Source organism: Helianthus annuus, chromosome 14, assembly GCF_002127325.2.
Source record: "Helianthus annuus cultivar XRQ/B chromosome 14, HanXRQr2.0-SUNRISE, whole genome shotgun sequence".
Classification (NCBI taxonomy): domain Eukaryota; kingdom Viridiplantae; phylum Streptophyta; class Magnoliopsida; order Asterales; family Asteraceae; genus Helianthus; species Helianthus annuus.
Genome location: NC_035446.2, coordinates 127,914,411 through 127,986,499, shown reverse-complemented (window position 1 = coordinate 127,986,499; position 72,089 = coordinate 127,914,411). Strand labels below are relative to the sequence as shown.

The window sequence follows — 72,089 nt, the reverse complement described above, 5'->3', positions numbered from 1 at the left end:
CGATCGAATTCATATGAGAAGGGTTAAAAGCGTCAATAATGAAAGTTAAGGCTTTCAGAATAATTAAATAAACTAACCAGGGACTTAACTAAGCGAGTAAATAACACGAGGCCCTTAGTTGTAAATAATCAAGGGCCAAATCGCAAAGTTACCCCTTCAAAACCCGAAAGGTCAAGTTAATGATTACTAAAGATTTCATTATTAATTACTAAAGATTTTGTTACCCCTTTAAAACCCGAAAGGTCAAGTTAATGATTACTAAAGATTTTGTTATTTATTACAAAGATTTAGTCATCATTACAAAAGATTTAAAATCTTTGAAAAATAACCCTCTCGCGGGCCGCGTTGCGTTTTGGGTTAAGTTGAGGCGGGCCGCGAGCCTCCTAAATTGTACGCGTCTGATGTTGAACTCAGGCGACCCGCGTACAAAGTGCATGGATCTTCCATGCGGGCCGCGTCAGGCGCCCAGATGCAGAAACATGCTCAAATTGGCTGTTCAGCCTTCTAAACGCCATGAGATGCATTTAAACCCTGCCAATTGGTCCCTAAACAACCCCTAAGCATTAGGAACTCATGTTGGAAGGTTGTGGATAGTTGGGGGACCTGTGTGTCAAAAGTTGTGATGAAAACTTTGCTATAAATAGGCATGTTATGTGCATAAGTTTCACCACACCTCAAACACTTTCTCTTGATCATCTCTGGAGCTTCCAAGCTGTATTCTAGCATCCTATTTCGTGTTCAAGCTTCTGTAAGTCGTTTAAATCCTTTGAGGTTTAGTTTTACTTAGTAATATAGCTAAAAATCAAACCGTCGTAACTACGGTTTGACTTCAAGATAAATCCTTAATAGCTCAGTCTTATGTCGAATCAAAAATGGTTATGTGTTGGTAATTATGTGGGTAATAAACCTCTGAAAGGGTTCCCCACGATCACCACTCTAACTATGTCAAAAATCGAGTCAAACGAATGCATAAAAAGTCAACAGAATTCCATTTTAACGATTCTTGCATAATCTATGATATAAATGATATGAAACCTGTTTTGATAATCATAAAACATGATAATAAGTATATAAACTTGTTTGCGCTCGTTTGAATCGACCATTTGCTATATTGAACCGGTTCGGAGCCGAATGTCGCAAAAGTTTGACTTTTGTTTTGACTTCAGTTCTGACCCGTTTTAGTGAGGTATAGATATGCCTTAGGACTCTCTTAGGACCAGGTCACATATTGGAATGAACCTCTGTGATCCGGTTCATGAGTTATCCGAGTCTTTTGCGCATTCCCGTCATTCGCCTAAAAGTTGACCGTAACGGCCTTTTGAAATTAAAACGAGTATTTCGGATACGTGAACGGACCAGAACCTTGCTTAATAAATTATAAGCATGTCCTTAAAGTTTCACGTCAATCCGAGGTCTAGAATGAGAGTTATGCTAATTAGCGCAATTAAAATAAACTTTTGTAATAAACGGCGCAATTAGCATAACGCCCATCTAAACCAAGATTTCGTCACCAAAACTTTTACCCACTGTTATAAATTAATATTTTGGGAATTTTAAAGATTTTTAATAATTTTTACCTTGCTCATAACCTGCGGTTATGGCTACGGTTCGGTAAATACCGAATATGCCCTTTTCGGCCAAAACATGAGTTCTACAAGGTCTTTTGACCCGATTCCAGTTGCCACTGATTTTAAATAATAATTAAAGTATTTTAGACTTTATAAACTGTTCGGGAAACTCAGATTTCCTGTAGAACTCGAAAAGCCCTTTTAAAAGTCTTTAAAATGACCGAAACACCCCTACGGGGCGTAATATTAACTTAAACTCGTTACGGGCATCACGGAAGGTATCCTACTGATACCACAACCTCTTTAAGGCATATTGACTTAGGAAATAAGCGTAAGACTCTCACGGTTACCCGTTGCGCCTATTGCGCGCACGGTTCGGCTTATGTAACTGGTTTACATAATTTAGCCGAAACGGGTCAAACTATATTGTTTTAACCCCAAAATCCAGAGTATGATTATTATACCCATATGAAACAAGTCTTCAAACTTGTTGGGTCAAAATCACACTCCATTCACGGTTTTCGCCTTTCACGCGATTAAAGCGTAACAATTCTTTAAGACTAACCGGTCTAAGCTTAGGCTTAATTAAAGACCCGTTAGCATTCTAATTGGTTATTTATACCATCGTTCCAGACTAGAGCCTTCCGGTAAATTGTACCTACGCTTACTTAAGTGAATACGGCTGAGTTATTATTCTTGCTATTTTAAGACAGGAGCTAGCTCAGGTAAATACTCTTAACTTATTTCCCTATACGGGCTTGGGATACGGTATAATAATACCGCTTGGTCGGGTATTGAATATTTAATCGGATTGTGATTAAGTTATTGAGGTAACCCGGTTTGATCTGTATTGTTTGAAATAAAAGCCTTTAGGGGTTAATGACCATGTCCCGGATATCCTTGACATCATTGTATTATAAAATGGTCACGTCTTATGCACGGGGTGTAGGCATACACCTGACAGTTGCATAAGGGAAACGGTATCTCACGCTCAGTGGGCCTATACTTGTGATGTGTCTATTAATCATGACTCGGTTTCTACATCGGGCCCTGAACGTACAACGAACATGTAAATCTGTATACAAGATCATAAATATGATTGTCTCAAGTTATAAAAGATTAAATTTTGCCTCTGTGCATTTTAATCAAAGTGTCAAAATAATTTGTGCCTGGTGCATCTAAATCAATTTTCCTACACTCTTTTCAAATGAGTCAGTTGAGTGTATTTACCAGTGAAAACTGACGTATTTTCAAAAGTCTAAGTGACAGGTACAAGTACGTAATAGGCTGGAAGCTGCTCAGGACATTAATAAGGAATCTTGCAAATTCTAGGCGTCTAAAGTCTGTAGAACAATGTTTATAGATCTGCCTGTGGATCCCTTACTTTCCGTTGTAATACTTGGATATTACTTTTATTCGGAATATAATATATTTATCTTTTGCTTCCGCTGTGCATTCATATAATTGTGTGGTTTGACTATATTGTTGCCAACTACGTCACGGAAATCCCCCGCCGGGCCCACCGGTGATACACGTGGAAATCGGGGTGTGACAGGTTGGTATCAGAGCCAACATTGAGTGAATTGAACACTAGTCTTTTGTGTTTAATCTCAATGACACAATTGCACATACTTGAGTCTAGACTTAACATAGGAATACTCCCGATTCTAATCCGGAATTTACTGCTTCCAATTATTATTTTTATTGGATGTGTCGCCAAGCGAAGAAGCCGTAATAAGAGTTCTCCACATCGGAGTCTTGAACTGCTGAGCTTCGTACCGCGACCAGGATGAAACGTGCAACCAAGGAGAAAGCATTCAGGAAATGAATGAAGAAGAAACTCCTCTTGCTGAAGATCGTTTCCTTAATAAGTCTTTATAAGAACATATTTACCTTTCAGTCCCTTCGAGGACAACATTATTATTTTCAAGTCCTGCTTAGGGCAACCTTATATTTTTATTTTCATATAGTGGAATGATTAAATTTAAACTTTCATTCTAAACAAGAATATTAAATAAATGGAAAATAATATTTCCTATTGTAGGATCTACCATTATAATAAAATGGCAAAATCTAAAAAGGGCAAGACCTAGCCACGTGTCATTGTAAAGATCGGGCCAAGATGGTAGTTCCATAATTAGATTCAGATCCATATTTAACACCTCAATTTAAAAAAAATTGATCTGCGATAATTATTAATTAAGAATCTTAAGTGTGAAACCTAGCCTTCGGGTCAATTATAAGACCGGGCCAAGATGGTAAGACCTGATTAAAAGATTCAGAATTCCAGTTAACCTCTGTGATCATGTTAACATCCATGGCAGATGTGATTCGTTAAAAATCGCACGCGTCATTCCTATAAGAGAATCCTTCTATGGATTCCAAGACCCAAATTAGTGATTTATAAATCATGGGTTAAATCGTCAATAAAGATGATCATTTATTAAACATCCATTAGTGACGTAGTGCCTACGGGCCAAACTTATTAAACATCCATTAGTGATGTAGTGCCTACGGGCCAAACTTATTAAACATCCATTAGTGATGTAGTGCCTACGGGCCAAACTTATTAAACATCCATTAGTGATGTAGTGCCTACGGGCCAAACTTATTAAACATCCATTAGTGATGTAGTGCCTACGGGCCAAACTTATTAAACATCCATTAGTGATGTAGTGCCTACGGGCCAAACTTATTAAACATCCATTAGTGATGTAGTGCCTACGGGCCAAACTTATTAGACATCCAATAGTGATGTAGTGCCTACGGGCCAAACTTATTAGACATCCAATAGTGATGTAGTGCCTACGGGCCATGCTAATTGTCATATAAGACAAAAGGCAGTGGTGGTCTATGACTCCCTGTCAGAAAAAGGTAATGAACTAGGTTCAAACCTCAAATGCTTTGATTCTCTGAAATCATAGCATATAATTTATATATGTCCTTGTGACTAAGCCTGTTGTGCTAAAATATTTAAAGGCCTTGATTTTCTGAAATCATGGCTTATGATTTAAAATTGTCCTTGCGACTAGGCCTTTGTGCTATTAAATAAAACTGTTATTGTTGCTTTGATTCTCTAAAATCATAAGCTTATAATTTATAAATGTCCATGTGACCAGGCCATTGGGTGCCACAAATAAAACTGTTAATGTTTTATAATTGGGATAAATTATAATAGAAATCCTAAATAAATATAATTAATAAATTAACCAAATATGGTCTCTGCTTACCATGGTTAATGAATTTCCCTAAGGGGCAATTCCGTAATAAACATCCCTTAGAAGGGAAGTGCCTACGGGCTATAGTGATGTCCTCTGAGACTAAAAGACAGTGGTAGCCTATAGCTCCCTGTCAGGAAAAGGTAATGAACTTTGATTCAAACCTTAACGCCGTGATTCTTTGAAACCATGGCTTATAAAATAAACTTGTCTACGCGACTAGGCCATTTATGCTAATACTAACTTATAAATTAGGATTTATGATAAAAATCCTGAATAAAATAAATATCCTTCCTTCCCTACCAGTATGCATTTTAAAAAGGATCTTAAAGGTGAAACCTAGCCTACGCGGCCAAGATGGTGAAACCTACTCAAGGGATTCGGATCCTTGTTTACACCTAAGAACGGGTTAGCACGCTTGACAAATGCGATTCGAGAAAATCGCAGCAGTCATCCTTATATTGGATTCTTCCAATTCCCTTATCTAGCCTAGTGATTTAGAAATCATGGCTTATATCATCCTATGAGATGATCATATTATAAACATCCGTTAGTGATGATGTGCCTGCGAGCCAAACTTATTGTCCGATAAGACAACAACAGTGATGGTCTTTGACCTCCTGTCTAAAATATTGGACTACGTCCAAACATAATAAACTATATGATTAATGCGATCATGACTAAGATAATCTAATACGATGATATATTATTTAACACCCTTTAGTGATGTTTTACCTACGGGCTATATTATATTATCAAATTGAGACAAGGCAATCGTAATCTTTTGTGATTCTTTGCCCAAGGGGGTGAGTTATACTCAAACCCCATAGTCTATACTATCATTGCAATCCTGACTAGGATCATCAGTATGATGATCATGATATTAACATCCCTCGTGATGAAATGCCTACAGGCTATACTTTATTCTAGTGACAGTAAGACAAAGATAGTAGTAATCTTTTTTGATCCCCTATTCAAAATGGTGTGATTATACCCAAACCTAATAGTCAATATGATCGATGTGATCATGACTAATATCATTAGATACGATGGATAAATATAAACATCCATTCGTGATATTGATTGATTTACCCTTCGGTCAATAGAATCGCCTTTCAAGACGATGACAGTTGTAATCTATGACTCCCTGTCCAAAGGTGAAGAACTATGTTCAAACTTCAAAAAAAAAAACTCCTGATCTAATAAGATTACAACCTACGAATTGATGTCCTTGTGACAAACCCACAATTTATATTACAAGCCACCTATAACTAGCCTCCGTACTATAAATTGTTGTTCGTGACAAGTTAACCATACTGAATGTTAACATCACTGGTGACAGGCCTTAGTGCCATACCCTATGACGTCCTGGAGACAAGGCCATTTGTGTCGCATCTAAATGTCATTATGACAAGGCCTTCGCGCCATATGACTACTTATGTCCTTCAAGACGGAGCTTATTGCCATATCCTTCTACGTCCCCCGCGACAGTTTCCTGTGCCATTTATGTATATACGTATATATAGCCAAGGCCATGTAAGGATAACCTTTGAGCTATTCATGATCGTCCTTGTGGCAAAGACAGTTGTGATGTTAGGGTCCCCTGTCAAGCAGGTATTGGACACGCTCCAAACCTTGAGTGCTATTAATAGTCCTTTGTGACCTAAGTTAAATATAATAGGTATGCATTCAAACGACATTCACTAAGAATGTTCAGAACAGAATGACCCATACGGCTTATGAATGCCGTGGCTAATCTAAGTCAGGCCATCAGAATGATGACTAATAATTGTTAAATCTTGGTGATTAGTACCAAGTTTCGAGTATGGGAAACTCGGATGAGGTAGACGGCAGTCGTAATACTATTAATGCGACGAAGGTTAATAAAAACTACAAACGTAAACCTCAATATTAATGGAGTTAATCTCCTGGCTGTGGTTGACGCAGCAGTTGAAAGGACCTTGGAAAGTTCATGAAACAATCCAAGGGCCGAATGCTCCTCGCTCTGAATTTCATTCAAGACCATGTCCAATTGCTCATGAAAAGAGTTTGGTTCACACTTCGTATATGAAGGACGAACCAAAGGAGGAAGATAACTCCCATAAATCTAAGAAAGAGAGCGAATACAGGCTTAATAAAAAGCAACGAAGGTTCGGTAAGAGCCTGTATCTAAGAATTGCTAGCAAAGACATTAGGGGCAGTGTCGAATAGAACCAAAACCCAGGCAGTGTGACATCTGCTAAGGAACAGTCATCATTTCCCCGGAATGTAGGGACCTGAGGAATACAGTCTATCACGGCTGTGGTAAGTAAGACCGTAGTAGAGATAGATACTATAAAGCTGCCCAAGAGGGTGCAGCTAAGCCTGGGAAGGGCTAAAGGAAGAAATGCCTGAACTCACCTAATGAACGCCAAAAGGCAGTTTACGATGTCATCAAGTATGTTCATCATCCTTTTTCCAATGATAATTTCCGCTAAGTGTCCTGATTTAATACAGGCAATCATAAATCTTCATAAACCATAAGCTTAGCAAACTTTTATATTAGCCGCAAGGTATAATTTACCAAGGGAACCTTAGTAACCAATTCTTTTCGTGTCGGCAAGAAATCCTTCTGAAAAATCTAAAAGTACTCTTTCTTCGCATAGAGTACAACAACATATGTTATTTTAATTATTTTCTTCTTTCATTGTTTTTCTATCGCCTGCGAATGCCAAACTATGTTTGATAAAAGTACCATATGAGGATTGGCGTATCCTAATGTGTCCCATAGATTATTTCCATGCCTGATCAGTATGGAGGTTTAATACATGGAACCCCTGAGATATCCCAATGGTCATATTGTACTAAAGTCGACTAGTAGTATTCAAAGAAGATATCCAGAATGGAATTGCCCAAGTAAATGTTCCCGAATTCCATTCGTGGACTTATATGTGTCACTTGTTTGGCACAAACAATAATGAATGAACTGGAGCCTGAGATATGAAAAATCTCGGTAGTCTCCCTGTATCTAGATTATCTTCTCATAAGTTTTCCCTGCTTACCTCCTGGAAGGCAGGTATAATTAATTTTAACATCCCGCTGTGGGCTGGAGTATTACGAAAACTCCATATTGCTTATAGAACAATCGAAACCTTGATTAAGTAGGGTTTAAGATGTAGGCTCATATAGCCTCACTCAATATTCTGAAAGTTTTATATTAAATAAGAAAGACGGTTCACATTGCTTATATAGTAATTACCGCAACCCCAATTAAGCAACAACTAAGAATTGCCATAAGATGCCCAGGATCTAAAGGCAAATTGTTGGTGAATAGGCCTGAAAAAGTCTGTAGCCGCTTATGTAGCCAAATGCTTGACTTGTACGCAAGTCAAAGCTGAGCATCAAAAGCCGTCTGGCATGCTACAATAGCCTAAACTTCCTGAATGGAAGTGGAAATGTGTAACAATGGATTTTATTACCAAGTTACCCAAAACGAGGAAAGGAAATGACACGATATGGGTTATAGTCGACAGACTGACTAGGTCAGCTCATTTCTTACCCATCAAGGAGACTTATAGCTCCGACATGTTAGCCCAGTTATACGTTGATAAGATCGTAGCCTTGCATGGCATGCCTGTGTCCATTATCTTTGATCGGGACACTAGAAACACGTCGTATTTCTGGAAGAGTTTCCAACAAATCTTTGGGCTCATGTTTGAATTTTAGTACGGCTTACCATCCTCAGGCAGACGGTCAGAGAGAGCGTACTATTCAAACGTTAGAAGACATGCTACGTACATGTGCTATCGATTTGGGTGGTAGTTGGGATAAGAACCTACCACTAATCGAATTCTCCTACGACAATAGCTACCATACCAGCATTAAGGCTGCGCCTTTCGAGGCATTATACGGTAGAAAGTGTAGAGCGCCCGTCTGTTGGGCGGAAGTCGGAAATGTCCAATTATCCGGACCAGAGATAGTGTTCGAAACAATGAACAAGATTGTTCAGATTCGTGACCATCTCAAAGTTCCCGAAATAGGCAGAAGAATTACGCAGACCCAAAAGCGTAAAGCTTTTCACTTCGAGGTAGGTGAAAAGGTGCTACTAAAAGTATCACCCTAGAAGGGAGTAATGCGCTTCGGTAAGAAGGGCAAACTGAGCCCGAGATACATAGGACCTTTCGAGGTTATCAAACGTGTCGGATCAGTTGCCTATAAGCTAAACTTACCAGAAGGGCTCAATGGAATTCACAATGTGTTCCACATCTGCAATCTAAAGAAGTGCTTCGCTGATGAATCATTGGTGATCTCACACACAGATGTGCATATAGATGAGAGCTTAAAATTTTTGGAAAAACCTTTGTCGATTGAAGATCGACGGGTGAAGAAGCTTCGAAGGAAGCATGTACCGATAGTAAAGGTCAAATGGGATGCCCGTAGAGGTCCCAAATTCACGTGGGAAGTTGAAGCCACGATGAAAGGAAAAATACCCTTATTTGTTTGAGTAAATCTCGGGTCGAGATTTATTTTAAGGGGGTGAGGATGTAACACCTCAAAATTTTGGGTCCAATAATGTGTTAACACGTGTCATAAGTTTACACGTGGCGTTAAATATTAAATAAAGGACTAAAGTTGACAAACCTTGAAAGTATGTAAATTCGAGGGTTATAAATGTCAACGAAGGGTAAATATACGGTATAGTAACCCTAAACGATGCTCGTACCTTCAAACGAATAAATCATGGATCGTACGGAAGCGAAACGCGGAAGAAAGTGAGAGATTACAAGCTACAGGGGTTAACCGTGTCAACATGTTTAATTATACCTCTGAGTGGCCCTTTAACGCTCCCGAGGCTTTGTAACAGTATTATACACTCACTAGAATATATTGTATAAATTCTGCGAAGTTCCGCTTTAAAACGAGAAATTACGATCGAATTCGTATGAGAAGGGTTAAAAGCGTCAATAATGAAAGTTAAGGCTTTCAGAATAATTAAATAAACTAACCAGGGACTTAACTAAGCGAGTAAATAACACGAGGCCCTTAGTTGTAAATAATCAAGGGCCAAATCGCAAAGTTACCCCTTCAAAACCCGAAAGGTCAAGTTAATGATTACTAAAGATTTCATTATTAATTACTAAAGATTTTGTTACCCCTTCAAAACCCGAAAGGTCAAGTTAATGATTACTAAAGATTTTGTTATTTATTACAAAGATTTAGTCATCATTAAAAAGATTTAAAATCTTTGAAAAATAACCCTCTCGCGGGCCGCGTTGCGTTTTGGGTTAAGTTGAGGCGGGCCGCGAGCCTCCTAAATTGTACGCGTCTGATGTTGAACTCAGGCGACCCGCGTACAAAGTGCATGGATCTTCCATGCGGGCCGCGTCAGGCGCCCAGATGCAGAAACATGCTCAAATTGGCTGTTCAGCCTTCTAAACGCCATGAGATGCATTTAAACCCTGCCAATTGGTCCCTAAACAACCCCTAAGCATTAGGAACTCATGTTGGAAGGTTGTGGATAGTTGGGGGACCTGTGTGTCAAAAGTTGTGATGAAAACTTTGCTATAAATAGGCATGTTATGTGCATAAGTTTCACCACACCTCAAACACTTTCTCTTGATCATCTCTGGAGCTTCCAAGCTGTATTCTAGCATCCTATTTCGTGTTCAAGCTTCTGTAAGTCGTTTAAATCCTTTGAGGTTTAGTTTTACTTAGTAATATAGCTAAAAATCAAACCGTCGTAACTACGGTTTGACTTCAAGATAAATCCTTAATAGCTCAGTCTTATGTCGAATCAAAAATGGTTATGTGTTGGTAATTATGTGGGTAATAAACCTCTGAAAGGGTTCCCCACGATCACCACTCTAACTATGTCAAAAATCGAGTCAAACGAATGCATAAAAAGTCAACAGAATTCCATTTTAACGATTCTTGCATAATCTATGATATAATTGATATGAAACCTGTTTTGATAATCATAAAACATGATAATAAGTATATAAACTTGTTTGCGCTCGTTTGAATCGACCATTTGCTATATTGAACCGGTTCGGAGCCGAATGTCGCAAAAGTTTGACTTTTGTTTTGACTTCAGTTCTGACCCGTTTTAGTGAGGTATAGATATGCCTTAGGACTCTCTTAGGACCAGGTCACATATTGGAATGAACCTCTGTGATCGGTTCATGAGTTATCCGAGTCTTTTGCGCATTCCCGTCATTCGCCTAAAAGTTGACCGTAACGGCCTTTTGAAATTAAAACGAGTATTTCGGATACGTGAACGGACCAGAACCTTGCTTAATAAATTATAAGCATGTCCTTAAAGTTTCACGTCAATCCGAGGTCTAGAATGAGAGTTATGCTAATTAGCGCAATTAAAATAAACTTTTGTAATAAACGGCGCAATTAGCATAACGCCCATCTAAACCAAGATTTCGTCACCAAAACTTTTACCCACTGTTATAAATTAATATTTTGGGAATTTTAAAGATTTTTAATAATTTTTACCTTGCTCATAACCTGCGGTTATGGCTACGGTTCGGTAAATACCGAATATGCCCTTTTCGGCCAAAACATGAGTTCTACAAGGTCTTTTGACCCGATTCCAGTTGCCACTGATTTTAAATAATAATTAAAGTATTTTAGACTTTATAAACTGTTCGGGAAACTCAGATTTCCTGTAGAACTCGAAAAGCCCTTTTAAAAGTCTTTAAAATGACCGAAACACCCCTACGGGGCGTAATATTAACTTAAACTCGTTACGGGCATCACGGAAGGTATCCTACTGATACCACAACCTCTTTAAGGCATATTGACTTAGGAAATAAGCGTAAGACTCTCACGGTTACCCGTTGCGCCTATTGCGCGCACGGTTCGGCTTATGTAACTGGTTTACATAATTTAGCCGAAACGGGTCAAACTATATTGTTTTAACCCCAAAATCCAGAGTATGATTATTATACCCATATGAAACAAGTCTTCAAACTTGTTGGGTCAAAATCACACTCCATTCACGGTTTTCGCCTTTCACGCGATTAAAGCGTAACAATTCTTTAAGACTAACCGGTCTAAGCTTAGGCTTAATTAAAGACCCGTTAGCATTCTAATTGGTTATTTATACCATCGTTCCAGACTAGAGCCTTCCGGTAAATTGTACCTACGCTTACTTAAGTGAATACGGCTGAGTTATTATTCTTGCTATTTTAAGACAGGAGCTAGCTCAGGTAAATACTCTTAACTTATTTCCCTATACGGGCTTGGGATACGGTATAATAATACCGCTTGGTCGGGTATTGAATATTTAATCGGATTGTGATTAAGTTATTGAGGTAACCCGGTTTGATCTGTATTGTTTGAAATAAAAGCCTTTAGGGGTTAATGACCATGTCCCGGATATCCTTGACATCATTGTATTATAAAATGGTCACGTCTTATGCACGGGGTGTAGGCATACACCTGACAGTTGCATAAGGGAAACGGTATCTCACGCTCAGTGGGCCTATACTTGTGATGTGTCTATTAATCATGACTCGGTTTCTACATCGGGCCCTGAACGTACAACGAACATGTAAATCTGTATACAAGATCATAAATATGATTGTCTCAAGTTATAAAAGATTAAATTTTGCCTCTGTGCATTTTAATCAAAGTGTCAAAATAATTTGTGCCTGGTGCATCTAAATCAATTTTCCTACACTCTTTTCAAATGAGTCAGTTGAGTGTATTTACCAGTGAAAACTGACGTATTTTCAAAAGTCTAAGTGACAGGTACAAGTACGTAATAGGCTGGAAGCTGCTCAGGACATTAATAAGGAATCTTGCAAATTCTAGGCGTCTAAAGTCTGTAGAACAATGTTTATAGATCTGCCTGTGGATCCCTTACTTTCCGTTGTAATACTTGGATATTACTTTTATTCGGAATATAATATATTTATCTTTTGCTTCCGCTGTGCATTCATATAATTGTGTGGTTTGACTATATTGTTGCCAACTACGTCACGGAAATCCCCCGCCGGGCCCACCGGTGATACACGTGGAAATCGGGGTGTGACAGTAATTCTTTGACGGCATCCAGGTGCATGCCGGGCCAGTAATACCCAACATTCATGATTTTAGCCACTACCATGCGTGGTCCTGCGTGTATGCCGCACATTCCCTCGTGTATCTCTCTGATGAGGTATGTGGCATCTTGGGGGTCGACGCAGCGTAGGAGTGGGCCCAGGTATGATTTGCGGTATAGGATACCGTCTCCCATTTGATAATGGCACGCTTTGTATTGCAACTTGCGTGTCTCTGATTTGCTTTCGGAAGTCACACCTGATTGCAAGTATGCAATGATTGGTGTCATCCAGGATGTTGTACCGTATTGGATGACATTGACTTGGCACAGGGGTACTGAGGGATTCTGCAGAATTTCGATGCGTATCTCCTTTGCCAAGTGTTGGAAGCTGGTGGACGCGAGTTTTGACAGTGCGTCCGCGGATTTGTTTTCATTTCCTTTGAGATGACGGATATTGAAGGAAGTGAATTTTGATTTTAGTTGCAAAGCTTGCTCGAGGTAGAGGATCATGATATCCCCTTTTGCGGTATAGTCACCGCGCACCTGACCTGCAACTAACAAGGACTCGATGTTTGCTTCCAAATGTTGTATGCCAAGCTTAACTGCTAGACGTAGCCCTGCCAATACAGCCTCGTACTCTGCCTCGTTATTTGTGCTTTTGAAATCAAGGCGGATTGCATAGGTAAGCTCTTGGCCATCGGGGCTGACGAGTCGCAGACCTGCGCCCGCACCTTCTTCGTTGGACGCACCATCGGTAAAAAGTGCCCATATTTCTGAAGAAGGTGGCGGTGGTGCAGGGTTTTGTTCTTGTTCGCATTCTTGGATGCGATTTGCCGGTACCTCGGCGACGAAATCTGCAGGACCTGGCCTTTGATTGCGGGGCGCGGCTTGTAGTTTAGCGTGAGTGCGCCCAGCTCAATTGCCCATTTTGCTAACCTCCCAGAGATGTCAGGTTTGGATAGGATCGGGCCGATCCTGTAGTTGGTTAACACCGTTATGACGTGATTTGCGAAGTAGCCTCGCAAACGTCTTGATGTGTGTACTAATGCTAGTACCAACTTTTCCATTATCGAATATCTTGTTTCTGGGTCGTTGAGCATCTTGCTGATGTAGTAGATGGGTGTTTGAACTCCCTCCCGCTCCACTTCAGTACCGCTCCCACCGCATTGACTGCGGCGGATAGGTATAATATAAGTGGTTCGTCTTTGCGTGGCGCGGTTAGGGTTGGGAGTTGTATCAAGCACTCCTTCATTTCCCGGAAGGCATCTGCAGCCTCTGCGGTCCATTGGAATTGTTCTTTCTTAAGACAGTTCCGCAGGGTCTTGATGAAAGGATAAGATTTAGCTGCATGGTTGGCTAAGAATCTATTTAGTGCGGCTAGCCTGCCGGCAAGTCGTTGCATCTCTTTCATCGTTGAAGGCGATGGCATGCGGTCGATCGCCTGAACTTTTTCCGGGTTTACCTTGAATCCATCTTTTGTTACGATGAATCCAAGGAATTTGCCTTCTTCCATCCCAAACGAGCATTTCCCTGGATTGAGCTTCATATTGACGCTTCGCAGAGTTTGGAATGTTCTTTCGATATCAGCGAGCATGGTATCTTCTTCCATGCTCATGACGACCAAGTCGTCCATGTAGATTTAAACACTTTTGCTGATTTACCTGCGGAAAGTGTCGTTCATCAGTTTTTGATAGGTTGCGCCCGCGTTGCGCAACCCGAACGACATTTTTGTATAGCAGTAATTTCCGGTAGGGGTGCGGAATGTCGTTTTGTCTTCGTCCTCGATTGCCATCTGTACCTGGTGGTAGCCTTTGTAACAATCGAGGAAGCACTTCCATCGAAATGGTGCGAGGTTATCGACCTTTTCGTCGATTTCCGGATGTGCGTAACAATCCTTGGGACAGGCTTTGTTGAGGTCTTTGTAATCGACACACATGCGCCAGCCCCCGGATGGTTTTTCTACCATGACCGGGTTGGACAACCAAGTCTGGTACTTGACTTCCCGCAGGATGCCTGCGGAGAGCAATTCTTCGACCTGCTCACGCATCGCCTGGTTTTTTGCAGATCCAAGGTGGCGTTGTCCTTGGATCACCAGCTTGATACCTGGTAAGGTATTCAAGAAATGTTGCGCAATGTTACGTGGGACCCCGGTCATGTCTGCGGGTGCCCACACAAAAATATCTTGGTTCCTGAAGAGCAGCTGCTTCAGGTGCGCTCTGGTGTTGGGGGACAAGGCGTGGGCCAACGTGACCTTTTGTTCTGGGTATTTTGCGTTGAGAACCCATTTTTCTGGTTGGTTGTTGGGGGTTGGCCTTGCTATCTTGGTCGAACGCAGTTCGTCCGACGTCATAACTTCCCTGCGTGTATAGATTATCGCGACCCCTGTTTCGGTTGGGAAACCGATTGCAGAGTGGGGTACGGATGTAATCATGTTGAAATCACCTTGGGATTCTCTCCTAAGGAGCACGTCATATTTGGAAGTATGAGGTAAAACCATGAAGTTTACCTCTTCTGTTCGTGTGTGCCTTCCGCTGGTGAGGCGCACAGGAAACGTAATTTGGCCAAGGGGAAAGACAGTTTCCCCTGCGAACCCGGTCAACGGGTAATCAACTGCTTGCAACCGATCTTTGTCTTCCTGATCGAACTGGTTGAAGCACTGCTCGTATATGATATCAGAAGTACTGCCCGGGTCGATGAACAATCGCTCGGTGCAGTAATGAGATAGTTGGCCGGTGATAACGATGGCGCGCCTGTCGCGCGGACCGCCTCGGACTTTTGGGAAGACGACTTGCTCGTCTTTCCAGTCATTGTCCGGTCTTCTCGCCGCCTTGCGCGGCCTTCCTTTGCCTCCATTGATCATATGCGTCGAGGCCACATACATGGTCCTCTTCCCGGAGGAGGTGCCCTCGCCATGGGGGGTGATGCGTTTGGTGGCTTTTTGTCCACCTGGCAACAAGTGTTGCAGCTTTCCCTCCTTTAGGGCTCGCTCAATCTCCAGCCGGAGACTGATGCAGTTATTTGTTGTGTGGCCTGAGTCCTTGTGATACTCACAGTAGAGAGTGAAATCTTGATTTTTCTTGGACTTCATTGGTTGGGCCGGTCGCAGGGTCTGCGCGTCCGTAAGGAGGACTTCGCTTGGCGACTTGGTGATCTCGGTCCAGTTGCGGTCCCGAGATTCTTTCTTTGACGCCCGGTTATCCCGTTGGGCATTAATTGTTGCCCTTGCGTCAAACTGGTTGGTACGCAGGAAGTATGGTTTGGAATCGCTGCCGCGATTCCCTGCGTCCCGGTTGCGCTTATTTTTGCGCTTGGGCTCGTAGCGGGAGGTTTGACCTTCCGCATGGGGCTGTGCCTTTGTGAGGTGCGATTAAGGGACCGCTGAGTCTGGGCATATGTCTTGACCGCAGTCATGACATCTTCCCACTTTTTCGGCAAGCCATCTTTGCCGGAGATAGTCATAACCATCTGTTCATCTATGACGGCTTTGATGAAGTGGTTACGTGCCATTTGGTCAGCCACGTCGCCTATCTCCAGGCATTCTTTATTGTAGCGGACGACGAATGCTTCGAGAGATTCGTCGTCCTTTCGCCAGATATTCATGACGTCCATCGTATCACGTATGTGACGTCGCTGCTGGCTGAAATGTGCGAGGAACTTTGCATGTAGTTCCTCAAATGAGGCCAGTGATCCCACTGGCAAAGAATCGAATTAAGCCCTGGCCAGACCCGTCACGGTCTGGGGGGAAAAATGACACCAGGTGGGCTCGTCCCACCTGCTGTTGCACCCTGCGCCCATGAAAATGTTCATGTGATCGTCCGGGTCGGACGAACCGTTGTATTTCCCAATGTTGAATGGGAATTTTGTGGAGGTGACATGGGCGTTTGCGATTCTTCGGGCGAATTTGGAGTTTTTGGCCGCGACCCTTGGCCTGTAGGGTTGGTTCTCGGGGCGCTTTGCAGCGCGGAGGTATGTGTTGCGGGGGTGAGTGGGAGGAGAATAGTTGCGTCATCCCGGTCTGCTGCTAGTGTCGTGAGAATCTCCGCAATACGTATGGTCGTCCGGGTCGGTGCGGCCATACCCTTCGTGTTGGGGCAGCGGTTCCAACCGGCTTTGGATGCCGGAACCGCGGTGGACTGTGGATTGCCGCCTGTTATCGCCCTGGGGGCCCAGGCGGCTTTGTATTGGGCCTCTGGTGCGAGACCCATATGAGGAATCGTTCTCATTTATTGTGCGGACCTCACACTAAGAGGATCCGCGGTTTTCACGCCTACTTCTGGAGACTAGACGTGAGGATGCCCTGCCGTCATATTGTAAAATACGACCCGCAGGTGTATGTGGTGCCGGGGTAGGCCCGGCTTGTATTTGCGCTTCAGCGCAAGCTCGGTTGTATGTTGCGGCCAGCAGGGCTGCCTGCTGGTCATACCAGGTGTGAGGGTCCATGTCCGGAGGGATCACAGATGCGTATTGTGATAGGTCATGTCCGAACGTTAGGGATGGACCCCTTTGCGTTGATGTGCCAATGTGGCCAGGATTTAGGTCTGGGGGAGCGGTCCCCGCATTTCCTGGGTGATGGGGTTTAGGTTATCCCCGGTAGTGTTATGTATGCGATCTGACATGATATTTTGAGAGGGAGAGGGATGGTACAAAAAAGTGCTTAAGAGTAGCGGTGGGCGCCAATGATGAAACAATGGTTAACCGGGCAAGGTTAACACACTGGTCTCGTCAAGAAGGGTTAATCCCTTCCTCTCGAGGATCGCTGGCTGGATCGCCTGCCGGTTGATCTCCTGCACAAGGAAACAAACCGTGACTCGTAACAAGGAGGATGGGGTGGGGGTGCTCCTTGTTACCACTCTCCGGCGTGAGAATCAGTAATCTGCTTGGGAAGCAAAGTATGATAGTAGTAGTAGTGAGAGAGTTGTGAAAAGATACCTCAAACCTGGTTTGGGGTTGGTATTTATAGCCGAGGAGTGAAGGAGGAGGTGGATGGATAGACTGACGGCATGCTGCACCTTTGCAGGTGTGTCAGGCATGTCGGCTGTGGAGGTGACGCCATGTCAGTCTGTCGCTTACGTGGACCTGACAGGCCGCTGCCATTGGTGCTACTTGCTCTGTGGTGTCAGTCCCACTTGTTGAGTGTACAAGATGCGGTGCGGGCCGCATCACTGTTTGCGGTAACTGTAAACGTTCCGGTTTCTCACTCTTTGATCAAGAAATACGCGAGATGAGGTGCCAAGCCGCATCGTCGCCCTTGGTGACTGTTGTTGTTATCCAGCTCCCTTGTATTGATAGAAGTGTTCACTGGATGCGGTGCTAGGCCGCATCGCTGTGAACGCTTCCGTTTTCATACACCAGATGCGGTGCCATGCCGCATCACTATACCGTTCTCATATTCCAGGTAAGTCCTCCTCCATCATTGGGCAGATTGGATTCAACCACTGTGTCGGCGCGTTCCCGCACGGACACAAGTAGGTTGTTAGCTAGTGGGGGTTTTGATAAGGGTAATGGTCACTCGCGGTCGATGCTGACGCGAGATCTGGGACCATACCCCTTCAGAAGCCTTTGTATTTGATCTTAATCCTTATAAATATACTAAGACCATGCGTAGTTGTGTAAATTTTGGCGTTTTTCATTCTCAAACACGCCCACCCCCACCCCCTGGGCATTGTTGGGCGTTATTGTTCAAAAAAGCCCCCCAAGCATTTTTTAAATCACGCTTTGTGCAAATTTGAAGGGCCAATCAAATTTAATCTTCCTTTTTTTTGGCCAATAGCTTTTTTTGTTGGGTTTTTTTATTTTTATTTAATTCTCTACATCCTTTTAACATAATGCCTACATCTCCACTACACCCATTTTAGAAAAACGCCCAATAATGTCGCTTGCTGACTGTACTGTCACATGATGGAAAACGTCCAAAGATGGGGTATTATTCACTCTTATCAGTACGCATGTTCTAATTCATATTGTGAAAATACATCACTTTCTTTTTCCTATTTTCCTCTAACTAGGCCGGTTATTCATTCATTACACCCTATGTGAGATTCAATAACTTGCACTATTGTAGTGGTGGTCATATACAAAAATATATGGACCATAGACTACATCCATTTGACCATTTGCATTTTGCAAAGGAATTCATTGGTTCAAAGGGATATAGGTATCCCCACCCTACCCACACACAACTTTCACACCGATTATCCTAAAAGCAATAAGTCACGAAGGAAATAGGTCAAGTTTGAGATGGCTATTGCTAATAACACATGTCATAACATGATGACTGATCAATATTTATTGAGTATACCCGTTAATTTGTTAAAAATTACCCGTCTATATTCCCAAATTCCACATACGTTTCTTATTTTTCTAATATATTACTCAAAGAAATTAGAAATATAAAACTAAAAAGTTATTGGATAACTAGATTTCTCTATCAGAAAAAACAAAAAGAAAATATTTTATGATTCAGGTAAACGAGTATAGATTTCGGGTATCACCTAATATCATCTCCGCGGACATTTTTTAAAAATTAGTTACATACATGCTCTCATCCTCCCATCCCCATCCCGTATGTTTCGAATTTATGTTTTACTCATCAGGTTGGACTACCAAAATGCCGAAATTCTGTCAGCGATTACAATTTACAAACCTTCATGATCATGATTACAAAATTGTGGGGGACAATTAAGAAGATTGTAAGTGCATATTAGATACCATGTTATATTTTTTTTCTTTAAAATATACCATGATCATGATCATGATTATGTCAACACATTTGCTAGCTAGCGTTTTGATAAATTTAAAATGATTAGATACAACACATATTTCTATGGTAATGGTATGATATAGAATTTAAGAAGTTTGAACATAAGGACACATCTAATAATTAGTTATGTACAAGTAATAATGGATAAAGTACAAATGTATATGGAGTAAACTTACAAGCACGACCAAGACGTTACATCATATGGAAACAAAACAAGAGACAAAATGAAACTCACACATACTTGCGAGGATCATGTGATGTGCTTGGACAGGTCATGCGTCATGCCCTCCCAATTAGGGTATTATATTTTATTTTTATTTGGAAAGTTTTATAAAACATAACAAAAACTTTATATAACTTTTAATTATACTATATGAGTTAATTACTGTTTTCGTCCCTGTGGTTTGTCAAAAATCACTATTCAGTCCATTAGTTTAAAATTTTCGATTTCAGTCCCTGTGGTTTCACTTTCGTAACCATTTCAATCCATTTATTATGTTAGTACAGGGACTGAAATGGTTACGATGTGGACTGAAATGGTTACGAAAGGGAAACCACAGGGACTGAAATCGTACTTTTTTAAACTAATGGACTGATATAGTGATTTTTGACAAACCACAGGGACAAAAACAATAATTAACTCTATACTATATATATATATATACAAACACACACAGGATAAGGATCCGTTAGGAACCACTCTTTTTAAGTATTTAGGGGGTGGGGGTTAGGTTTTTTTTGGGGATTTTTTTAATGAGGTATAGTTTTTTTTAGCGGGGGTGGAGGGTGGGTGGGGGTGTTTAGGTTTTCGGGTTGTGGTGGGGTGGGGATGGGTGTTTAAGTTTTGGATGGTGGTGGGTGGGTTTATTTTGTTATGTTCATATTGGTTCTCGTACTTCTCGCAATAAGAGTAGTTTTTAAATGAACTCTACCCTACACATACATATATCCATCATATAAAAACTAAGACTGTGGGGTATGGTGGGCTTGGGTTGGGGCATGGGTTGGGGCATTTGTTGACACGTGGAATGGGAAAAAAAAACTCACGCCCATGGGGTATGGTGGGGCTTGAGTTGGGAGCTTGGGTTGGGGGCATGAGTTGACACATAGCCATTGAGAGCCTGCCATGTCACCTTGCTAGCCCGCCCCACGCCCGGCTTCAAACCCACGAAAAAGGGGCCACGCCCAAACCCATGCTCACCCGGGGTGATGGCTTGGGTGTTTTCAGCCCACCCACGCCCAAACCTCCGCCCCATATCCCGCAGTCGAAATGGGTATTTTTTTATAAAAGGTGTAGCAAAAGTTGCACATGTAATGCTTGAATTTTAGGAGGATAAAAACTGAAATCATTTGTGATAATATAAATACAACAATGATAAATCTTTTTTTAAGATTGTATAATATAATTGAGGGTTAAAAAAACTATTGAAAGAAAAAATAATCAAAGGAATATTGGTAACCAATAAAATACTAAAATTGTTGCAGTGACTATATTTTTTCTTATGAACATTAATTATTTCTATATATAACTTTTGTTAAGTTCAACTTCTCGACCGTGATGAGACCGTACCCCTCGATGCACGGGACCGGATAGAATCCGTAAACCCGCCCTGCGTCAGGTTCGAACCTGGGATTAAAGCCTCAATTCGTCCCTTCATCCAGATATCCCTTGAAAATAACCCAAACTAGAATCGAACCTGCGTCTCTACTAGGGTGGGCAGACCAATTTACCAATTACCACTAGACCAAGTTCCCAGGACATTATTAAAACAATTGCATATGTCTTCTCTGAGCCTACGGGATGGACGAATCAGATCACTATACTTATTATAATTGCACAAAAATTATACCTAATGATAACTCATTGTTCAAGAATTACACGTGATGGTGATCTTAGTACCGTGTTAGTAATCTGGTACTTCCATGTTACATAGGTAAATTTCATTTACTATGTACAAAGATCACATGTGTAATTGTGTTAATGGTTGATAAATTCTATGTGCATGAATATGAGTACTTAATTTTTTTTTTCTTTTTTTTTTTTTTTTTTTTTGAACGGAATATGAGTACTTAATCAATGGTCACAGTTCCATATTCATGATTTTCTTTCCTAGAAAAAAAATACATATCTATACTTTATTTACCAAAACATAAATATATATATCACTATTCTTGGCATTCAAGCATTCCCTAAAGCCCCCATCTCTCTCTCTATCCTATCTTCTTCGGTTTTCGTGTATCGCGATTATGGAAACAGTCACGCCAGCCCCACATACAAGAACACACACCAACAAAAACCGGAACCACTCGCTCCACCACAACCACAACCAACACCACCACAATATTCTCTCAGAAACCTCCATCCTTGTGGTGCTACTGCTAGCGCTTGTTGTCATCATCATCTTACTCGTTACAATTTTCGTAATCATAGCATTGCTTCGTCGCGTAAAATCAAATGGATCCGCCAACAGCAACAAAAACTGCATGTTTGTTGCTCATAGCATTGTATCATTCGATGGTAACACAGGTAAAGTAACTAATAAACTACAACTAACTAACTCTAAACTGAATTTTTTTATTCAATTATGTAATTATTTTTTTATTTATTTTTTTGTAGGGAGGTTAGATATGAAGAGGGGGTGTATTTATGGAGAAAGCCCATGCAGCCTGCCATCAGCAACATCTAAAGGGGTGCAAGTGTTTACATACAAAGAGCTGCAATCCGCTACTGAAGGCTTCACTGAAGCCAACCGTGTGGGAAAGGGCGGTTTTGGGAACGTCTATCGTGGTACGTTGGGTGATGGCACTCTTTCCGCTATTAAAATGCTTCGTCGGGAAGGCAAGCAAGGAGAGCGTGCGTTTCGGTCAGAGGTATTTGTTCTACGTAATCAATTTTAAGTAAAGAACTCATCATCATCATCATACTCAGTAAATCCCACCAATAGCAAAGCTAAGGTAGGGTCTGAGGAGGGTAAGATGTAGACAGCCTTACCTCTACCCTGTAGGAATAGAGAGGCTGCTTCCAGTGAGACCCCCGGCTCGATATTAGTTTTGCATCAAGCCTTGGACATAAGGCACATAACACTCAGCAATTGCAATTGAGACAACTGCCGATTAGTGCATGTACCCCCTTGTCTTTCGGCTATCAACGCCACCACATGATGCATGATTAACCATCCCCTCTTTTAACGTTATTTTCACGAAATTAGTAAAATAACGTTAAAATTAGTGCACTTTCACTTTTGCCCCCCGAGCGCCCACACATATATACATTATATGCGCATACCGCAAGCGGGGCGTTAATTTTAAGTAAAGAACTAGAATAGTAAAACAAAATAAATATAAACTTGTTTTAAATATGATATATAAGACGGTTATTCACACTTGTCCACTAAAATATATATATTTAAGCGTTCAATACATAACCAAATTTATATGGAAACACATTTAGGTGGATTTACTAAGTCGTTTGCAATGTCCATACTTGGTGGATCTTGTTGGATATTGTGCGGATAACCAACACAGGCTGCTTGTATTCGAATACATGCCGAATGGTAGTCTTCATGATCACTTGCATCTTCATGACGGTCGGTCACAGCAATTGAATTGGGGAATCCGATTGAGAATCGCGCTAGATTGTGCACGAGCCCTTGAGTTTCTCCATGAGCACACGTCTCCATCGGTCATACACCGTGATTTTAAATCTACCAACATTTTGTTGGACGAAAACTATCGTGCAAAAGTCTCGAATTTTGGGCTGGCCAAGATTGGATCCGACAAGCTAAATGGCATGATTTCGACTCGTGTGTTGGGAACTACTGGATATTTGGCACCCGAGTGAGTATTTTCTCTCTTTAAACATGTCTGAAACACTTGTAGCAAAATAAGTTCAAATCAAACCTAAACATGTCCGAGTTGACTTTAAACACTTTATGTCTTTATACCTAGAGACATGAGTTAAATAAGTAGTATGCTAAATAAGATTAGCAAAATTATATAATTTTAATAATCTAATTTTCAAAATATAATTATATGAGGTAAAATACACAATCATGAGACTCTTAATTATTTAGGTAAATGACAAAAGATCAAATACAAATAACTTTAACATACAAAACGTACGAACTGAAGGAAAAGACAAAAACACGCGGTGACATTTTCGTAATTATCAGTAACTATCAAAATTACTCTACAAATTATCTTGTAGAGTAATTTTGTAAAATGTTCTTGTAGAGTAATTTGTTCTTATAGGGTAATTATCAAAATTACTCTACAAGTGTATCAAAATTACTATGCATCAATATTACTTTACAAGTGAATCAAAATTACCCTGCAAGTTTATCAAACAACATACAATTCAAAATTACTTTACAAATGATCCTGTGGAGTATTTTTGATCTTGTAGAGTAATTTTGTTAGCATTTAGTTTTGGGGTTTAGCTTTATAGTTTAGTTTTTAGCTTTTAGTTTGGGTGGGGGGGGGGGGGGGGGGGTAGGTTTTTTGGGGGGTTTTTTTGGTTAGGTATAGTTTTTTAATCAAATTACTCTACAAGAACATTTTACAAAATTACTCTACAAGATCAAAAGAACATTTTACAAATTACTCTACAAGATTAAAATTACTCTACAAGAACATTTTACAAAAGTACTCTACAATATCAAAATTACTCTACAGTATCATTTTGTAGAGTAATTTTGATAATTACCCTACAAGCAGATAATTACAGAAATGCCACCATGTGCTTTTCGCTTTTTCATGCTATTCGTATGTTTAGTATGTTAACTTTATTTGACCGGGAACTTTCCCCTAGGTAAATAATTTGAAATTGTCCTCTAAATCATATTTTGTTATGAATTGCCTCATGTGGAGTAACCAATTACCAAATGATAGGTACGCTTCGACGGGGAAACTTACAACCAAATCAGATGTGTATAGCTACGGTGTTGTTTTGCTAGAGCTTTTAACAGGACGTGTACCTATTGACACTAACCGCCCACCTGGAGAGCACGTCCTTGTCTCGTGGGTAAGTATGCTCATTCGTTTATGCATACACGAGTGCAACCACTCGTCATAGTTGATTACTGACAAGATTGTTTTTGTACATGGGTGGGCCCGACAACCAAAAAGTTGCGGGCCCGCCTTCGAACAATAATATCCAAAAGGAAAAATGAAACTGTATATAGTTTATGTGGCTTAACTTTGGTTGATCCCCTTAGGCGCTTCCGAGATTAACGAATAGAGCTGCAGTTGTGGAGATGGTTGATCCAGATCTACATGGCCAATTTTCAAAAAAGGATCTAATCCAGGTTGGTTAGTTTGGTTTGACTCATGCGTGATCATGACTATTAGAAATGAAATTACGGGTGGATCTATTATGTATTTATGTTAGGCTATAGATCAAAACGAGTAGTTATAACATTGATCACGCCGGGTCAATTTGTCATCTATGTTAATAAAACATGTAATTTGTTTGTTTAAAAACTGATTTAGAAGATTGAAAAATATACTCTCATGTAAAATGACACTTTGGGTGACTTTCAACATGATTGCTTCACTTGATTAGTTTCTATTTCAACCAAGTTTTCAAATCTCTTGTAATATCACCTCTAAAAAAGACGTTGATAGCTACAAAAATGTATGAGGTTTACTTAAGCGCCCCTCCAAGCAGTGGCGGATCCACAAAACAGGGCTGGATCCGCCACTACCTCCAAGTTTAAAGAGATATACTCAATTTTGTTTGTAAAGTGATACAAAAGGAAGATAAGTAATGAAGATGATTAAAACGAAGTCTATTTATGCAGGTAGCGGCTGTTGCAGCCATGTGTGTGCAAACGGAAGCTGATTATCGGCCTTTGATGACAGATGTGGTGCAATCTTTAATTCCTATAGTGCAAAACGTATCTTTTGGGAGCTCAAATAGTTCTTCTAGGTACAGTAAACGAGTTAGCCCAAGATCATAGGGGTCGTTTGGGTGTTGATATGTATGTATCCCCATATATTATGTATAATCTGATACATAAATGATAAAAGTTAAAAAAAATGGAGTTGTACATGTTTACAATTGTTACGACATTCAACTTCTGAAATGAAGAGCATACCTTAGATGACTCAAGTGTTTACTCTTAAGCATTAGGCATAAGGGTAATTTCATCACACGCATATCGACTCTATTCATCAGCAAGTTTTCCTCTATATATAGGTCTGCCCCGTCAATTATTTTGTCTAAAAATTTCCTACCCCTACCAAGTTTATTGCCCAAAAAATTTGTACATATTTTTCGTATTGAGTTAAAAAACGTGAAGAATTGGGCTATTAGAATTTTTTTTAATTGATTTTAAATTTGAAGTGAGTTTAAATAACGTCTGAAACTAGTTTTTATATAATTAAAACTTGAGGGTTCAAATTTAGTTTTTTTATGTGTAAGAACAGGTCTTTTGAATGAATGAAGATTATTTAGTTTTATTTAGAGTTATTATTATTTGACACTACACGAATTGAATAGCCGACCCGAACATATAACCTGAAAGGCTGAAAGATAGCAATAGGAAAAAAAAATTAGGTCCTATGACTTTCTGCCCCCGCAAAACCTTTGGTCAAGCTTCACCACTGACCAAGATATTATCAACATTGTTTGTAAATTGAAATAAATATTGAAGATAAGAGTAACAAACATGAAATTCAACTTGAACTATTTGACATTAGTTAGTAAAAAAAGTGACTTTTGGTTCACTTAACAAAACACACTTTTTATATAAAACTTTTAAAACCAAATGTGGTCTCAAAATCATACCATCAACCAAACTGGACTGAGGTGGTTTTATAGCAACAACGCAGTGTACAAGTCTGACCGATCAATGGTATAATTTTTTGGACCAGTGCAGTAATAAACCTGCACTATATTACAACAAGATGGAATATCTGAAAACAAAGTTGATACAACCTTTTATGTGATGGAGGGAGTATCAATTTGATTACAAAAACAAAATAAACCTCTAATAGCAAAAATAAAAATTAAGCCCGTCTCAACGAGTCAAGAACAAAGCTAGTAACATGTTCTTTACAGAGACTGTTAAAACAAAATATATGGAATTTAACAAAAAGAAAGCAGGGATCCATTGTTTGTGGTTTTAGCACAACCGACGATTTTAAGAGGACGCGTTCTTCCTTGTAGCATAAACGCGGTATGCAGCTAGCCCAACGATTGCAACTGCAGCACCCACTGCAACGAGGAAACACACATTAGGGATCGGCTAACACTTTTTTATCCTATAAGTGATAATACCATGAAAAATATAACAATAAAATATTAGCGCTCCACCTGAAACAACCATTAGGGATCGGTTAAGAACCCTATGATACTGTTTTCGAGATTTTCCAGCTTCGGTTTCAGGTATGCTCAAGTGAGGGTGCTCGGCTGCTCTCACAATTCTCCTAAATACATTATTGAAGTCTCCCAATTTTGTGCTTATAGGTATAGGAGCCTCAATTCCCATATCTTGGCTCACCTACAAAACCATATATTCAAATTATTAAATAAATGAGTCATCATCATCATTCTCACTAAATCCCACCAATAGCAAAGCTAAGGTAAATGAGTAAAATACCAAAATGGTCCCTGAGTTTAGGTCACTTTTGCCACTTATGGGTCCATGAGGTTTCATTTTTGTTGCCATTTCCATCCAAATGGCAAACTAGGTTAGAAATTTCTGTTAACCACTCCCCTTTTTGTCCTTTTCCTCATTTATAATGGTCCTTTTTAAAAATTATACCCTTCATTTAATTTGACATGTAGATGGAGATATGAGATCATGGATGAGTAAAAATCAAGCTTTTATGGTTCACAAAAGCCACATTAGTTAAACTGAAAAAAAAACCTGGGTCGAACTAGGTTGAAAGTTGCATAAGTTTACTTTTGATGCGTGAAAATATATGAATTGTTTATTTGTAATAACTTTTAAAGACGCATACCCTTGTTGAATCTTGTATTGCAGTTGGATAAGGTTCGAGGTCATCTTTAGCTGCAACAATAAGGCAAGGAACCTCATAACCAGTAGATTCCCCGTGACTGGCAACTTGAACAAGTAACTCTGTTGCTCTTGTCCATGAAGACGCGTTTGAACTGCAAATTTAAAAGAAGATAATAGCCAAATAGGTCAAACTCATACGGATTAAAAGTCACACAATATTTACCTTTTAACACATACAACCTACTAACCCGCTATCTTCAAAAACTTTATAGCACATATAATTAACATATAACCTACTAACCCACTAACTTCAAAAACTGCACATATAATTAACAAATAACCTACTAACCCTCATGCCCCGTCCATTTTGCCGCCAATAAATAATGACAACAAATATCCAGTTACCTGTCATGCACAAAGACAGCAATGTCACAGGCTGCCAACGCATCCTTATTAACGAGCAATTTTCCAATAGCATCTTCAGGTATCTCCCGCAAAATCAACGTTTTCTTTGTGCCCTGTAACAATGAGCCAACATGACCACCAAGTTAATGAGAAAATAAGTCCAATGAAAGCACCATTTAAAAAAGCAAAATATGTAGAAGTTGCCAACTGGGTTGACTTTGCCAAATAATTGGATAACAGGACAAACAGCTATGTACATGGGTTGAAACTGTCTAATTGGGTTGACCGGAATCACATTTTGTCGAAAACTATTAAATCTCTACAGATTTATAGAGTTGAATATGATTTAATGAACATCATCATTACAAAGACAATCTAGTTTTTTGAATATGTAAATGGGTCGGGGTTGCCACCTCTACTTACATGTAACAGCAAAACAAGCACATACTCATCAAGGATATCAGCGAGTATAACAAGACTTCATAAGAATGCACTTACATCAGGCTGATCGACAGTGTTAACTGCATATCGCTCCTCAGTTGTCGGTGTATAAGCTTCAGTAAATTGCCTGAGGTCAAACCATAAAAAGAGAATGTCACGCCATTATTAGCAGTCGAACAATAAATATACATAAGAAAACAAGGCTGTCAAACACCACTGATTACGAACGGGTCAATTCCAGTCCATGTTGACCCTTACCCAACCCGCTCATTTTGCCACCTCTAAACAAGTATCTAGTTCAGAAGAAACACCTTCCAACAAAAGAATGCAACAATGAGGATTTTCCTGCCTCTTTTGGCCCAAACACGAAACACTGGAAGACGTTACGGTCAGAGCTTTGCTTCTTACGGTCAACACGTCTTTTTCGGGTAACTCTTACTGCAGATGAAGGATCACCAGCATACCCGATGTATATGAGATTCTCAACACTGAGTACTGGATCCAAAACTGTCATAAAAGCCCACTACATCCCACCAAAGAAAGTAACATCATCAGAAAAGTAGAATAAAAAATCTCACTTGATAAAGAAAATCAAGGTTTATGAATCTTTCAACTAATTGGTATGTTTCAATACTATTCCATTGACAACTAAAAAGTAATAAACATTAATAAAATAGTTTGGTTAGAAAAAATAAATAATATACCTCTGACAAAAATCCATCAAGTGATAATCCTCCCAGTGCATTTTTTTCTGCGGCACTTGCATATGGAGCTTCATTCCAAGGACTGTAACGTAAGATAGCAAAATCAATTTCTGATTAAAAAAATGCACAAAGTTCATTTTTTCTGGATTTTACGAGTATGTCAATATAATTTATAAGTTCGCCCAAACCTTCTAACAATATTAATGCTAACATATTTTCTCCCTATAGCTTTAGAATTTTAAGTAGAAACAATATAGCAGCCACAAAAATAATAAGTAATAATAGAGGAATCATGTTAACTTTGAATAAACTACATTACCTTTCTGGTGCAGTAGAAAAAAGGTCCTCAAGCTCATGTGCATTAAGAGCCCCATCCTGATTAAAAGATGGGTATATTTTTAATCTACTTAATTATTTGAACGAAGTCGATTTCATACATATCCTTTTAAAAGCTGAAGACTTCATATATATCCTTCCAAATCTCATAATATCAAATTTACCCTTTCAAAACACTAGCTATACTGAAATACCATACTTACCCACTCCATAGCATAGTTATTAATAGCGCGCATAGCGCCCGCTATAGCGAATAGCGTAGCGTAGCGCTCATGTGTCGCTATATAGCCGGTAGCGACAGATAGCGGTAAATAGCGAGATTTTTGTAAAATTTTTAGCTTATTTGTATTTTTTTGGTGAAATGTACATACAAAATTTTTCTGAAAATTTCTTCTAGTGTATCGCTAACATGAAATAGCGCCCGATATTTGATCGCTATCGCTACGTAGCATTTAGGTAGCTTGTCGCTATCGTCCGCTATTCGCTATTGACAACTATGCTCCATAGTGTAATAAAACAATATCAGTTACACAGTATTTTTCACTAACTCCATAGCGTAATAAAACAATAGCTGTTAATGGCGAATAGCGACAAATAGCGGTAAGGTACCTATATGCTACATAGCGAATAGCGATAAATAGTGGACGGCTATTTTATAAATAGCGATACACCAGAAAAAGAAATTTAAAAAATTTTATATGTATATTATATCAAAAAATACCCTAGTATATATGCTATTTTACATGTATATTTAACAAAAACCTAAAATCCAGCTATTTTATAGCTATATTTAATTGCTATTTACATTTAAAAAATAAATAACTAAATGAAATGTCACTATTCTCGCTATCCATCGCTACAACCCAAATAGTGACACTGGATCTATACGCTACGTAGCGCACTATAGCGATCGCTACGATCGCTATTGACAGCTATCTTTATAGTAATAAAAATATGTTCCTATTTAATTCTTTGGTAAAACTGACTGTTATAAGTAACTGTTTTCTCTTATATACTACAGAATAAATAAATATGATATTATAAAACTTAGAAGGATATATATGAAATTAATCCTTATCCATATCAGAAACAAGAATCCTGATGAAAAAGAAAGTAAAACGTACACCATCACTGTCAAACAAGGTAAAAACTCCTCTGAGAAATTCCACAGCTTCGCTTGTCAGCTCCACACTCTACAAATACAAAAAGAAGAGCATATGCAAAATCAAAAATAATTTGCTTATGAGGCAAGTAACGCACTTTTTCTGATAAAACCACGGAACATATTCCAAGCTAGCTATTTTCACTTTAAATCCGTGACCAGCATCTTCTATACTAATATCAGCCCACCAAAACAACGAGAAAAAATAACCATTTACCTGATCAGGAGTTCTTTTAATTGGAGCCAGCAACTGATCATCACCAAGCCTTATATCATTATTGTAACCATATTTTCTTAAAACGGTCCATGTTGTCTCTAAACGACCTTTTTCAATAAATAAGGCGTGAAGAAAAAGGAAGCCCGTTAATGTTAGGCCATTCTCATTGACTCCTTCAGGCAGTTTTTCTTGCACAACTCTTTTCACGCCCACTATTTCTGAGGGTTGCAACGGAGCATTAAAACATTTGACCTGTTCAGAATGACAATAACAAAAGAAACTGTCCACGTCAATCTCCATTGTATAAAAAACAATATGGACAAGAACAAGAAATGGAAACCTGGAAATCATTCAACTCGGCGTCGCTTAGGGCACCATCTCTATCATGATCACAGAGAATAAATATCCTTTTTAAAGCCCTCACACATCTAGGTTTCAAAGTTTGTGCCTCCTGGTCAAATAGTGGAGCTGTTGGATGAAGTACGGCTTTCTGGGCATAGTAAAATACCTCAGGGATCTGAAAATATAGCCAAAAAATATAAGGCTTAAAGGTGAATATGTGAAACCAAATAATCAGAATCAGATAATCAGTTGTAGTAAAACGGATTGTAGAAAATACTGTTTGGAATCGCTGTTGTTTGAAGTTGTAAAAAGGTTCAATAAGATAAATTAGATGTTTGATGTTTTCCAAATACTTACCTATTAAGGTGTTTTAGCAGATAGAACAGCTAAATAGGACAGCTTTGTGGAAAAAGAAGAGATGTAACCTTGTTACGTGAAATGGGGATAAACGTTTGAAATTATGTTTAAAGGAGTTAAATAGGTAAGTTCCTTTTATGCGTAGATAACTACTTTTGTAGTAGCTAGAATAAACTAATTGTTAAACTTTAACCTATATATATGCCTGAAAACAGAAGCTAAGAACTAAAAAAAACAAAATATTACCTGAATATGTTTGTATGCTGAACATTCAATACAGGTTTCAATTTCCCTAAACTGTTGCATTATAGGAGACATCACCAACTCCAAACTAACTGCTTGTTGTTCATCCCTTAAATCCAACTTACAGCCTGCCACTATAACAGGAACCTTTACCTGTACACGTGTTTATATATCATGTTAGCGCAACCCTTAAACAAAAAAAATAACAATAACAATCAAAAATTGATGACTACTATGTGCAATTAATGAGCCATTAGAGTAACGCTCATACAGAAATTAATAATGTGATAACTCTATCAAATGATGGACAGATTCATTTTTAATCATGTTTCTCCTTCTGTTTATGTTCAGACGTAAGTTTATATATCGCGGCTTTCCTTTACCAGTTTATTGATCCAAAAAATTTGTGCTTTTAAAACCCACTGTAACTCGCAAGCCAAAACTATACGTTACTTTATACAGAAAAACATTTGCCAGACAAGGGCATCAGAGTCTGTAACTATGTTTAAGATGGTAATTAATCAAGCCAGCAATAGTTTCATATTCTATAAACCTAAACTAAAACAAAACATAACAATTAAAATTCAAATTCCATCCAAATAATAAAACCAACATAACGCATACCTCCAATCGTCTGAGTTCAGGAAGCCAGAAAGTACTCAATCGATCAAGTGTAGAAGGCTCATCACACGCATACGTAAGAACAACTGCATCAGCTCTCTTCAGTTCATCAGCAAGCTTTCCTCTGTTCTCCAAACTGTAATGCAAAAACAATCATTTACAAACTTCCACATAGAATCAAAACAAAAAACAACTGTTCTTACATCCACCACTCCAAATAAGTACTTCGTTTCAACTTCAAAAGCTCAAGAAACAGATCCTTTCAAATTATAAACCTACAATATATCTTAAACTTTTGACAACACAAGTACTATAACCTCATAAAAACCACTGACTATTCAATCTCCACACAATAAATTCCCATCACAAGTTTCTATCGTTTACTTAACCTCCTTCTGACCACAAAATAATCACTTTTCCTCAATTTAATTCTGGCTGCAACTTCAAATCATCATCAAACGATAAACTAAAATCAATGGGACACCATAACTTTCACCTACTTATGTGGTTGCTTTAAAACTTAAACCTACAATATACCTTAAACTTTTGACAACATAACTACTATAACATCATAAAAACTACTGATTATTCAACTTCTACCCAACAAACTCCAATCACAAGCTTCAATTGTGTAGTTAACCTCCTTCTGACCACAAAATAATCACTTTTCATCAATTTGATTATGACTGCAACATTAAACAGTTATCAAACAATAAACTAAAACCACTAGTACACCATAACTTTCACCTACTTATGTGTAAATCTTAAACTTTTGACCAACATAACCACTATAAGTCTATAACCTCATAAAACTACTCATTATTCAATTTCTACATATATGTAACCTGCTTCTGAACACAAAATAATCAATTTAATTGTAGTAGCAACATCAAATCATCATCAAACAACAAAGTAAAATCACAACTAGACCATAAATTTCATGTAATTTCAAAGTTAATGAAGAAGAGAATACCTAGAGGAGGTATCAATGACAGTAACAGGAACATGCTCCGGAAACATATCCTCGGGCAGCCTAGTAGGCGGCAACACCGGCGGAACATTGGTCGGAAAAGACTCGGCAGCGGCGGTGATGATCAAGCTGGACTTGCCGGTGCCGCGGTCACCGGCGACGACGATCCGAACGCCGGTGGTTGTGGAGCTGGATTTGGCAGCAGAAGTACCTCCTCCGGCCATTGATGGTTGAGAAAAAAAGCCCTAATAGAGAGAGAAGTGTGGATGGAGAAGTGTTGGTTGCTTAATTGTTGCGGCGAATGAATGGGGGAGTTTGATGATTTCTTATTGTACAAGACGTTACAAAAAAGGGTTTTGATGAATGTTCAAGATTGTGCCCCTCCTTTCCTTTATTAGGGTTTATCTTTCCAAACATGTGTTTTTTTTTTTGGTAAATTATAGTTTTTTGTATGTGTATGAAGGGTTAGAATATAATAGCAAGTTTATTTAGCTAAGAAGATTAGTAAGTATTTTAACTATCCATTTATTTAATCAAGGGCTAAGATTAATTGAAAAGGAGAAAATTAGCGCGTGATTTTGTTTAGGGGCATTCTAGTCAATCCAAGGCAATAGTTTCTCTCTCCTCCAATTCCCTCTCATTTTTTAAACGTTAATAAAAATGAGCGTTTTTTTATCTTTAAAACGAGTATACTATTGCTATATTTTCGGAAAAAAAAATTGAAAACCCAGTTGCGTAAAACGCAATGGAAAAAACCCCAGTTGCGTAAAACGTAATGGAAAAAAACCTAAAAAATGACATTTTTCTAAAACGCAATGCACCAAAAACACAAAGAAATGTCTTATTTGTAAAACGCAATGGCCAGAAAACACAAAGAAATGTCTTAATTCTAAGGCAAATTGGATTTAAATAATCCCAACTCACTGTTATTGGCCAATAATAATCCCAACTCATTTAATCACCAATAATAATCCGAACTATTCACTTTTGTTTGTAAAATACTCACAGTTAAAAAAACACTAACTAGGTTAAAAAATTGCTGACGTGGCAGGTGACGTGGCATGTCACATCAGCAAATTTGCTGACGTGGCAGTTGATGTGGCATTTTTTGATGACGTGGCTGTTGACGTGGCTGTCTACGTGGCATTTTTGATGATGTGGCACTGATGTGGCAGGTGACGTGGCATACCACATCAGCAATTTTTTAACCTAGTTAGTGTTTTTTTAACTGGGAGTATTTTACAAACAAAAGTGAATAGTTCGGATTATTATTGGTGATTAAATGAGTTGGGATTATTATTGGCCAATAATAGTGAGTTGGGATTATTTAAATCCAATTTGCCTAATTCTAAAACGCAATAGCCTAAAAATTCAAAAGAAAGTGTAGTTTCTGAAACGCAATGGACTGAAAACATATAAAAATGTGTTTTACCTAAAACGCAATGCACCAAAAACACAAACAAATGTCTTATTTCTAAAACGCAATGGCCAGAAAACACTTAAAATGTCTGTTTTCTAAAACGCGATGGACTGAAAACACATAAAAATGTGTTTTACCTAAAATGCAATGCACCAAAAACACAAAGAAATGTCTTATTTATAAAACGCAATGGCCAGAAAACACTTAAAAATGTCTCATTTCTAAAACGCAATGGCCTAAAAAAACAAAAGAAAGTGTTCTCTGTAAAACGCAATGGACTGAAAACACCTAAAAATGCGTTTTACCTACAACGCAATGACTAAAAACACTTCAAAAATGTGTTTTTCTAAAACGCAATGACCAGAAAACACGTAAAAATGTCTTAGTTCTAAAATGCAATAGCATAAAAACACCAAAGAAAGTTTCTCTCTAAAACGTATTGAACCAGGACAATAGTTGTCTGTGAATTGTCTGAACCAGGAATGCAGTTCTAAAACGCAATGGCATAAAACTGTCTACGAATGCAGTTTTCCAGAGGCAAATTTACAGAAAATTAATTTTCTGCCCCTTGGACCCTGCTACCAGGGGCGTTGCCCCCGGACTGATCGATGTCGTAAGGTCAGTCAAAAATAAAGTTGAAAGTGTCATATTCACCTTTTACTAGTAAAGGGCAAGTAGGGTGTCGAATCCACGGGGAATCAGTCGAAAGTATGAAAGTTCGTTGCTTTAATTACCATCTACTTCTAAACTAATTGCTTTTTGCAGTTTTTAGAATGATTGTGAAAACAAAATAAATTAGATTTGTAAACAATTATGAGAAGAGGGACCAATCTCCGGGTTTTCAGATTGTGTAGAAACACGGGTAACCTAATTACTACCAATTGGAAATCACATAGACATGATTTGCTAACTACTTGTTTTGATAAATAATTAACAGATAATATATTTGATTGCAATGATCCACGATCGAAACTGAAAGATTGATGCAACTGAATAGTAACCTAGATAATTACCAATCCTAGATTTCATAAACATGAATAAGTTCAATGGTTAAAGGTTGAAGACAATGACAACTTAGAATTTAATCCCAAATGTTGATGACAAAACCAAATAACTGATGAACAAGTATGCAAATGATAATCCAACAATGTTTAATAAAAAACAAATAAACAATAAAGATAAACTAATCGAATGATTAGTCAAATCTCAATCCAAAAGTTTGTAAAACTAAGTCAACCCGGTTCCTAACACAAACCCTAGTCCCGGAGATGATCACGGGTGGTTTAGCCGCTCATGTTCTTGATTTGATCTTCAATCTTGATGAGGAATTGCATGATTGATGATTGAATTGAGGTTGAGAACTCCAAAATTCGTCCTTGGGAAGTGGAAAATGGCTAGGGATAATGATAATTTCGTTTGGGGAATGTTTGTGCTTAAATATGGTGGAAAAACAAGAAATTCGCAAGTCAGGTCTGGCCGTCAGCGCCCAGTGCGCCAACTTGTAGTTTTCTTCTGTGGTGCGCTGAAATCAGCACCTAGTGGCGCCGATTGCTACCGAACTTCCCGTTTTTCATATTTTGGCCTTCCAACTTGTGTGTATGCTTCCAATACTCCATAATGCTCCCCTAAAACCTTCCGTCAAGCTCCAAAAGCCATCTGTTATGCTCCGAGTACATGCAAATCAAAATCAACCCAAAGTAAACTGTTTCCATGCACATAATCAATTAAAGCCTCATAATTAAACACTTTAAAACATGATTAAACACCCTCACATCACGGACCCCCGCCAAGATCGTAAAACGCAATGACTAAATCAAAAACCCAGATCGTAAAAATGAAATTAAAGAATTTCTTACATGGATAGAAACTGATTTCTTCAACGATTGATGAAATTTGAATGATAGAAACACTTATCAGCGATTGAATCGAACGGATCGAGTGATTATCTTCAAAATCACGGGAAAAAAACGAGATTTTGAATGAAATTAAACTGGGTTTTCTTCAAAAAAAAAAAAGATAAAGAACACATTGATGGGTGTTTGAATCATTGATTGATGACGAAAATCACACTATAATGTAGTGATTATTGAGGTAGTAAGTGAAGAAAAGGTTGAAGATCGTGGGTTTTGAAAATGGTGGGTTTTGAAGTTACTGGGGAGAAGAAGGAAGAAGAAAGGATAAGATTGACTAAAATACATTTTCTCTTTATTTTAAATTTTGCCACATGTCATGATCCTATTGCTTCCTATCCTTCCTAGCCAAAATAAACTTCCTATTTGATCCCCACCCTTGTATCGAATTGCAATAGATGACATTTGACTTTAATAATTATAGTCATAATCTTATATATAAAAAACTCATTATGCTGTACGTCCTTTGGCACCAACGAGGTTAAAATTTCAGTTAAGTATAGAATGTGCGTTGCACATGAGGGCATTTACGTCTTTTTACCACAATCTATTTAAATTGTCCACTTTATCCTTTCTCTAACCATACATTAGCCTTATCCCTTTTCTCTTCTCTCTAAAAAACGTCCAGTACCCACCTATCATCACCTGCAAATCTCCCCAACCCGTCTCCCTTCCAAATCTCCCCAACCTCCAACTAACAAATTTCTTAAGGTAATCGACATTTCTGAAGCGTTCACCTTCGATTGTTCTTTGGAGAATATGAATGAAATCAACAAATTTCTGAAACAAGTTTTAGATCTGAAACACCACCGGATTTCTAGGGCCATGGGTTCCATCACTGTTTCTTCGTTGCCGGTGCTCTGAAATTGATAGGTTTCCTCTCCTCTCCCATGACTCTCTCTCTCTCTCTCTCTAGTCCCGAAGCTGGTGATTCCATGGTGCGGCGGTGGCCGGTGGTGAGCCGTTGTGGCAGTCACAACCACACTGGCTGGTGATTCCATGGTGCGGCGGTGGCCGGTGGTAAGAGTTGACGGTTTTAGTCATGTTTTGCCATAAATGTGGGAGTGTTGACGAGGATAAGAAGTTCAAAGCAGACAAACATAAGGTGGGGTTGTATGCCACTGATGCAGGCGAATATAGGAATGGATCTGAAACCGGATCTGAATCGTGATTTGCTTTCCATCTTCAGCTTCAAAATGAAATTTATCACCATATATGCTAATGTTTGAGAATGTAGGTGTGTAACACCTTGGAATTTTATATCGAATTGTATGGCAACATGTATCCAATCAACTCTCAAATATGCCACAATGTTAGACGAGAGGGACCATATTTGTGAAATAGTGGAAGATTAGTTGTAGAGGGACCATACTTGTCAACATGCCAAAGATTTGGCCTCTGAGTGACCCTTACGAACTGCAAGGCCTAAGGCTATAACAACCCTCCTAAATTTTCGACACCCTAAAAATAATTAAAATATCCCAAAACGTCCTAAAATACACCCCGTATACGAAAACGGGCCCCGAATACCTTTATTTCTATTAAAATTAAATAAAAACAAAAATAATGGGTCTCTGGCGGGCCGCGTAAGACTCTCCTTGGTCTACACGGGGCGAGCGCTCATCAACGAGGCGCAACCCTGAGCTGCCACGTGGCGTACAAGTGTCGAGGCTATATGTGATGACCGGTCACAGCTAGGCCCTACCCCCTATGTCGCGGGCCGCGTAAGAATACCTTTGAGTCTTCACGGGCCGCGAGGAACTGGTCGACCAGCCCTATATAATAGGAGCTCAGGCCTTCAGTTCCAACTCGCACCACGAACAACTTTCTCTCTCAGTTTTCTGTAGTGTAAGCACTATAGCGGGCATAAATACCCCCTAAATAACGAAGTTCTGCTCCGTTGTAAGTATCATAACCCCGATTACGTATTAGATACGCTGCCCGATTGATCCAGGGTTCCGTAACGGCTTTCGAGGTTCTGCCCGACGTAGTCGTTGGAATGCCGTCTCGGGGAGGGTATTACTAATGTAAATATTGGGTTATTATACTAAAACGTGTGCATTTGTGTAACTTATAGATAATCACCAGGAAACCCTAAAGGAAAACCTAAGACAGCAATCTCCTTTTTGCAAATTGTTTTTACAAAACCTCACACAATTAATATCATATTAAACAGTTATTGAGTATTTGTATTCTACAATTATCGTCGGTATGCTGGGGTTTTGTATACGAAATTTGTTACTACCTTGCGAGGAGTAACATGACCACAAGTCAATTGACAGTACCGTGGTGGTAATTAAAGTAGATGGAAACAAATGTAATTGCGCGACCGCCCTCGATACTGTACAATGGTTTTACTTAACTTGATTAAACTGATATTCATTCACTAGTATTTACCACTGACAAAATGTTTTTAAACGCGTTTCAGGTAACAAAATGTGAAAGCCAAATAGAAGCCAGCTGGACAGCACTGAAGACTCGGAAAAGTGGCTATAAAGTTACCTAAAATAAAAGAGATGTTTTATTAAATAAAATAGGATTTATTCCTATGAAAATGTGTGTACTTAAAACTTGGGATTTTCCCATGTGTTTAATATTATGGAAATGTGGTATTTTACTCTGATAAAATATTTCCTAACTACGGTCCTGATGTAATTTCCGATGCCAAAATGATAAATATGAATACCACCGAAACTGGCCGCGGCCGCCCGTTCCCGGGTAGTTAGGGGACGGGGGTTGCGATGGAAGGTGGTATGAGAGCTAAGCCACTGATTCAGCCACTGAAGTGTTCTGCTGACACCGAAATATTATTTGAATTGTTAGGAAATTTTATATGGAAATACGTGCATAATTGTATTTTATTGTTGTGTGTTATTTGACTATTTGTTAGTTTACAGTATGAGCGACCAAGGACCTTCCGACGCCTACCGTCAGTGTCTAGCTCGCCTAGAAGCGAAGGCACCTCTCACTACAAGAAAAATGACCATTTGGGACTAAATTATGAGGGACTGATCTATCAGTCTCGGATACATAGTATCTGGGACTAATTTATTAGTTACTAATTGTATTAGAGACTGATTTTTTTGTGACTGATATCCGTGACTAATAATCAGTCCTTATTACTTGGACCACTTATTTGAGACTGAATTTTAGTCACAAATATGTTTGCCTAAAAATAATTTTTGGAGGGAAACTTATTGATTACTGAAATTCAGTCCTAAATAATTGCGCCCATTAATAAAATTGGCGCCATTTTATTGGTCACTAATATTCGGTCACTAATATACTCACACATAGGACTAAATCATGAGGGACTGATCTATCAGTCTCGGATACTTAGTATCTGGGACTAATTTATTAGTTACTAATTGTATTAGAGGCTGCTTTTTTGTGATTGATGTCCGTGACTAATAATCAGTCCTTAATACTTGGACCACTTATTTGAGACTGGATTTTAGTCACAAATATGTTTGTCTAAAAATAATTTTTGGAGGGAAACTTATTAGTTACTGAAATTCATTCCTAAATAATTGCCCCATTAATAAAAATGGCGCCATTTTACTGGTCACTAATATATTGACACCTAGGAACTAAATTACGAGGGACTGATCTATCGGTCTCAGATACATAGTATCCGGGACTAATTTATTAGTTACTAACTGTATTACAGGCTTATTTTTTGTGACTGATGTCCGTGACTAATAATCAGTCCTTAATACTTGGACCACTTATCTGAGACTGAATTTAGTCACAAATATGTTTGTCTAAAAATAATTTTTGGAGGGAAACTTATTGGTTACTGAAATTCACAAATATGTTTGTTTAGTTTATTTATATATATCTTTTTGTTTTGTGCATAATAGTCACTAAAATATAAATGAAAAAAATACCCTCATGTGTAAAGCATATAACCATATTTAACAAAAAAACCTGACTGAGTTAGGGCTAAAGGACATAACGTGCATGATTTTGAAACGTTAAGGACAAAACTCGTCAAATTTAAAGGCAAAGAACACCCCTGCAATTTAGTACAAACATAAAGGATAAAATCTGTAATTTACTCTAAAAACTAATTCTATACTATCTTAAAGGACAAAGTCAGTGGAAACCCCATCGGTTTTGCCTTCCTTCCCCCGTAGTTTTACGGATGTTGCAATTTTAGCTCTTTGATTTTGGTATCTTCAAAGTTTCATAAAATGACAATTTTAGTCCCTAAACTACTACTCCATTTTACAAATAGTTTGCTTTTGACACCCCAACTTTGTGGTAGTTTCCTTCTTACCCCAAAACTTTATCAAATTTTATCTTTACCCTTTCTTAGCCCTTAAGTTTAGAAAATGCAATTTTTAACCACTCACTTTGACCCCCTCGAGAGTTTTTGTCTTGACGATATAAATGCGAGTTAGTCGGGTCGCATATAATGCGTTATGATTATACAATATAAATTCGATTTACGTTATGTTATGATCCAATCGCAATGCAACTATAGGACACATTGAGTTCAATCGATACGTCAAAACGTGTGTTTCCGTATGGTTAACACATCACATAATGCTTGGACTAATCCGTTCGATATTTGCGAAGTACCCGCGCTGCAACGCGCGCGGGTCTTATTACTAGTTATAATAAATAAGTAAATACTAAATGTATATCAATGATTGATTTTTCTTTATTAATAATGATACTAAATAACAAAATATATAAAAAGGTTTTCATATATAGTATTTTAATAATAAGAGTTAACTTCCATGTTGCTCCCCGTGATTTGGTCATTTTAACGGTTTTGCCCCAATAGTTTAAAAATATTCATTTTCCTCCCTGATTTTTCTAACTTATCGTCATTTTGCTCCCCGGCTCTAATTCAATCCAAAAAATCCATCAACTAAGAGCATTCACATTGGAGCCTTCATTTCCTTCTATATAAAAGCACACATTTCTCTAAATTTTGTTAATTTTTTAAAATCATCTGACATCCGACACTCTTTCTCTATCTATTTCTTACTCACAAATAATTATTTAGTATTTTTTTCTCTTACCTACACACTTACAATATAAATATTGAGGGTTGAATATAAACCTCTAAATAAAGTGGTGTACTTTACTTTCTATATTTTTTTCTTTATTATTGAGATTCCAATGCTGTGGTGTTTCTGTTGTTTTCCCTATTATTCACTCTGTATTATATAGAATAGAGGCTCCAATGTGAATGTTCTAAGGTTGTTCATGCTACATTTTCTCAATGAAGGGCGTTTGATGATTAATGGTCCATTAGGACAACTAATAGTCAATTAGGGACAGTCGTTGTCAGGTAGGGTTGTTCATGCTCCATTTTTATCAATGAAGGGCCTTAAGGATGATCAATGGTCCACTAGGATTATTAAGGGACTAATTAGGACCAGTACTATTCAGCTAGGGTTGTTCATGCTACATTAGTGTCAATGAAGGTTGTTTAGGATGATTAATGATCCATTAGGATGATTAACAGACCATTAAGATGATTGATAAATCAATTAGGGATAGTGGTGGTTAACTAGGGTTGTTCATGCTTCAGTTTTGTCAATGAATGATGTTCATGATGATTAGTGGTCCATTAGGATGATTGCTAGGTCACTAAGGGCCTATGGTGGTCAACTAGGGTTGTTCATGTTTCATTATTGTCAATGAATGGTGTTTAGAATAATCAGTGGTCCATTAGGATGGTTAACATGCCAATTAGGGCCAGTGATGGTTAACTAGGGTTGTCCATGCCCCATTTTTATCAACGAATGGTGTTAATGATGATCAATCGTCTATTAGGATGATTGATGAACCAATTAAGGCCAATAATGGTCAACTAGGATTGTTCATGATACATATTGTCAATGAAGGTTGTTTAGGATGATTAATGGTCCATTTTGATGATGGATAACTCAATTTGAGATAGTGGTGGTCAACTAAGGTTATTCATGCTACATTGTTTTTTGTTAATGAAGGATGTTTAAAATGATTAGTGGTCCATTAGGATAATTCGTAGGTCAATTAGGGCCACTGGCAGTCAACTAGGGTTGTTCATGTTCCATTATTATAAATAAAGGGTGTTCAAAATGATAAAATGTCCATTTAGATGATTAATGGGCCAATTAGGGCCAATGATGGCCAACTAGGGTTGATCATGTTTCGTTATTGTTAATGAAGGGCATTTAAGATAATCAATGGTCTTTTAGGATGATTTATTGGCCAATTAGAGCTAGTGATGGTCCACTAAGGTTGTTTCATGCTACATTAGTATCAGTGAAGGTTGTTTAGGATGAATAATGGTCCATTATAATGATTGATAGATCAATTAGAAAATGGTGGTCAACTATGGTTGTTCATGATACTTTTTTTTTTTTTTTTTGTAAATGAAGGATGTCTAGGATGATTAGTGGTCCATTAGGATGATTGATAGGTTAATTAGGGCAGTGGTACTCAACTGAGGTTGCTCATGTTCCATCATTGTCAACGAAGGGCGTTTAAGATGCTCAATGGTCTATTAGGATGATTAGTGGGCCAGTTAGGGCCAATGATAGTCTAGTAGGGGTGTTCATGCTACACGCTTGTTAATGAAGGACTTATAGGATGACTATTGGTCCATTAGAATGATTGATAGGTCGAATAAGGCCAATGGTGGTCAACTAGGATTGTTCGTGTTTCTTTTTTGTCAATGAAGGACGTTTAGGATGATCAATGGTCCATTGGGACGATTAATGGGCCAGTTAGGGCCAATAATGTTCAACTAGGATTAATGTATTTAATATTTAAACTATACTGGCCAATCACATTGTTTTGGTGGTATTCGATGTTTAAATAATATTTTTATAAGAAAATAAATAGTAGGGTTGATGTAGTAATACTTGAATCTCAAAAGGTCGATAAGTTCGTGTTGTGATGAGCTAGACCATAGGGTATGGTGAGGTTAGTCCCCAAAGGGACCATCCGCCACGTAGGCGCCACCTCATCAAGGGTGGAGGACCTTTCCCTTGGGGACTACCCAAGGGTGTGGAGGATAGTCCTCCCCCATTTATTATTATTATTATTTTTTTTTGATTTAGTTAAATAATTAAAACAAAGTAAATAAAAATAAAAAAAGTTACATTTAAATAAAATCCTAAAGCTACATTAAAAAAAAACCTAAAGTTACATTAAAAAAAACCTAAACTACTCGTTGTTTTCTCCGAGTTTCCAAATGTGTTCGATCAAGTCTGATTGAAGATTGGCATGTGTGAAATCGTTATGTAACGGCTTCCATTGTGTCCGTCGAACCGGATGAAGAGGAAGATGGTGTATTTTTTAGAGAAGATTATTTGAGAATGTGGGTGAATTTTTGTATAAAAATGGTGTGTAAAGGGGGTTGTTTGGAGAAAGTGGGTGAATTTTTGTATAAAAATGGTTAAATGTGTGGGTATTTATAGGTTTTAAATTAATTAATTTTTTTTAAAAGTAGCCGTTGCCAACGGCAATAAATGAAGGGGCCCCACCAAATTGCCTCGTCTCCAACGTCTTGGAGAGGCCGTGAGAGCCACGACGCAGCCCAAGGGGGCGGTGTGCGACGCCGGGGACGGAGCGGGACGGGTAGGGGACGACCCCCATACCCTTTGGTCTTATACTATATCATTAACGCATAATATGGTCCACCGAGAAATTGAGACATGTATGATACATTACTTCACAATATGATCTAATACAACACAAAATATATATAGTTTTTGGTAAATTATATCAAAATTTTGTGTAATTTAGTTTTTATAAAAGCTAATTTTAAGTAGTAAATATAATTTTTATGATAAATATAATTATACCCGATTATTTATTATCCTTATAAACATATTTTAACTTGAGAAAAGTTTTATTTTCCCTCACAATTCACTAGTCATCCCACAAATTTTTAATTCCCACCAAATCCCACTCCATTTTTCGTTTAAAATTTTCATTCCCTCCATTAGAAACCTCCAACTATCTCACACAATGTGCCTCTATCTCGTATTATTCGATCAGCGGAAAACCAGCACACGGAAGCCTTTCAATCTCCATGCTCTCATCAAATGTTCATCTCCCTTGTTATCTTGGAGATTCATTCCCAACTGATGGAAAAAAAACAGAAAGCGAAGAGGTGATATTTCCTACTACTCCCATTATATAAGTAGGTTTTCAAACATCAATATCTCTTATTTAATGTTCAATCTGGATACTTGAATTGAGATTGACATATTGAAGTGCCATATACCTTCTGATTGTGAGAAATTTCAAGTTTATTGTTATTTGCTCTGTTTGTGACCACTGAGCAGCCGGTATGTTGTTGTAACTTCGAGAAGATCTGATTGCTTGAGTTTTTTTTACATACAACTTGTTGATGAATGCTACATAAAGAACCATACTTTAGACACTAACAAACCCTAGGCACATGAATTTTGTTTACTGTTAGATTGTTGCTGACAAGCATATGATGAAAAAAGATTATGCCTTTTAAAGGTTTAAAGCCTGTGAAAAGTCGTTTGGGGTGGTGAATTGGCTCGTCATCTTCTATTATTCGAGCGCTTTTGGGCAGTTCTCTACGGGCAATGATCAGGAAAAAGGTCATTACATCCAGGGTTTGGAGCTCATTGATTCATTTATAGATGCATCCAAGGTACATTTTCATTTACTTAGTTGAATGTTAATTAGTTTATTATTGTTTTTACGTTTCACTTTTAGATTGTTACTTAGTTTCTATACAAACACCCATGACTGTTCTTTATCCAGATAGAGTTACAATGGAAAATGCACACTAAGTTATTTAATTAAAAGTTAGCTAAAACATAATAGTGACATATTAATCTTATAATGTACACAAACAGTATGCAATATGATCTAGTCCAAATTATTAATTCCACATAATATATTGTGTTTTATTGTCATCTTGATGGCATGCCTGAAGGTTGTATGTAGCATTTTAGTACTTTATGTACAATTGTTAATATCAAGTGTTTGATGGAATGCTTAACAGATTTATGATACTTTCTATGATTTATTTCCGTGTTTTGTACTAATTTATGATATCGTCAATGACGTCTTTGGTTTTATTGTTAATTCTCTCTATTAAAGTGGTTTTCTTTATCTACATTGTATAATGATAGCCATACAACATGCTATAGAAATGCACATGCTGTCGTGTATGGTTTTTATTGATTCTTAATTCTAGGGTATAGGTTTAGTGATTGGAGGAAAATTACACTTATTGTTGCAAATGTTATATTGTTATTTGAATTATAGATTTGTAGAAGGAATGGCTCCACTTTTCTTTAGGGCTTCATTTGTGGCTGGCATCTTATTCAGGTAAACATACTATCTATTTTAGTTCAATTAGTGGTGTAGCTGGTCGCAAATGGTCTTATTCAGGTAATCAACACGATCCAACAAAAGATGACTCGTTATAAAATCATAACGACCTATCTTTGTCAACTAAATTCAATATTCGTGAACAAAAATGTCAAAGTTATTCTATCAAAGTCACTATAACGAGCGTCGATAACGACTTGGTTTTAGTTTTAGGTTGCTATACTTAGTGTCATTACCATGCCAATATCGTAAAGAACCAAATCGATAATGCCCAAATCCCGACACAGTGCGTGAGAATTAAGCTAGTTGAACTAAATTATCAACAACTAAATTATATTGCTAAAACCTAGAGGTGCAAAAGAGTGGAGCCCGAGCTCGACTAGGTTCTGGCTTAAGCTTGTTTAGCTTATGAAAGCTTGAGCGGCTCGTAAGTAGTTTTTCAAGCTCAAGCTCGACTAGGCTAAGGCTCAAGCTCATTAAGCTTATGAATGCTCGAGCGACTCGTAGTTAGTTTTTCAAGTTTGAGCTCTGCTCGATTATTATTAATTAAATTTGTTACTCTACAAAATTTTGTAAATAGTAATTACGATTATGTAAATATTTATTTAATATAATAATAAAAAGTATATAAACTGTCGGCTTGTTTAGATTTGCAAACCGACTCGAGCTCGTTTTGAGTCGTTTTTAGACAAGTTGGATATACTTTTTATTTTGATTATTGAAGAGTTACTCACATTTTAATTTGTGTTGTTAACAACAAATTCAATGCAGGGAAAATTCAATTTGTTGCGAACAGATAGAGTTTTCATGGGATATGTGGATCATCGACTACATCGCCAATGGACACGTACCAGAGGTGAGTTGAGCGGCAATACGTAAGGATATCCACGTTTCTTTTTCTTTGCGTATTGCGATCCATAATCATCATCAGACCAAGACAACAACTTAGCCACACTCAACACTCAGGTTTCATTTTTTTGGTTTTTTAGCATATGATGTGAATGATGAGAGCTTATTGTTTATCAAATATAATGTGAATGATCCCTTTTTTATATTATTTTTTAGATAAATAAAACCTGATGACATTGTTACAATCTTATCAATTTTATTTTTTAGAGGCTGAGCCATATAGTTATCAAAGATTTTTATTTAGAAAAGTCACATTATTTGTTTGAAATTTGAGTGATTTGTTTATTCGTTTACTAATTATTTATGATATTGTTTGAAATTGATGATATTGTTACACTCTTTTTGTTAGGCAAATATTATTCAACATAAAGAGGAGGCAGTTGCAAAGTTAATTTTTTAATGGGACAACGATAACTACTACTATGGATCACGAGCTCGAAAAGGAGGCAATTGAAAGTGTATGTGCCAAGAAAAAGATTTTTGGATGACATCGGAAGCTGGATCGTATCAACCATCCTCAAGCGAGACGGAAGCACTTCGAAATCAGGTGGCTTTACTAGAAGAGAAATTGAAACAAAGCAATGAGAACTCGGAAAAAAATGTTGATGTTCATGAGCTCAAAGTTTCCGGATTTTGAGAGCTCAATATCCGCACATGTGAGTGGTGGAGCAAATGATTTGGATGGGCAACTCAATGTTAATGATAGTTTGATCTAGGATGTGAATTAGTTAAACTTACTTTGTTGGTGTTTGTTTGATTACTGTTTTGAAGTTTAGGATTGATTTACTAAGTATTTTTACTTATACGTTGACTATTTTAAAGTTTAGAATTAACATGCTACAATGTTATGGATTAAATTTGTTGAGAATGTCATTGTATTTAAGATTCTTATTAGTCCTAAAAAGTAAATATATTACCAAATGTGCATGCATATTATCGACTATCAAATGTAGTATCGAAGACTATTTTTTAGTCTTCAAAAAACTCATGACTAGAAACAGTCATAGCATCAAAGACTATTTTTTAGTTACGAAATTAATATATTAGGGAGTGATTATCAGTCTCTAAAAAAACATATTCGGGATTGAAAAAGTTCTTAAAAGCTACATATTTTCAGTCCCTAAAAACATATTCAAAACTAAATACGATGACATCTAAGATCATTTTTCAGTCCCTAAAAATATATTAAGGAATGATATGGCATGTTATCAGGGACTAATTTTTAGTCTCTACAACGTCTATTAGAGACTGAATTGTCATGGAATTCCCAAATCTAATTGAATGTATTTGGGACAAAATAGACAAGGTTCAAGTACTGATTTTCAGTCCTGAAAGGCCTAGTCTCAAGGACTGATTTTCACTCACCGACAAACTGTATTCGAGACTGAAATGATGTTGTACGACAACATATATTGAGGACTGATTTTATGTGTATAGGAGACTGAATGTCAGTCTTTATTGGTGTCATACAATCGGGACTGAAATTTAGTTACTAATGAAAGTATCTAGGACTAAGCAATTAGGACTGACTCGGGACTTGTAAAATCAGTCCCTAATAACCATTAGGGACTGATTTAGGAGTTTTAGAGACTGATTTTTCAGTCTTCGATGGCGATCTTTTTTGTAGTGTCTTCACAGCCTGCCCTCTCAGGGTATTCAGCTGACAATGAAGATGGGATATTCGTGTTTAAGGCTCAGTATGAAGAGCCATTCCCTCCTAAAAAGAGAGGATGGTTTAGTAGGGGAGCGCATGAACGTAGGAAAAGAATGAAAAAGTTGCAACAACAGCGTGATGTAGCAGCCGCCAAGAGAGAGACAGATGCCCACACCCAAGATATGCTCAATAGGAGTTTAGCCAATTTCCATATCCTAGCAACCACAGCTGTCGACCCTAACCTGGAGCAACTCGTAGCACCCAACCATTACCCTTGTTTCCTACCCAACCAATGGAAATTGAAAACAACCCAGAGGATCAAATCCAAATGCATGATTTTAACCTAGAAGAGATACCTAATATTCCAGCACCCAATCCCTTAGACCCAGACTACGACCCGTGGTTAGATGAACATAGGGATTATCAGCAGCGTTACCCAATACCAGAAGATGAACCCATGCTGAATCTAGCAGCCTACCAAGATTTGGACCCTCTAGATCCCTACTATGATAACAATGAATACATTAGGAAAAATTTAGAGAATCCATACCCATACCAGGAGCCCATGCCCCAGTTCCCAAACCCAGTCCCAGCACCTGCACCCCTAATGAGTACAGAAAATGTGCAAGAGCTCCGAACTTTCGGTGAAGAGATTTTAGAAAGTAGCGAGAGGATGAGGCAGGTCGGAGAGCGACTTGTCTGGGTGATCGTCGATTGTCTCATGTAGCCAGTACACTCTCTTGCAAGCAAGGAGAGTGACGAGTCTTCACAAGCTTGTGAATATTCCTCTGTGAGAGGCGGTTTTTTAGGCACAAGGTGCCAACCCCTGTTATCTCTGATTTCGATCTATACCTGATTTATGACAGGCCTTACACAACGCTCTTGGCTCGCTTTTAATCACGAGCATTACCTATCACCGTAGGACAAACGGTCAGAGTAAATGAACCATCCTGACACTCGAAGACATACTGTGAGCATGTGTGTGATAGACTTTAGTAAACTGGAAGGACACTTATCCTTGGTTGAGTTCTACTGCAGCAGTGACCACTCTAGTATTCAGACAGCTCTGTTTGAGACATTGCGCGGATGATAATACCAATCTTCATGTTGGACTAAGGTGGGTGACAACCTAATCACAGATCCAGGACTTGTACTCGAAACTCTTGGGAAGATTGTTTGGATCGGACATTGTTTGACAACAACGCGTGACTGTCAGGAAACTGATAAGCCTAGGAAACACTTGGAGTTTGTTGTGGGCGAACGAGTCATAACCGAAAGTCTCACCCTGGAAGGGTGCGGTACACTATGAGAAACGTGGCAAGCTTAGTTTGCGGTACGCTGGGACACTCGAATTTCTGGAACGGATCAGTGATATGACTCACAAACACGAATTACCTGATGAATTAGGTAACGATCGCAATGCCAATTATGACTCGAATCCAAAGAGGCGTTTGTCCGACGGAAAACTAGTAATATCCTTATTGGAACCTAAGGCTAACGACAAGTTACAGTGTCGTGGGATCTACTGAAATCATGGACTAGGACGTCAGGATTCGTTAGCATAGCCGAAATCCCAATCGTGAGAGTTGACGGAACTCAAAACGTGCACCGGCGCACACATGGGAATGCAATGATCGGAGTAAGCTCTAGTATCCTCAGTTGTTCCAGCGATTGTATTAACTTATGATATCATTGGCGAATTTCAGGACGAAATTTCTTTCAAGTTGGGGATGATGTGGCACCCGAGGAAAATCCACAGTCATCCTAATCTAACACTTTGTCGCTTTGTGTTACTTTTGGTTTACTTATCAAATTTCGGGACGAAATTTCTGTCAAGTTGGGGATGATGTGACAACCCGAACTGTCAAGGTTAGTCTTGTAATTTTGATCTCTCATTCCTTGTTGCGATCATTGTTAAACATAAACGTTTTGGAATATGATTGAGTGCGTTGTTGGGCCATTCTCGGTGTCGAAAATTGTTATGATTAGGCCGCAACCATTCTTATATCTTACAAATACAAAGGACATGTACAGTAGATAATTTTAAATAGGTTTTTTTTTTTTTTTTTTTTTTTTTTCTTTTGGTTACATTTTAAAAAGAATTAATACAAGAGAGTCTATTAAAAGTTTTGTTTTTAGTTTTTCTTTTCCTAAAATTATTTTTTATTATAATTGTTATAATATTTTATTGTTATAATTTCTTTTGAGTAGATTTCGTTTTTTTGTTTAATAACTTAAAAATATGATATTTCTTAAAATTCTAAGTATGCTATTGGGATGCCCTTATTTTTATCTACGCTTAGACATAAAATTTATATTAAAAACCGAGTTGTATACAGCAACATAAAGTGATGTCGTTTACCATTTTCATTATCTAAGGAATATAATATAATACGATGTTTTATAAGCCGTTTACCCTATTCGTTATTTGAGTAATATAATATAACGTTTAATAAAATCTTGAATCTACTATTGCAACATGTTTAGTTTTATCTACGATTTCATAAAATTTTTATTCAAACAAACATCGACACCGGTGTTATATTCGGTTTTATGGTTTTCTCAGTATGGTGATACAAAATTCGTTGAGGTATATATATAGCTACACCGTTTACTTTTTTTTTGTTACTTGAGTAACATAATATAAAATTTTGAATACACCATTGCAACATGCTTATTTTTATCTGATAAAACTTTTAATCGAACGAGTAAATATAGTTAACTTTTTTTTGTTCTTTACTGTGACAGATCTAACCAATACTTTTCGAACTACATTGGTACCAGTATCGTATTCTTTTTTATGGTTTTCTTGACATGAGTGTATAAAAGTGATTGAATATAAAGTTCTATTGGCAATAAAGTTTTTTTACCATATACAATAGTGAATGCCAGTGATGGAACCGATGCTCCGCCGAACAACATTGGCACTTGTACCGGTATTTGTTTCTATATATAGTTTTCGATAATTGTAAAACATGTGTTAATATCCTTTTAGATGTACATCTTTTGGTTACAATACCGAGTACAAATATCACACTGATACTTTAACGAACCTAAAAATGCACTCACCACCTTTCTTACGAGATACCCCGCCGCGTATCGCGGGTATCTCACCTAGTTACTAAGTAATCTCAACCCATACACTTACGAACTTAGTCGGCCCACACACTTATGGACGTGGCACATTTGTGGACTTAGAATTTGGTTACCCTTGTTCAAGTTGTTCTCGGCCCAAATCAAGGCAAAGTTAGGCCCGACTACAAGTGTAGAAATTATACGTGCATAACTTGTGTAATCCCTTTATTTATCACATAACCACAAATATATTGCAAACCCTAGAAACCCCCCATCCTCTTGCGAATGTCGGCAAGTCCCAAATCATCATCACCCGAAACCCTTATTCTCCTTTGTGTTCAGGTATGTTTGATGTAATGCTTGTAGCTTAATTGGGTGTGTTTTGATCATATAAACGTGTTGCATGAATAATGAATAGCATGGTATTCTAATGCGTAGATTAGTGCAAATCGGAAGGATCTAAAGAGTAAAATTATGATGTAACCAATGTATGATTTATAACTAATATTGATGTATCAGTAGCCTTTGATGACCCAATAGATTTGAGGGTAATAGTTGATAAAGTTGGATAACCATGAATAAGAAAATGGCAACCATGTGATGTAACCTTGATCTAATCAAAGAAGGTGGTGATAATAATCAACAAATGGCGGCCCATGTGAACCTATCAATATTGACGGTGATAGCTTCTAGTATTAGGTGAATTAGTCAAGCCATGATGTCATGTAGATAATGTGTTATCAATATTATTGTTTTGATGGTATATGACCTTGGTATGTTGATAGGGTAATGTTCATGGGACTTGAACAGTACATTACAAAATGTTAGGATACGGATTATTAGTGACACAAATAAAGAAATATTGGGTTAGGGTATCATGTTAGGCTGTTTGTATAGTAACCATGTACATGAGTTTTAGGATCTTGGCTAGTGAAATTAATGACAATCTGGTAATGTGAATAATATACCATGTAGCCGATTTGGACACCAGTATGTTTGGTTTTCATATATGTTGGTGATGTCTATGCATAACAACTGGGGAGGGTAAGTAATGAATTAATGAATCGAGTAAACAAGAATGTAAATCAGGATTAAGTGAATCATGTAATGCGAATGATGTTTGGGTTGCTGTTTGGACATTGGGCTCGACAACAACTACCCCAATTGCGTGTAAATGGGCCTTAGTCATAACTGGGCCGGGGTAAGAAAATCAAATCCTAATGGTGGCCGGTTGGCCCAGGATGTTATTAGGGGCTGTATAAACTTAGCGGGCTGCACATCTTGTGAATCGTTGGGCTGTTTTGGGCCGGTGTTAAGTGGGTCGTGCATTAGGGGAAACGGGTTAGACACTTTGGGTGGGATTATGTGGTTTCGATACAAGATTAATGTAATCAAAGTGATCGTAAAACGTTATGGGTTAATGCTATTGCATGCATATTTACGGGAATGGGGCGCGAACTGTTAATGTGTGACAATATGGTATGTGAGTGTGTGGTGTGAAGATGTATGTGACTTGAATACTCGTTATAACTCGTGTGTTAATACGTGCCAAGCTTGTTCATTACTTGCATAACAAAGATACGTGATTTATGTGTGTAAATAACTGACTGGTACTGAAACCATATTAGGATTGGATTGACCAAACCGCGAACACACACTTTAATCTTACCGAGCAAATCAAGGTGAGTTCACTACTTTTGAGCATGTGTCCTGGTGGTTGGGACAGTTAGTGGGTATCCCGGGGAGGGATAAATCTTTTGGGTAAAACTGGGATGTTGGATAATATTCTCACTCTCTATCTTTTAAATCCCATCTTTTGCTATCGTGGGTGGTAGCGGGGTATTAGTTGGTAGCGCTACTTAGGTTTGGCACCCTCACCCCGTTCCTGAGAGAGGGCGGGTGTGAACTAATGACCCAGTCGGGCCCAGTGTTTTGATAGGAGCACTGGGGAACGGGCAAAACATACATCAGGAGCCATCTTGTTCAGTATCGAGATATTATCAACATTACTTTCGGATTTAAATTCAATGGATTAACTAAACACTTGGTAACCAACGTTTTCGTAAAACTATGAACTCACCAGCTTGTCTGATACACTTGTTGCATGCTCGCAGGTCGTTAGATTTCTTGGATTTGGAACTTGCTGTCTGGAGTAGCTGGAGTGGTTATGGGTCGTACTGATTGGATATACATGATTGGTTTATTGATTATACACATTTGCTTTGAAATAGTTAAACTATTATTGACTTATCGCTTCCGCTAAACTTGTTGGATTTACATTAAACTTATAGTTGGTACATTACGTTAATAATTGGAAATTTCATTTGAAAACTTGTTATGAGTTCAACATGATTGGTGGCTCGTTATTGGTTTGTCACACGCCAAGCGGGGTTTCCATGGGTGGTATTTTGGGGGTGTGACAATAATAATAATATATAATATGTGTATGTTTGAAAAAAAAATCTAGATGATAGGATGCATAATAGTATTGTAATTTTAAATTTCAGTATCGGTTTGTATCAGATGCATATTATATATAAGAAAGAGTAAGTCGCAATGTTCAATGTTTTTGATCAACATGCGTGTTGTGTGATTGGTTGTATTAAATATTATCTTGTGATATTAATACGTGGTAAATGTTTAAAATTCAGATGGACCATGAAGTAAACCAGGAAAACCAGAACAATGAAAACCAGAATGACAATAACCCGAATAATGACAACCCGAACAATGATAACAATGGAAACCAAGTGGATAACAGTGTCATCCAACACATAGTGGCACATGGGATAATAGATGCAATGCCATTTATTATCAAAACATTTAGGGAAGCGGATAATAAAAGTAATAATGGCAGTAAGCGACCAACTGAACCAGATCACAGCGTAAACAGTGGACTAGTACTTCAAGTGCCCATTCCCAAAAGAAGAAGAACCATGTCTTATGGTTGTTCTTACAAAGAATTCTGGTCCTGAAAACCAATAGAATTCTCGGGCAACGAAGGACCCATTGCAGCTCTACGCCGGATAGAAAAGACTGAGGCAATGTTGAAAATAAGCAAGTGTGCGGAAGAGGATAAGATAATGTTTGCTTCAAATCTATTTAAGAACTCAGCCTTAGAATGGTGGAACACTATCCTCTAGTCTAGGGGAAGTGACAGGGTTTATAATATGGAATGGGAGGAATTTAAAAACATGGTAGAAAGGAAATTCTGCCCTCCCAATGAAAAAGAACAGATAGCCAATAAGTTTTTAAACATTAGAATGACAGGAGTAGATAGTAAGGGGTACACTACATTATTCTTTGAATATGCTAGAATAGTACCAACCCTTGCATCACCTGAACCTGTATTAATCTCCCGTTACATCTGGGGATTAATCAGTGAAATTAGGCATGTAGTCAAGGCAGGTAGACCTCAAACTATAGAAGAATCAGTAGAACTAGCAAACACCTTGACAGATGAACTAGTACGTACCCGAGAAGAAGACCAGAGAAGGAACCTAGCTCAAAGGCTTACCCCAAGAATTTCGTTATGGAAATTTCAACCGTGGGAAAAATGTAGGTTCTACCTCTGCACCCTACTTCAAGGCTTGCAAGAAAAAGCATTCGGGAAAATGCTCCACTTACTGCAATTTCTGCAAGATACCAGGGCACAAGGAAGAAGATTGCAGGAGGAAACCTAATAATGGATTGTGCTTCAACTGTGGAGAAAAAGGTCACATCAATCCGAATTGTCCAAAACTAGTTCCAGCCATGGGCAATAAGACTTCCAAAAATGCTAGAGCATTTGTTCTGACGGCAGATGAAGCTAAGATGATTCCGGACGTGATAGTCGGTACGTTTTTAGTTAATGATGTTTTTGCTAAAGTATTATTTGACTCTGGTGCGAACCAAAGTTTTATTAATACTTCATTTTGCAAACTTCTCAATCAACCATTAACTAAACTCCCACAAGAATGTCTAGTGGAAACAGCAAATGGAGAAACCATTAAGATTTCTGAAATCTTGCAGGGAGCAAGAATAGAGTTTTTAAATCAAAAGTTTTTTGCAAACCTTTATCCAATGAATCTGACAGGATTTGATGTTGTATTAGGAATGGATTGGTTAATAGCCAATAAAGCCAGTATTCTATGTGATCAAAATTCGATTCAAGTAAATTCACCAAAGGGTGAAAAGATCACAATTAAAGGAGATCAACCATCTAGAACCACAAAATTCATCTCTATGATGGAAACGGCAAGTTATATAAGAAAATGATCATTAGTGTATTTGATTTCCATAATCACTAACACTAAAGGAAAAGAATTAAAAGATATTTCAGTAGTATCTCAGTTTCCAGATGTGTTTCAGAAGAATTACCAGGACTACCTCCAGACAGAGAAGTTGAATTCAGGATCCACCTGCTATCAGGAACAGCACCGATTGCCAAAGCACCTTACCGTTTGGCACCAGCAGAAATGCAGGAACTGAAGAAACAATTAGATGAATTGTTGGAGAAAGGATTCATATAGCCAAGTTCGTCGCCATGGGGAGCACCAATTTTATTTGTTAAAAAGAAAGACGGGTCAATGCGTATGTGCATTGACTACCGCGAATTGAACAAGGTTACGATTAAAAATCGGTATCCATTACCGAGAATCGATGATTTGTTTGATCAGTTGCAAGGAGCTCGATTTTTCTCTAAAATCGATTTAAGGTCAGGATATTATCAATTAAAAGTACAGGAACAGGACATTCCTAAGACCGCGTTTAGAACAAGGTACGGCCATTATGAATTTACAGTCATGCCATTTGGTTTAACCAATGCCCCAGCCGCATTTATGGACATGATAAACCGAATATGTAAGCCATATTTGGATAAATTCATAATTGTCTTTATAGATGGTATTCTCATTTACTCTAAGAGTAAAGAGGAACATGCAAAGCATTTGCACGCACTTCTAAGTTTACTAAGAAAAGAAAAGCTTTATGCAAAGTTTTCAAAGTGCGAATTTTGGTTAGAACAGGTACAGTTTCTCGGACATCTAGTTAATCATGAAGGAATTCATGTGGATCCCACCAAGATCGAGGCAATTACCAAATGGAAAACCCCTGAGTTACCAACCTAGGTTAGAAGTTTCTTAGGATTGGCCGGTTATTATAGAAGATTTATTTGAGATTTTTCTAGAATAATCATTCCCTTAACTAAGGTAACCTGTAAATCTGTTAAGTTTGAATGGGGACCAAAAACAAGAAGAAGCCTTTAAAATTCTTAAGCAAAGACTAACCCATGCACCCATACTAGCGTTACCAGAAGGAACTGAAGACTTTGTAGTCTATTGTGACGCTTCTAAGTTAGGTTATGGATGTGTATTGATGCAACATCAAAAGGTTATAGCTTACGCATCTAGACAACTTAAGAATCATGAAGAGAATTATTCAACCCATGATTTAGAATTAGGAGCTATAATTTTTGCCCTTAAGATTTGGAGACATTACCTTTACGGTAGTAAGTTTACCATTTTCACCAATCATAAGAGTTTAAGGTATGTTTTTGGGTAAAAGGAATTGAATATGAGACAAAGACGCTAGATGGAGATACTTAGTGATTATGATTGCAATATACAGTATCATGCAGAAAGGCTAATGTGGTAGCTGATGCTTTAAGTCGAAAGTATCATGAAAAGCCAAAAAGAGTGCGTCCTCTTAAATTAAATCTACAAGTAGATTTAAATGATCAAATTAGAGAAGCACAAGAATCAGTAATCAAGAATGACACTGAAAAGTTAAAAGGAATGATTAAGGAATTAGAACAAGGAACCGATGGAATTTGGAGATTCCGTAAGAAAAGAATGTGGATACCTAAATTAGGAAACCTACGCCACCGTATATTAGAAGAAGCCCATAAGTCTAAGTATACAATGCATCCTGGAAGTGATAAGATGTATCAGGACTTAAGAAAGAATTTTTGGTGGATAGGAATGAAAAAGTATATAACAGCTTATATTTCTAAATGTTTAACCTGTTCACAAGTCAAAGCTGAACATCAGAAACCCTCAGGATTGTTGCAGCAGTTAGACATGCCAGTATTGAAATGGGAATTGATAACAATGGATTTTGTTACCAAATTACCCAAAACAAGAAAAGGTAATGATACAATCTGGGTGATTGTAGACAGGCTAACTAAGTCAGCTTTCTACCAATGAAAAAAATAAAACCTTTAAGAAAAAGCTCCGATTTTCCAAAAAAAAATTGCATTTTTTTCACTTTTTTTTTTTTTTTTTTGCATTTTTTGCTTAGGGAAAATGTGTGGTATAGATTGTTTCTCAAATTTCTCAAATATGGTGGACTTCTCTTAGGATCCATACCCAAATATATTCTCAAGTATCTCAAATATATATATATATATATATATATATATAGGGCAAGGTTCATGCGAGAACCACCCTTATTGCGAGAACCGCGAGAACCAATGTGAACAAGTGGCAATTTTGTAAATACCAAATAACTTTTAAAAAAACACGCTTACCTGCTTTACTATATCGGACTTCAAGCCAAAATTAAACTACATTTAATACAACTTTCATGTCCACTCTCCAAAATTCTGAGTACATCCAGGTCTCTCAACGATTATCAACCTGAATCTATCAACAATTCGTCAATTACAATCGATTTCATCATCGTCTCGAATACATCATCACTTCACCATCATCAGTTCACCATATCGAAGCATCTGGATTGAGATTTTATCTCAGATTTGAGATTTTACCAGCAGTTATTTCATATTTCATCATATAATCGAGGTTAGTTCCCAAAATTCGTCCAGTGATTATAAGAATAGACATTATAAGAATAGACGATTTAATGAGTGTGTCCCAAAGACGGTATCGCCGGAATTAATCGCCGTCGAAATCGCCGCCGCCAACGAAATCATTGACGGATTGGTAATATAGATATGGTCATATTAATCAAGACACCGTTTGCAAGTTTATACAATTCGTTTATATTGTTATATGATAGATAATTTGTCGTTTGTACTTTTATATGATAGATTATTTGTCGATTCAAGCTTCGTTTTGTATTGTGTGATATATAGCTATGCATATGTGCATATTTTGACAACACAGGTTTAACAGAATTGGCTATTAAGGTAATTCTTGTGTAATATGTGGTTATGCACATATGCATAGATTGTAATAATAATTCAATATGCACATGTGCATAGTGTGCAATAACATGTGAATAAGGTAGTTAATGTTGATGTAGGTGACATTAGATAAGGTATTTAGTTGTATTTTGGTGTGATGTATAGTTATGCACATTTGTATTTAATGTTAGATTATGTTAATAAGGTAGTGTTATGTGATATATAGATATGCACATGTGCATATCTTGACAAAATATGTTAATATGCACATGTGCATAATTTGCCATAATTTGTATTTAATGTTAGATTATGTTAATAAGTCTATGGGATTTTGTCGCTGAATGGTGCAAGTTGGGATCAATATTCGTGCTAGATCTGAAGGATTTTGTGTATCTGCATCAGCGATACTGCGGATCTAAAAAATGGAAATAGGTTATGCTCTCAATTATTCAGATTATGCTATTGTTTATATGGAGAAACATGAATGATGTTTTTAATAGGAAGCAAACGAATCTGACACGTCTGAAGGAGGAAGTTAACACGCTTGGGTTTCTTTGGATTAAAAATAGGGCAAAGTGCAACGCTTTAAGTATCTGTTTTTTATCAGTAACACTCGGTAAGGATCTGATTATTACCAGTAGATATATATATTGTTATTTAGGTATTTGTTTTTTATCAGTAATTTTGAAGTAATTCTGATTTTCATCAATGATTTATATGAATGTGATTCAACTCGTTGATCTGTTAACTGTGCTTGTTATGGTATCGCACAGATCTTATACAGTGCCATAGCCGACCTAGTATGTATATGTGAACCAAATAAAGCTAATAATATCATTCATGTGCATAGTGAGTTTGAGCAGATTTGTTTAGGATACGTGTATATGATTGTGGGTAATTAGAAAATGCTGGTGTTGTTGTTTTAGGTAATGCACATGTGCATAGTGAACTTGAGAAGTTTTGTGTAAGATACGTGGTTTTGTGTAATTAGGATATGATGGTGTTATTGTGATTTTGTGTAATTAGGATATGATGGTGTTATTGTTTCATGTTATTCACATGTGCATAGCAAACATGAGCAGCTTTATTTAATATATGTGTATATGATTCTGTGTAATTAGATTTTGTTGATGTTGTTGTTTAAATTAATGCATATTTGCATATTGAATTTGAGCACATAACATTAAACTTTACATATGGATTGATTTTAAGCATCATTATAAGAATATGTGATGCACATGTGCATATAGATGCACAAATTCATATGGTTACAGTGATGAAAAAGGTTGTTTAATGCACATACTAATTGAAATTGCATGTTTGATTATATTATATTTCAATTATTATTGTAGGAAAAAAATGGAAAAAAACGAAGAAAATAACACTTTTGCTGAGATCGAATGACAAAGGAGCAACAAAACTTCCAGATGATAAGGAAGATGAATACAAAAGTGTTAAGTGAAAAGCCAAAAAAGGTTGGTTATCAGTCGATGATGCAGTTTGTAATATATGCACATGTGCAGCCAATTGTTACTTTATGTTGAACGTTGTTCTTTGATGTCACGTGCAGTTATGGCAGGATAAAGAAATACAAGGAATATGACAAGTAGACGAATGCACGATGTGATGGATCTTATGTGATGGATGAAAGGGCGACAAGACAGTGGAAAACATTAATGAAAGAAAGTTGGATAGAACGATGTTATACTGAAAATCATGGTTGTTTTCTGTATGATGGTTTATATGTTGGTTATTTTCTTTTAACGATAATTTATATTTGTTTATTGGACGATGACAACTATGTGATCGTTAATTACACAATTTGATGTAATATGGTATAGTATATGTTGGAAATGCACATGTGCATAAGGTAAATTAGTATGAACAGTGGTGATATATGATGTGTTACCGAATGATTATATTCAATTTACAACGTTTTCAAATGTTATATGGTGGTTGATATAGTATATGTTAGAAATATACAGGTGTGTAATATTGTGACGTAAATGATTGTGTTGCCTATGCACATGTGCATATTTATATATTATGATGCATAGTGGTAATTCATGATGGTGTTTGGTATAGGATATGTAGTTTACAATGTTGTATGGTGTATGGTATAATATATGTTGGAAATGCCCAGGCACATATTGATGTGATATAATGTGTGGCATAAATTATGTTGGCAATGCACATGTGCATAACGTAAAGGTAGTAATGTTTAATGGTGTTTGACATAGTATATGGTGGCAATGAACATGTGCATAATGTATACGTTGCAATGTATAATAGGTGGATTGAAAATGGAGTACATGCACTTAAAACGTAATGACATTAGAAACAGTGAATCGACAAGTTTAGATGCTACCGTTTCATTGTTAAAAATGCACGCGTTGGGTAATGCACATGTGCATGTGTTGAAACAGTGGACATATTGGTAATTTATGTTAAATGGACATGAATAAAACAATGAATATTACACTGTTAAGTAGATAAACAATAAGTATAAACAATGAATGTAAAGAAAAACAAGTGATAATCAATATATAAGTAGTTGCGTGTGGAAAATCCAGTTGTTGTATAATAAGTGTTGTACATCATCACAATGTCCTCCTAGTGATGAAACGTTCTATTTAGAGTAGGGAATTCAACATCAACATCAGTGCCAACCCCACCCATCTTGACCCGTCTTCACTCTGGTGTTTCTCAGCACGCCATAAGATGCATAAACTCCACCCATGCCTCCCCGGTTGTCGGCTTGTTCTTCCATTTTTTGTAGTTTTCAGCCACCCAAGACCCTTTGTTTAATGCCATTCTGTACATAATTGGATGGTCATCCATAAGGCACCTGTTCAGAATCCATACATAAACAGAATCCATACATCAACGACATGGTATAATTTTCAACATAATGCACATGTGCATATAAGTTAATACAGTATCATTTACAATCAACATGCACATGTGCATATACAATTCTCTCAATCTAAAACAAGCTTTTCAAGACAACGATTTAGCTCATCAATTTCTATTACATAAAGATAATATAATGAATTATATAGGTAAGATGAAAACCCATCATAGATAATTCCCAATACCAACATCACTGTAATACCTCTCCTTTTGTGACCAGCTCTAAGGTTTTTATTTTTTAAGTCCTATTTTGAGATTGAAATTGACTTGTAAGATAGCTTATGTTTCAGTTTAATACTTATAACAATAGTAGATTTAACAAGCCTTAAAATTGACCAATTAACATATAACTTTAACAAAATACCAACTTAATGCATACTTAAATAACAACTACAAGTAAAAACTAAAGTGAATGTAAACATAAATTACAAACTATACCATCTATTGACAAATTAAAGATTTATATATAAACCTTTTACCTGAGAAGATACCACTTGGCTAAAAAAAATCACCATCACTTCTGACCTGCAACTACCACCAAACACCAAACAATAATGCCTAATTTATTTGGGATTCGAATAGAATAAAACCTGTTGGAGTATGCTATATGTAAAATTGAATTACTTACAACAGCCATCGTCATGTCATTGCAACTTGTTTCGATTCCAGAACAACCAAATAATCTTTCAAAACGAGATTCGAATCAAGGGCAAATCATAAATTGAAATCATAGCATAAACATCTGAATTGGTTTCGAAAACTAAAACCTTCAGATGCCGTAGGTTCAACTCCAACACGAGATGAGTCAGACGAAGCCACGTGTAGCCGAAATCAGTATCCCAACGCCGTAATCAGTATCCCAATCGAATCCCCTGTAAGATCACCGTCGTGAAACTCACCGCCGTAGATCTCCGTCGCCGATTAAGCAAAATCTCGAGCGAAACCCTAGATTGTGAATGACGATGGTGAACAGGGGCTGAAATAAGAGGAGAGCGTGTTTTTTTATTAAATGTCACTTAATTACAAATTTGCCATGTGTTCACATTGGTTCTCGCGGTTCTCGCAATAAGGGGTGGTTCCTAACGGATCTTTGTCCTATATATATATATATAGGGTAAAGATCAAATAGGAAGTTAATTTTCGCTAGGAAGGATAGGAAGCAATCTCAGCCGTTCATCATCTTTTTTTAGATTTTTGGACGCGTGGGCTTTTTCGTCTTTTTACATTATCATATCTTCGTTCTAATTTATAGATTATGTTACTTCTTTTCTTAGTTCATCACTCTCATAATAGAATTGAAGATTCCATAACCCTAAATCGTCATCGATCGCAAATTCAACTCTTTTCAAACATTAATCTTCTTTCGTTTGTCAATTCGATAACTTCAATGTCTTCGTCAGACTCTGTTGGTATGTTTAGCTTCAATTTTGAGTTATTTTTTGTTATTTTTGTCCAAATTTCATTGTTTTACGTTTTATAATCCGTGTTTCTGTAATTAATATTTGATATTTCATAAGTTTAATTGTTATTGTTGTATAATTTAACATAATTTGTTTGTTTTGTTTCTTCATCAGTTTATTGCGTTTTAGTTAATAGTTGCGTTTTATGATATTAATTAAATTATATGCATACAAACTTGTAGTTTAAGATTTATGTAATATAAAGCTAAATATTAGCTATAACTGTTATTGTTGTACAATTTTGTTTGTTCATCATTGGATGCGTTTTACATAATGTATTGCGTTTTATGCTTTTACTCATGATACTTCATATACAAACCTTAAAGGTCTGTATTTCTAAATTATTATTAACATATTTTGAGATTTAACAGTAAACACATTATTATATAGGTTGTAATGCGTTTTATGATTTTTTGTAAAGTGTTTCAGATCACATGATGCGTTTTACTGAACATATTTTTAGGTTTATCACTAAAAACATTATTCTGTAAGAGGTATTGTGTTTTATATTCTTTTTAATTGTTTCAGATAACATTTCCAAGTGGGAGGAACGTGTATGCATAAACAGTGGAAGAAAGTTTTTCAAACCTAAAGTCAGTGGATCTCTTACACCTGTTGTTGGAATGCTTTTTAAGTCTTTTGATGAGGCATTTGCATTTTATCAGAGATATGCACTTGCTGCAGGTTTTTCTGCAAGGAAAAATACCTCTTGGAAAAATGTTGGTGGTTTAGTAAAAATAAGATATATTGTCTGTTCAAAAGAAGGATTTCATGTTTCCAAAGCAATAGATTCTGGTTCAGTTGAGAATAGTAAAAAGATTGTTAGACGTAATAGAGGTTCCAAAAGAGTTGGATGCAATGCTCATGTGAAACTATTATTAGAGGACAATAATATGTATAAAATCTACTACTTTGAAGAAGAACATAATCATATCTTTGTTGAAGATGAAGATATTCATTTCTTGCCGGCTGCCAGAAGTATCGATTATGTGAAAGAAAGTTTTATATCCGGATTGTCTGCAATCAATATTGGACCTGTTAAAGCATTCAATATTATGAAAACAATGTATGGTGGTTTTGGTGAAGTTGGAGCTAGTAATGTTGATTGTAAGAATTATAGAAGGGATTTGAATCTTTACATCGGAGAGTATGATGCAGAAATGGTAGTTAGGCGTCTTATTAGGAAGAAAGAATGTTGTCCTGGTTTCACATGTGATTATGTTATTGGTGAAGATAGAAGATTGAGAGGGCTTTTCTGGGCTGATGAGCAATCAAAAAAAAATTATACAGTGTTTGGTGACATATTTGGTTTTGATGCTACTTATAAATCAAACAAGTAAGTTTTTTTGATTTATTGCGTTATATATAATCTGTTGCGTTATATATCCTGTTCTAAATTTTCTAATGCTTTTTTAATTTTTTTTTATTCAGGTATGATTTGGTTTTTGTACCATTTACTGGTATTGATAATCATTTTAGGAATGTCACATTTGGTGGTGCATTACTTGGTTCGGAGACTGCAGATTCGTATAGATGGCTTTTAAGATGCTTTGTTAATGCTTTTGGAAGTGAGCCTAAAGTTGTTGTTACTGATCAAGATGCTGCAATGAAGAGAGCTATTAAGGATGTACTTCCAAGAAGTAGGCATAGGTTATGTATGTGGAATATATGGGAGAAATTGAAGACAAAGGTATTAACTGCGTTTTATGATATAACAAACTGCAGTTTTATAATTGTTTTATTACTGCGTTTTATGTATTATACAATAAGATCCAACATTTATAACAATAGAATTACAAAACAATTGCGTTTTACAATCAATGCATTATGTTTATCATTTTCAATATATTGGTTTTTAAGTTATTGCGTTTTATGTTTAATGATTTTATAACTTTTTATTCAGGTTGGTCCTGTTTTGTCAGCAAACACTGATTTTAATACAAGAATGACTCATGTTGTTTGGAATGATACTATTATTCCAGAAGATTTTGAAACTGAGTGGCATTCAATAATGTCTACTTTTTGATTGGAAAATCATAAGTGGTTAAAAGACATGTACGATCTTCGATTTGATTGGATTCCTACTTATTACCATGGAGAGGATTTGGCTGGGCTAATGCGTACTACGTCAAGATGTGAAAGCGAGAATTACTTCTTTGGTCAGATTTGCAATCCAAGATGTACACTTGTTGAATTTTTCACTCATTTTGAGACTGCAATGGATATTCAAAGGCATGAGCATAGGAGGAATGATCATGATACAAGGTATATTGAGTGTAAACCGTGGAGTGACTTTGTATTGGAGAAACAAGCATCAGAAATATACACCCAAACAATTTTTAAGGATATTCAAATTGAAATTGATGCTGCTATTACAAAGTGTATGTCAAAGTCTGTTGATACCGTGGGTGATGTTCAATATTTTGAAATAAAGGATTTCAGACAGCCATGCACATCTTTTTTCAAGGTAATTTTTTAAATTTATATTGTTTAAATATCTATTGCGTTTTATATTTCATCTTTAATTGCGTTTTAACATTATATGATCATATGGTTATATCTGTATTATATTTATTATTCATTGCGTTTTATATTACATTTCACTAATTTTATATAGCTTTTTAATCTTATTTACAGGTGCAATACAGCAAAGAAGAAGATGGTTTAAGTTTAAGTTGTTCTTGCAAACGGTTTGAACAATTTGGTATATTGTGCCGCCATATATTTTACGTATTACGGTATGAGGATATTAGTGAGTTTCCTAGAAGATATGTTCATAGAAGATGGACGAGAGATGTTGTTTCAGTGGGATCAAATCATTCCAATATTCGATTTGATGAAATTGGTAGGAATAGTGAAATTGATAAAGTTTATAGAGAAATTGTTGTTGCAAATGAGTACGTGGTTAATAGGCTGGTTGGCGATTTAGATGAACTGTGTCGTTACAGGGATCATATTAAAAGTTATATAGATAAAGCGGATGAGGTTATGGTTGTTGCGCCGCCTCCTACTCGCAAAGAAAGATTTGCTAATATTGGAGAGAACATAGAAAAATCTGATTCTATGATTCGTGTCCCCATCAAAATAAGGACCAAAGGATGCGGTGTACAAAAAAGGATCAAGTCTAATCGTGAGATTGCAATTCAGAAATCATCAAAGATCCAGAAATCGTGCCGTGTATGTGGTGGAAAGGACATAACAGTCGAACTTGTAAAGATAAGGTTTCTTCTAATGCTATAGGTTCTAGCAATGCAATGTAATTATGTATACAAATTCTTTCGAAATCAGATATCAATAAGTAAAAAAAAAATTGTCATTGCGTTTTATGATGTATAGGTTTCATCTCTTTTTGTTACTACGTTTTGAGATATCCTTCATAAATATCAGTTTGTTTTGGTTAATTGCGTTTTATGATAACAACAATATATTTGATCTTTACCCTATACTTTATATGGTATTTCCAAATCACTTATCAGCTTTTTTTGGTTATTCCGTTTTATACATAGAACAATACAATATACTTTAAATGGTATTTGTTGATTATTGCGTTTTATTATCACACAGATCATACACAAAATTAAACAAGAAATGCAAGTGGATATAATAAACATTGCGTTATATAGATGATGATAGTTTTTAAACCCACAAACATGATGTTTTCAAACCACAAAATTAATGAAAAATTACTAGCATTATCAGCTTCATGGATCAAAGTTTGTTTCTTCATCGGATGAGAACCCTAAGCTTCCATCAGGGATTTCCTCATCACTTTCAGATTCAACCCAAAGTTCAACCTGTGAGACTACTGCGTTTTGGAGCTTCTCTGCAAATTTGCTACCAGAGTTGCTGATGATTGGTATTTCAGATAACTGCTTCAAAAACCCTAGATCCTCATTGGTAGATATGTCCTTTGGGTCATACATCTCCACTTCACCATCGTCCCAAGTCACTGAAACTTTGAAAGTTTCCTCAATGAACTCCCAAGATGTAACCTGGGCATCTTCAATTGCAGTTTGATTCGGATCACCATATCTCTTGTGTAGAATTCTGAACAGTGCGGCTGTTTGATTTGTGTAACAAGAAGGTGGTATACCTATTACGTTCATTCTTTTCAAAACATTTTCATTGCAGTTATGAAGAACAGAAGCAACGGAATGGTATTTTATTTTTTTTCCATCAAGGAATTGAAGAACGAAATTGCCTCTTTTAACCCACCAAACTGATAGTTGTGCATTAGCCATTTTAGGGTTTGTGTGTGTTGAGTATTTGGTGTATTTTTGATGTACGATGAGAGCAATGTGAAAATAGTTTAGGGTTTCTGTTCTTATATATTGCTAGAGGAATTTGAATCAACTGTTTTAATAATAAAAATGATTATTTTTTATTTTTTTCTTTGAATTGAATGTTCAATCATACACAGTATTTGGTATCACGAATCCAAAAGGCTTTTTAAGGCATTTTAAGGCTTTTGGTCTAATCAACTGTATAAATTTCTATCATACACAGTATTTTAAGGCTTTTCTTTGTATATTATTTTATTTTTTTATAACATTTCGTTTTAGAAGATTATAATATATTATTTTTATTATTGTCCTTATTGTAATTATGTTTTTAATTTGCTTTTTGTGTTATAAAAAATTTTAAAAAAAATGCCTTGCGTTATAAATTATATTGCGTTATATGTTTGGAAATGAATAATTAGAAAAAAACATTGCATTTTATATTCAAAACATATTAAAATTAAAATTGACAATGTTGAGTTATAGCATACTTTTAAAATGTTGCGTTTTATAAATTGTATATATATTTTATAAATTTTTTTCAAAATAATGTTTAAATAATTTTAAAGGATACATATTGCGTTATAAAATAACAAACAAATAAGTGCATTTTAAAAATATCATCAAAATATTTTGTTATATGAAAAAACATTGCGTTTTATAATAAGTAGCATTTCTAAATCAAAGTAACTAGCAAGATCAAAATCAAAACATTGTGTTTTATAATAAGTAGCATTTCAAAATCAAAGTAAACCAGCAAGAGAAAGCCTGTCTTTAATCCTATCTAAACTAGTGTCATAGGATTGTTTTTTAAGTTTCGCACTGAGGTCTCGAAACTTCTTTGAGTCCTAAATAACATAATCTCTTTGTTCGTTGATTTCATGCAATAATATCTTCGCGATGAACTTTCTTCTTAAATCATCAAGTTGTGCGGTCTGCTTGTTGACTGGTTTTTTGTTTTTACCCCTTGCAGGTTCTTCATACTCCACGTTAAACCCACAATCCCATTTTTCGACCGGTTCTCCATGATAACATTCCATATGACGCATAGTGAATATACCACAGTCAATGCCATTATATTGTGTCCTCCATTTCATCTGCATTCTAACAGGGGTTATTCCTTTTATATCATCTGCTTTTTCATGTCCAACAGATTTAAGGTAAGCTGCCAAAGCATTCCTCTACAGAAAAAAAAAACAAAACAAAAAGATTAGGTGGTTTATATTTGTGTTTTAAAAGCATAAGTAAGAATACTTACTGTATTTTCAGGCACATCCCCATATTTAGCTTTATTTGTTTCTTCTTTGGCACTGTTGTCAATGATGAATATTTGTTTCTCTTCAAGATTGAAGGAGATCACAAAGAAATGCTGTATATAAAGAATCGGGACAAGGATAATTTTAAAATCCTTTATGCTCTTTAGCTTTGCACCTTGAAGAATTTTTTCTATGTTCATTATGAATGCTTCTATCATCTTTTCTTTATTTGTTTCTTCCTTATCATTCAATGGAAAAGCCTGCGTAAAATTAAACAAATTAACATATTATTGCGTTTTATGAAGTTAATAAACATGCAGCTGCGTTTTATAAAACTTCATTCAAACAAAGTAAGCATTGCGTTTTATTAAAGAAATAAATTATAAAACTTCATTCAATCAAACTTCAAAATATTTCATTATACGAAAACAGAAAGTTGAGTTTTATATATCATACCAGCATTCGAATAGTACAGAAAAATCTTGGAGTTTTGTTGTCTTTTGATCTTCTTTTTTCTTCTTCATTCAAAATATATGACCAACAATTGATTACTTCTCCGGTGATTTCCAATCCTGGCCTCATTGTTTCAACAACATATCTATATAGAAATACATGATCTTTAATTTCAAAGAGAGTATCCCTGCAAAAAAAAATTAATAATTAAATTATATTTTTTTTTTATTTTTTTGTTTTAGTGTATATAAATGAATTTTTACATCATTTCTCCTTCTGCATGGAAAGCGTATCCCGATATGTTGTTTTCGTGTGCCGTTCTTGCTTCCTTCATTGCTACTTGTCTTAGATAGTACGGTGAACAAAATACTTCTGGTATATTTTTCTCTCGATCAGGTCGTACCATCTTTGTTATTATTTCTTCTGTTTTGCTTATATCTGTTGTTGGTTGTTCTTGATGAACTGATTTTGCAGGTGTTTGTTACGGATCTTCTTGTGGGTTGAGGAATGATGTGTTTTGAATTAGATCACTGATTTGCTTTTCAGTATTATCCTGTTCTTCACATTCTCTCAAACATTGTTTGTATTCCAGTAATTTGAACATTTTTTTCGATTGATCTATTTTCAGATTCCGCTTGAATTTCGGTTTGTGCAGCGTGAGGAGTAGTATCAACTTCAACTTCATTTTCATCAACATTTGAAGACAACTGAGAAATTTTCAAATCAAAGGATGGTACCTCATTATCCTGAATTTTCTTTTGATTTGATTTTTTTTTCTTCTTCGTCTGTCTTTTTGATCATCTCCAACATTAATGATGGAGTTTCTTCGCTAAATGATGATTGTTCCATTGAAGGTTTTTCCATGTGTGTTTCCAGAATAGATGCAGGGTCATTGTTACTGATTTTTTCTGGATTGGAGGACTGGACTACAGCTGTGTTATCCTCATTGCGTTTTGCATCATCATCATCATTGCGTTTTATAATCAATGGAGTTGAAATGATTTGATTTTCAGTGTCTTCATTTTGGCTCAAATTTAGAAATCTTGATGGTGTTTCCATCATATTTGAATCAATATTAACTTTCTTGTGCTTTTTTGCTTGATGGTTTAATTTTTCCATCAATGACACCCATTCGTTTACTTTGTTATGAAGAGTTTCACTGTTTGGATATTCTTCGACAATCTCATCTATGCGTGATTAGATGTTTTCGAAAATATCTTCAAATCCTTTTAAATAATCATCCAAAACAGTCACAAGATATTCTTCATGTGATCTTTTATCTTCAATGTTCTTCATATTTTCATCGCCACTTTTTGTTGAATGAATGTCAGAAAGACCTTCACTTTGATTTTGTGATGGCATGAAATTACGCAGTCGGCTTTGACTGTCTACCCGCATTTTATCTTTATTTCCTATTGATGGTTTAATGAAGAATTGGCCCCATGATCCTCCACTTTCTGTTTGTGTTTTCTCAGTTTTATTGGTTTTAATTGGGCTGTTTTGAACATTTTCTTGATTCTCTTGATCAATCCACTCTGTTGCAGCTTTAAGTAATGTGATTGGTTGTTCTGCAGCATCGTCTTCATCATTTTCTTCAGATTCATTTTCAAAAATTTCTTCGTTTTCATTCTCGGATTCAGTTGGATAAACATAAAATTCATCCTTTTCATCTTTCTTTTTTTGCTTAGTCTTTCTGACTTTTTTCTTTTTTTTCCATTACAAGACATCTCCCCTCATTTTGCGCAGCAATTTCCAATTTATCTTTAAATTCTTGTAATGTTGTAGAGTCAATTTTATCAAGAGAGAACACTTCAGTGTTTTCAGCATCGTCAAATCCTTGTTTTTTGTAAGCATATAGTATCTGTATGAATCATTGCGTTTTAGAAATATAATCAATTCAAATTTTGATGCGTTTTAAAATATAAATCATTGTAAACAACTTACAAAACTAATGTTTTGTAACTTTAAATATATTGCGTTTTACACTAGAAAAGAAGTTTTAACAAACAAAGAATATAAAGAAACAAAAATGAAAGATCATTGGGTTTTATAATATACATTGCGTTTTATAAAGTATAGTTTTAAACAAACAAAGAATATAAACAAGCAGCCTAAACAAGCATTCAGCAAATATGCAGCGATAGTGAAAGATCAGATTTCATACCGCTAACAATGCAATAGGTCCATTGAAGAGCTTCTCATTTCCAGGCCATTGTATTCTTATACGCCTTAAAACGGTCAGAATATATTCACACCAATTAAAATCCTGGATTTTTTTTGTCACTTTTCATTGATGGCAAGAATCTTTGATTAACATTACTACTTTGCATTGCCTCCGCCATGATCGTAAAAAATATAACCAAGAAATTTAGTTTGAACAATCTTCCAAGCTCATTTCTTGATTTTAAATAACTAATCAAGTTGTGCGCATACATTATCTTCAAAATATCTTTGCTGAATTGATCGCGCCAGAATTTAATTATAAGATCAGTCTCTTTTGGTCTCAGTTTTTCCTCAATCACTGTTTTTCCATTTGGTATGTGAAATACCTTTTGGATAAATTCAGCTGTGATCTTAATCTTTTCAACTCCAGTATTTATCTCATTATTTTCAGCATCAAAGTTTTTTACCAGCCAATATCCGAATTTGCGTGGAACTGAATGCAGATTGAATTTTAGTATGCTCTTAAACCCTATTTCTCTTACAGCATTCCTTTGCTCCTTTGACAAACTTTCAATATAATCTTTTAGATTATTGACTGCACATCTTATGTTGATTTTTTTTCCGTCGTAATCATAATATGGTTGTTGTTCTGGTTGTTCTTTTGTTTTATCTTTCCTCTGTGATCTCTTTGGTTTTGATTCTGCCTTTTCCTTCTTTTGATTTTTTGTCGGGTTAACTCTTGGTTGTGGATCAACAAAATCATCATCTGACACATTGAATTGTGTTAAAAA

General features: G+C 36.8%; 5 protein-coding genes and 2 long non-coding RNA genes across 7 annotated transcripts in view; 5 read left to right on the top strand and 2 right to left on the bottom strand.

Moving 5' to 3' along the window:
* Nucleotides 1–21,763: 21,763 nt before the first annotated feature.
* LOC110903698 (probable serine/threonine-protein kinase PBL7) lies at nt 21,764–25,635 on the top strand. Its single transcript, XM_022149479.2, has 6 exons — nt 21,764–22,108; nt 22,199–22,452; nt 23,033–23,418; nt 24,472–24,604; nt 24,798–24,887; nt 25,383–25,635. Exons 1-6 carry the CDS (start codon nt 21,829–21,831, stop codon nt 25,539–25,541), a joined length of 1,302 nt encoding a protein of 433 aa, XP_022005171.1. The 5' UTR covers nt 21,764–21,828; the 3' UTR covers nt 25,542–25,635.
* Nucleotides 25,636–26,444: 809 nt separating this feature from the next.
* On the bottom strand, nt 26,445–33,760 carry LOC110903699 (mitochondrial Rho GTPase 1). Its single transcript, XM_022149480.2, has 14 exons — nt 33,350–33,760; nt 32,380–32,512; nt 31,759–31,908; nt 31,154–31,330; nt 30,814–31,065; nt 30,559–30,627; nt 29,418–29,473; nt 29,099–29,180; nt 28,706–28,917; nt 28,452–28,521; nt 27,954–28,066; nt 27,550–27,700; nt 26,900–27,086; nt 26,445–26,800 (listed from the first exon to the last, which is right to left on the bottom strand). Exons 1-14 carry the CDS (start codon nt 33,568–33,570, stop codon nt 26,727–26,729), a joined length of 1,947 nt encoding a protein of 648 aa, XP_022005172.1. The 5' UTR covers nt 33,571–33,760; the 3' UTR covers nt 26,445–26,726.
* A 10,822-nt stretch (nt 33,761–44,582) lies between these two features.
* Nucleotides 44,583–47,775, top strand: LOC118486652. The gene is made up of 5 exons (XR_004879345.1): nt 44,583–44,804; nt 45,117–45,320; nt 45,944–46,006; nt 46,781–46,975; nt 47,268–47,775. It is a non-coding gene; the product is annotated as an uncharacterized LOC118486652 (long non-coding RNA).
* A 4,121-nt stretch (nt 47,776–51,896) lies between these two features.
* Nucleotides 51,897–54,017, top strand: LOC110905889. Its single transcript, XR_002573509.2, has 3 exons — nt 51,897–51,989; nt 53,276–53,329; nt 53,762–54,017. It is a non-coding gene; the product is annotated as an uncharacterized LOC110905889 (long non-coding RNA).
* Nucleotides 54,018–63,073: 9,056 nt separating this feature from the next.
* Nucleotides 63,074–65,172, top strand: LOC110907363 (protein FAR1-RELATED SEQUENCE 5-like). The gene is made up of 4 exons (XM_022152356.1): nt 63,074–63,095; nt 63,675–64,482; nt 64,578–64,836; nt 65,050–65,172. The coding sequence occupies exons 1-4, from the start codon at nt 63,074–63,076 to the stop codon at nt 65,170–65,172; spliced, it is 1,212 nt and encodes a 403-aa protein (XP_022008048.1).
* Nucleotides 65,173–65,199: 27 nt separating this feature from the next.
* Nucleotides 65,200–66,773, top strand: LOC110907364 (protein FAR1-RELATED SEQUENCE 2-like). Its single transcript, XM_022152357.1, has 4 exons — nt 65,200–65,613; nt 65,784–66,367; nt 66,483–66,600; nt 66,711–66,773. Exons 1-4 carry the CDS (start codon nt 65,200–65,202, stop codon nt 66,771–66,773), a joined length of 1,179 nt encoding a protein of 392 aa, XP_022008049.1.
* A 3,559-nt stretch (nt 66,774–70,332) lies between these two features.
* LOC110907365 (myosin heavy chain, clone 203-like) overlaps nt 70,333–72,089 on the bottom strand; it is a 2,784-nt gene continuing 1,027 nt past the window's right edge. The window contains exons 3-5 of the mRNA XM_022152359.1: nt 71,685–72,064; nt 70,856–70,996; nt 70,333–70,764 (exon numbers count right to left, since the gene is read on the bottom strand). Of these exons, the coding sequence (XP_022008051.1) occupies nt 70,333–70,764; nt 70,856–70,996; nt 71,685–72,064 (953 nt within the window). The remainder of the gene's footprint in view (nt 70,765–70,855; nt 70,997–71,684; nt 72,065–72,089) is intronic.

Excerpts from the sequence above, each read along its gene's own strand:
- LOC110907364 (XM_022152357.1), top strand. The coding sequence starts at position 65,200 with ATGTACGATCTTCGATTTGATTGGATTCCTACTTATTACCATGGAGAG. Across the intron at positions 65,614-65,783 it reads CATGCACATCTTTTTTCAAG|GTGCAATACAGCAAAGAAGA; the intron begins GTAATTTTTTAA and ends TCTTATTTACAG. Across the intron at positions 66,601-66,710 it reads TTTACCCTATACTTTATATG|ATCATACACAAAATTAAACA; the intron begins GTATTTCCAAAT and ends ATTATCACACAG.
- LOC110907363 (XM_022152356.1), top strand. The coding sequence starts at position 63,074 with ATGTCTTCGTCAGACTCTGTTG. Across the intron at positions 63,096-63,674 it reads GTCTTCGTCAGACTCTGTTG|ATAACATTTCCAAGTGGGAG; the intron begins GTATGTTTAGCT and ends TAATTGTTTCAG. Across the intron at positions 64,483-64,577 it reads GCTACTTATAAATCAAACAA|GTATGATTTGGTTTTTGTAC; the intron begins GTAAGTTTTTTT and ends TTTTTTATTCAG.
- LOC110903698 (XM_022149479.2), top strand. The coding sequence starts at position 21,829 with ATGGAAACAGTCACGCCAGCCCCACATACAAGAACACACACCAACAAA. Across the intron at positions 22,109-22,198 it reads ATCATTCGATGGTAACACAG|GGAGGTTAGATATGAAGAGG; the intron begins GTAAAGTAACTA and ends ATTTTTTTGTAG. Across the intron at positions 24,605-24,797 it reads AGCACGTCCTTGTCTCGTGG|GCGCTTCCGAGATTAACGAA; the intron begins GTAAGTATGCTC and ends TGATCCCCTTAG.
- LOC110903699 (XM_022149480.2), bottom strand. The coding sequence starts at position 33,570 with ATGGCCGGAGGAGGTACTTCTGCTGCCAAATCCAGCTCCACAACCACC. Across the intron at positions 31,066-31,153 it reads CCGAGTTGAATGATTTCCAG|GTCAAATGTTTTAATGCTCC; the intron begins GTTTCCATTTCT and ends CATTCTGAACAG. Across the intron at positions 27,087-27,549 it reads CAATACAAGATTCAACAAGG|GTGAGCCAAGATATGGGAAT; the intron begins GTATGCGTCTTT and ends ATGGTTTTGTAG.